Source organism: Anoplopoma fimbria, chromosome 11 (assembly GCF_027596085.1).
Source record: "Anoplopoma fimbria isolate UVic2021 breed Golden Eagle Sablefish chromosome 11, Afim_UVic_2022, whole genome shotgun sequence".
In the NCBI taxonomy this organism is placed as follows: Eukaryota; Metazoa; Chordata; class Actinopteri; order Perciformes; family Anoplopomatidae; genus Anoplopoma; species Anoplopoma fimbria.
In genome coordinates, this window is record NC_072459.1 from 5,101,652 (window position 1) to 5,172,796 (window position 71,145).

At 40.9% G+C, this 71,145-nt stretch overlaps 4 protein-coding genes and 3 non-coding genes across 9 annotated transcripts in view; 2 read left to right on the forward strand and 5 right to left on the reverse strand.

Annotated features, from left to right (window-relative positions):
- Positions 1–24,891: 24,891 nt before the first annotated feature.
- rps11 (ribosomal protein S11) lies at positions 24,892–27,328 on the reverse strand. The gene is made up of 5 exons (XM_054607009.1): positions 27,228–27,328; positions 26,594–26,734; positions 26,297–26,372; positions 25,523–25,652; positions 24,892–25,090 (listed from the first exon to the last, which is right to left on the reverse strand). Exons 1-5 carry the CDS (start codon positions 27,240–27,242, stop codon positions 24,967–24,969), a joined length of 486 nt encoding a protein of 161 aa, XP_054462984.1. The 5' UTR covers positions 27,243–27,328; the 3' UTR covers positions 24,892–24,966.
- LOC129099173 (small nucleolar RNA SNORD35) lies at positions 25,198–25,281 on the reverse strand. Its single transcript, XR_008531624.1, has one exon. It is a non-coding gene; the product is annotated as a small nucleolar RNA SNORD35 (small nucleolar RNA).
- LOC129099172 (small nucleolar RNA SNORD35) lies at positions 25,748–25,830 on the reverse strand. Its single transcript, XR_008531623.1, has one exon. It is a non-coding gene; the product is annotated as a small nucleolar RNA SNORD35 (small nucleolar RNA).
- On the reverse strand, positions 26,440–26,522 carry LOC129099189 (small nucleolar RNA SNORD35). The gene has a single exon (XR_008531639.1). It is a non-coding gene; the product is annotated as a small nucleolar RNA SNORD35 (small nucleolar RNA).
- Positions 27,329–27,822: 494 nt separating the features above from the next.
- LOC129098058 (apoptosis regulator BAX-like) lies at positions 27,823–30,381 on the forward strand. The gene is made up of 6 exons (XM_054607008.1): positions 27,823–27,920; positions 28,625–28,673; positions 28,764–28,922; positions 29,011–29,146; positions 29,260–29,364; positions 29,483–30,381. Exons 1-6 carry the CDS (start codon positions 27,890–27,892, stop codon positions 29,579–29,581), a joined length of 579 nt encoding a protein of 192 aa, XP_054462983.1. The 5' UTR covers positions 27,823–27,889; the 3' UTR covers positions 29,582–30,381.
- A 1,400-nt stretch (positions 30,382–31,781) lies between these two features.
- Positions 31,782–45,409, reverse strand: map3k14a (mitogen-activated protein kinase kinase kinase 14a). 3 transcript variants are annotated; one of them, XM_054608181.1, is made up of 16 exons: positions 45,372–45,409; positions 38,848–39,117; positions 38,683–38,764; positions 38,363–38,585; positions 37,671–38,048; positions 37,453–37,587; positions 37,236–37,365; positions 36,747–36,875; positions 34,526–34,630; positions 34,278–34,435; positions 34,000–34,150; positions 33,481–33,780; positions 33,282–33,391; positions 32,524–32,662; positions 32,321–32,421; positions 31,782–32,224 (listed from the first exon to the last, which is right to left on the reverse strand). In XM_054608181.1, exons 2-16 carry the CDS (start codon positions 39,101–39,103, stop codon positions 32,063–32,065), a joined length of 2,559 nt encoding a protein of 852 aa, XP_054464156.1. In that variant the 5' UTR covers positions 39,104–39,117; positions 45,372–45,409; the 3' UTR covers positions 31,782–32,062. The 3 variants fall into 3 exon arrangements, with proteins under 3 accessions (XP_054464156.1, XP_054464155.1, XP_054464154.1); XM_054608180.1 differs by lacking the exon at positions 45,372–45,409 and adding an exon at positions 40,998–41,164; XM_054608179.1 differs by lacking the exon at positions 45,372–45,409 and adding an exon at positions 40,719–40,903.
- Positions 45,410–48,455: 3,046 nt separating this feature from the next.
- Positions 48,456–71,145, forward strand: part of gpatch8 (G patch domain containing 8) — a 28,534-nt gene continuing 5,844 nt past the window's right edge. Inside the window, 7 exon segments of the mRNA XM_054608342.1 lie at positions 48,456–48,564; positions 53,839–53,916; positions 61,308–61,380; positions 69,064–69,131; positions 70,571–70,657; positions 70,771–70,914; positions 71,020–71,145. The exon segment at positions 71,020–71,145 is cut by the window's right edge and continues 5 nt beyond it. Coding sequence (XP_054464317.1) covers positions 48,520–48,564; positions 53,839–53,916; positions 61,308–61,380; positions 69,064–69,131; positions 70,571–70,657; positions 70,771–70,914; positions 71,020–71,145 — 621 coding nt within the window. The 5' untranslated portion in view covers positions 48,456–48,519.

Genomic DNA, 71,145 nt, shown 5'->3' on the forward strand with positions numbered 1-71,145 from the left:
CCACTCCGTCAGCCTAATGCTTCCCAGCACTTTCTCTCTTTGTGCCGCCTCTTGTCGCTTCTGGGAACGTCTAGGGATCGACACATTCAAATCGGAGGAATCTGGTCTAGACTCCCAAACTCAGATGCATTAAGTGGGAAATAGGCCCAAATGATGAGACTGGCATGGTTTCCTATTTATTGTCTCTTTTCTCGCCCAGTGTTGCGGGGAGGGCTTTATGTTGTGGAGCATGAAGAGGTGCAGAGAACTGATCTGTGAGTGTATTATGGTTGAAGAATAGCTCTGTGGGATCTGATACTGTGAAAATGACAGAGCGGTCGGATGTGTCAGACTCTCACGGGACGGCAGGCAGAGTGGAGCTTTAGAGGGTCCGATGGGAAACTGCTGAGGTTACACACAGTGTGATATGGGCGTTACACACATTGTGTAATTTCTCTTTTTTTTTTTTACAGAAAGAGATCGGAGTGGCTTAAACAGAATATGCATTGACATTCTGAAATAAAGTATCACTTCTTCTTTGGAGAAATCTGGTTTCTGCAAAAGATCTAACTTGCTTTAACAGAGTATTTTTTCATTATTCAACTTCCTTTATTGTATGAAAGTCACCAACGCTGGTGGAGCATTTGACTAATGATCACGACGCCTCTGGTTCAAATCCAAATGCCTCCTTGTTTTTACAGAAGTAAATCATTGAGCTGCAGAGTTATGAAATAAGAAAAAGACTTTGCTCATCCCTGAGGGAAAATTCACAAAAGAACTCAAATTCTTGTGAAATGCAACTTATTTGTCCTCTCTAAAACAATTGCTAACGTTTTGGTCAATAAGAAGGACGGGTAAATGGAGCGGCGGTTCAGTGAGGCTTTTTGTGATTCCTTCATTCATTCACTACATTTATACAACAGGTAAAAAAAAGTGGAGGGGACTCCCTTGGGTCTCCACCATCAGAGCGTCCTGTTACCTAATCTGTTTAGAAACGACCAACCCTCTGCGACCTCTTCACTTCCCGGGCCTCGGGATCTTTGGGGTTTCTCTCCCAGCGGGCCGAAAGGAAACTACCGCAAACATTCCCCATCAGGAAAGACCCGAACATTTCTGAGGTGCCTGGTTCCCCCTGAGCTTCTATCACAATATGCTCTCCTGATACTATGACACTCCATCTGCATTTATTTAGGATTTTAATCTGCAGCCAGAGGTCTATTAGCAACCGGTAAAATGAATGAACCCCTTTCAGTTTCGCCTTCTACGAGATTTCAACCTTTTTACTTGTTGTTTTTAGGACTCGTGTGGATTTTAATTCATGTTTTTCTAATGCGGAGCGGCAAAGTTCAGTCATGGCTTATTGTTTACCGAGAGTGAGCGCTGCAGGGAGCGGGGTGATATACTGCAGGAGAGGCAAATTAAGGAGCCATGACAATGAAAAGCAGATGTGACTGTGGGGCAGTTAAATGACTTTACTGCTTTGTGAAAACAGTGAGAGACAATGTGTTAAATGCTGATTAGTTGTTGAAGACACGGTGGTAAATAGGTGAACATTTAGCGCTTCACACACAAGTTAAAACAGATGTTGTTCCTTTTTCTACCTATCTAGTCTTTCGTGTAATTTATCCGTGATCCCTCATCATTTTTCCAGCTTTCCCAGCTGTTATTTATTCCCATGATCCGTTAATTGCTATTAATATCTGTAGTTAAATGACAACAGCAGGACTCAGTATTAAAGGATCATGGGTAAATGGGCCAAGCAGGGGCTGCCACATGCTGTGAATTGAACATAACACCTGTCAGGAAATCCTGCATCATTACAGACTCCGCAAACACACACCTTCCTCCCAGACTGTCCAACCTGGTTAGCTGAGGGAATCCCTTTTTTTTTTTTCGTGGGGCGGATTAATTCCCGGCATCAAGCTTTTGGCCGAGCTCCAGCCGGAGAACAAGAGCAGCCTCCGTCCCACGCAGCAGCGGTTTATCTCTTGCGGTGGGTCCAACTGGGCTGATCCTCTCATATTAAACGGATTAGCAGAGTCCTTGTTCTACTGTCAGGAGATCGTGAAAAGAACAGGGATTTAGCATGTTGGCATTTTTCTTTCTGCCAAAATGTCAAACTGTAAATGTAAATCATGTGCTCATTGAAAAGAAATCTTGCAGCCTGCTCACGATGGGGCGTCTGAAACATTAAGTATTTCCGCACACTAGTGTCAGGAGCGTGATTCGTAGCTGACCTCTCAGAGTATCGGAGAGCTTTTTTAGTATCCGTGGGAAACTGTAGCATTAGAGCTGCTTACAAGCCTTTTTGATTTCCCATGGGACAAATCCATGACGGGAGAGCAGGTTAGGTTGGGACCCAAACGCTGCATGGCAGGACTGGGATAGTAGAGATCATGTTACAGATATCAGGAAGCAAATCACATGAAGGGTGTGAGGTTTTATTCTCTGGATTTGTTCTCAGATAGAACATCACTTTTGTTCTTCAGCCAAGAATTTAGAAAGGAGTTATTTCATGTCATTCCCCCCCTCTGGAGGACTTCAAACACAGATAAGTGTTAGATCTCGTGCTCTGCCAGTCTTTGAGTCGACGGACAGCAGGTGCTCCTCCCTGCCTGCGCTGTTGTATTAATCTCCTTCAGAAGGCGGCCGACCCATCACCCTCGCAGGCCTCCAAACGGGCGCCAGACTAATCACAGTGTTTAGTAGGAGGCCGTCTGTGGCTGAGCCCTAACATCACCGCAGATATGCTGAGATCAGGCTGGGCTCAAACAGCCCTGACCCCGGATCAGCCCCCCTGTCCCTGCTCCAGCACCAGATCCTGCACTGTTAGTATGTAATGGTCAGTTGGCAGCCAACAGGCCTTAGCGTGGAACTCCACGATGATTTCGCAGCAATAGGGAATTTGTGTTCTATTGACTGTAGGCAGAAAGCCAAGCTGAGATTCATCTGGCTTTTCGCCTCATTCATTTATTTTAGATCCACACTTTAATTAAGCAGTACTTTAAAGACTCTCTACATTCAAAAATGTGTTTTATGTATTCCTACTTCACTGGGGGGTTTTTTACACTGCATATTGAACCAGCTTTATAGGCTGCATCTATATTTACACTACTGCAGATAAAACTGAAAGCAGAATTTTAACATTCTGGCCTTTTTTTCACTGTATATTGGTGATTTTAACAATGGAGAATTCTCCTATTTAGTCAGAAACACTACAAACTACACATTGCAGTGTAAACGAGAGCAGACCATTTATCAAAACAGAGAAAAAAGTCCTAAACAACATTTGATGGGGAACTGCTGATAAACATTGTTTCACTAAAGTTTCCACTACACTAGAACTATGGAAATGTTCTGCTAGGGCATTCTGCTAGGCATTTATTCACATTACCATGGAGACAACCTTAGTTTATATTGTAGATACGCTTTTTGTCTTCAACATGATATCAATTTGTCTTCTTAAGTTCAGATAAGTCAGAGCTCAATGAGCAGCACAACATGCATCCACCCAACTGTGTGAATGTGTGTGTTTGCATGTTTGCTTATGCATATGTGAATGTGTTTGCTGGGTGGGCTTGGCAGTTAGGTTGCATGTCTATTTAAACCCACACAAACAGAGTCACGTCTTACAGTCTTGGTCATGTGATCTCCAGTGAGCCCCCCTCTCACCGCTGGCTCAGCTGGACTCGGCCCAGTATGATTAAAAGTCTGTGTCGTCCATTCAGCAAGGGCAGGACCGGCCCCCCGATTGAGGCCACACTTACTCACTGGCCCTTTCCCACAACCTCCAGGCACCTTGGAGGAAGTCATCCATGCATAACTCCGCTGCTTAATCAGAGGCTGAATGTCGAAGTTGTCCCGGAGGTTGGCCGCTGCAAGTGCGGCATTAGCAAAGCACATGCTCTCCTTTCACGGAGAAACAATGGCGCCCATTGTGTCCGGCCACAAGTGTCTATTTTTTAGATAGACAATGACGAGAGGATCTCCGGCTGCAGGAATAGCACACAGGGTACATTCAGGACCGCACACCACCGTGAAAATGAACAAGCCCCCCCCGTGTCAGGATCATCCTCCAGATAAGAGACGCAACTCTGCTGCTGATATACAAGAAGTAAAGATATGATCAGCCGCCTGGGCTGCACTCTAATGTCCCCTGTAACTGTTTTGACAGGTTGAATTTATCTCTGTTTTTAACTGGTGTAACAAGCTCTACTGGGCCCCTCAGAGATGTCAAAATAAGAGCTTAGTATGATAAATGGATGAGAGCGCCGGATCCCTGGATTTACTCTGATAAGAGCATTAGAGCGCTCGTTAGTGAGAGAGATAAGCGTCATGAAATCACCTGAAAATGCAATTTGTGATATCTTTAATCCAATATATTTAGTGGCTGGGTGTAGCAGTGAATGCACAACTATAAACCGAACACATGTTGAAAACAGAAAGCATGAAACGTCTTCTTTAATTTCCATCCCGTCTCCTCTGACCTTTTCACTGGTTTATAAATACCAGTGACCCATCTTTAAATAGGACATTGTTTTGTCTATTGTCTTTCCATCCCAGAGCTGTCCTGATCACTGATGCTGAAGCGTTGCGGTAAACATCCTCTGAGCCTCCGAACCCTCCACTCCCATAGACAATGACCTCGTGTTCCTAATCCTCTGTTACACTACCCAGGCCTCTTGTTTTCAGAATGTGCCAGAAAAACGTGGCCAGTATTTTCTGTTTCAAACACAAGTTATTGGTTATAGCCGTTGGTGTTGAACTTTGTCTTTTGCTGATAGGATTAAAAAGCTAAAGAATGGGGTCATGTTTTCACAATCAACCCTTGAAAGTATTTTTCCAACCACCTGTTTTGATGTGCAATTTCAAAAACCTGAATGGAAACATCGTAAAAAAACCCAAAACGGTTTATACTTCTGAATGAGTCGGAAAAGTTGGTGTTTTGACAGAAGAAAAATCAGCTAAACTCTAATGGAAACAGACTAAATGAATACATGTTTCTCCCGATGCGCTCAACTCCTGATATTTGTGTGACAGGAGTGGATAGGAACGCAGATTAAACCCTTTTCAAGACTGCGTTAACGTGAGCTGATGGCAAAACCGTGGTAACGTTTTACTTTAGGAGCACGGGATGTAAGACATGGGCCGGCGTTACCATGGTTTTGCACTCCGCGGCTCACAATACTGCAGTTTTACAAGCGTGTCAGAGAACTACGGTGGCCTTCAGGTAAAGTATAAACGTGAAAGGCTTTCGCTAGAGCCACTGTGTGGTTTGTTCGTTCTGGGCTACTGTAGAAACATGGTGGACTTCGTGAAGAGGATAAGAGGCTAACAATAACACAATCATTTCAGGTGATTATACGCAACAAAAAAAAACATAATTATTAACATTATATTCCATTTCTGCTGAAAGATCCCCCAAAAAACTACCCACTGGCCCTTTGTCCTTTTTTTATTTTACCGATTTTCAGAGAATTCTGTTTAAAATTTGCTCTAAATTTGTACAGGAAGTTAACTTCAACAAGTGTTTTTTTCTTTTTGCATACTATGTTTCCTATCATAAAACCATATTTTCTGCTTATTTGTTCAAATGTTAGAGGCAAAAGCACCAGCTCTAGAAGTGGGAAATAAAACTTGCTCAACACGGTTTCTCCTTTCAACGTGATTAGGCTCAGCACCAGACTGTTTAAGAGGAGCCCTTTAAAAGGATGTTTAGGGGCTTGGAGCCGGGGGTGTGCTGGAGAGCTGGTTCCCCATTCTTCCCATTATCCGGCTTGCCATTTTCATTGGAATGAAGGCCATCTATCAGGAGCCCCTATAGGTCTTTTCAGAGCTGAATAAAAGGATCACTGTGAACAGACCTGTCTGTGGGTTGCTCAGACATGGGAGACAACAGATGTGTTAAACACAGCCAGCTCCCTCACACAAAAAAAAGAGCTGGGGCTGCATGCTGTCTAATGGATAGGCAGCTTTATGTTAATTGCTGAATGGAGTCCGTCAAGGCTCCTGCATGCTTTCAGTGAGCACGTACAAGGATCAATCCAGCGTCACAAAGAAGACTTCGCTTCCCTCCACTTTCAGGAAGAGAAGAGCTGCAAAGAAAAGGTTGTAAAATAGTTACAAGACATTTAACCAAACTGCATCTTAAGATCCCAAAAAACCCGACAGAGAAACACCAGGAGTTTGTTCCCGTAAGGTTTGGGTTGTTTGGATTTAAAATATAGGTAGGAAGATCAATCCCCAAATAATGAATACTAAGAAGTCTTATTGCATCGATATGATTGATACAAAAAAATATCTGTGGGATCAGATTAAAAAACAAGAAAACGCCCACTTTACCTTAAATTTTTTTCTAAAATGTGCTGTATTTTAGTTCAATGTTTCTCAGTTGCAACAAAAGCCTTGTTGATAGCAAACAGTGGGACCTTGTTGCTGTTTGCCTGCAGGGGCCACGTTCACCTCCCGTATTCCTGTGGGAATCAGGATAATCCAGGGAGATCACAGCTTTTTTGTCACAGATGCACAGATGCTTCATTCATTTACCCCAAATGGATTTTTTTTACATAAAGTTCTTATAAATCACATGCAGTGCAGTTTAAATCAAAACATATATGAGAAAAGCAGATGTTTTGTTGATTTCATCCAAACACATTGAGGTTTTGACTCAACTTCTGCACCCCGGTATCCTTGTGTGACACTGGAGGAGGAGGAGGAGGAGGAGGAGCAAAGGTCCCTGTATCAAAACCACAGAGCCTAAACAATGGGAGCTTGGCGTGGACGGCCCCGAGGCGCAGCCATCTGCCACGGAGAGAGTGGAGTCCCTTTGTCAGCTATTGTGGAATGTGGAGGCAGATTGATGAGGGCCGGGTGATTCCTTTAGGGCCCGATGAGGCAGCAGGCAGCGCAGAGAGCCCGAGTAGACACCACAGGGAACTCCCTCTCCTTCTGTCTCCACAGTCACATGACGCAGCGGCCAGACGCTACAACCTGGGAAAAATGATGAGGGGAAAGTGTTTTGAGAAGCTGATGTAATGTTTTAGATAAATACCGGGTCAGTCCTGTTCTCAGCAGACATTCAAATAGAAGACTTTTAGGTAGTTTTTTCAATAAGTTCTCAATAAGTGAAAGAATGTTTTCTCCTTTGCTGTGCTGTATGAGAATGTCATGAAAGGTCACGATAGTGTTTCTGGATCATGACCTCTGACCCTCTCAGCAGGTGTGTGTGGATGGCCTTTATTGAGAAAAGCCAGTCCAGAGCTCTCTGGCTTTTGTAGTGGGCGGGTCAGGGGGGAGAGAGGGGAGAGACAGGGCAGATGTTGTATGTGAAATCCCCCGGGGAAAGTGTGCCGCCACTGAGGGAAGGGGTCAGGGCGAAAGGGCGGATCTCTGACACAAACAGCACAACAGACAACTCTGGTTTCCATGGCAGCCTGCTGCATCACTAAGCCGTCTGTTCTTGAGGACATAAACTAGGACTTTAGGCTCCGGGATCACTGACAAAACAAGCCTTTATTCTGCTTCTGATAGCACACCAACTCCAGAATCCGTCTGGATAAGATTTAGTTTAATTTGACTAAACTAAAAAACGAGGGATCAAAATCAACTTATTACTTTTACTAGTAAATACTAGTTTGAGGTGCGTTAATGGAGTAATTCCCTTACACAGTACTTTACTCCTCTCCTAACATGTTTTACATTTGATAAACATATATGATAAGCTTAAATACAACACATTGTTAAAGGTTAAAACAGTGGTTTCAAACCATTTGGCTTGTGAACAATTAAAAAAAGAGTATGCTATCTGGTTGGTCCATGTCCCATGTCCTATTTCAGAGTCCGTGAGTTGGTATTTCTCCCAAAGAGAGAAAGAGAGGCTTGATTCCAAAAGATGTCATATGATAAAATATTTCCCATCAAAGATTAGAGAAAAAGCCAAACGATGAAAGAATATTTGTGTAGTAGAAAATGTGTTTTTTCTTCTTTCATCTCTTGTTTATCAGCTCACGGCCCAAAGCGACGTTGGAAACCACTGGACTAAACTAGTTAACTGCATATAAAGAAGTTTAAAATACTGATTTATCAATCCAACAATCGTTTATGTAATATAAATGAATATATCAGTAAAGGGCCAGTTTTCTGCAGAACAAGTACTTTTTATTGTCCTACTTTAAAAGTAAACATTTCGTAACATTTTCGCATTACAATTCTAAAAACAAGGAGGCCTATGTTGCATATTTTGTTGAGTAATTATTATCCCAAATGTTTACAACCCAGAGAGTTATTTAAGATAAGATTAAGATCCAGATACCAAAGGTGTGTTTCATTTAGTCGCCTGTCAATAGAGAGGTAAAGTCCCTCCCCTTCCGGTGTCCCCCCATGGGACCTTTTTCTGGAAACAATATGTACTGTCGTCAACGGCTGGAGACAATCAATCTATCTGTCGTTAGATTACGTTACCTGCGTTACTTGTTAACTCATCTGTGAACAATATTTCCGCCTGAGTCATGTCAGATGACAAATGTGGTTGTTTAATAATGACAACAACAACTCCTATGATCAATATCCAGCGCCCTACAGAAATTACATAATGTGTGTTTGATTAGGTTTTGAAATGCATGATTTTTTTTTGTATTGGTACTTTTACTAAGGATCTGAATACTTCTTCCATCACTGAAGTGCAGCACCATTAAATTGTGCTGTTTTTATTCGTTAATCTCTTACAGATTTACAGCAAAACTGTAACTTGAGTGCCACACTTACAGTAAATTTATGACCACTATTTTTAGGAAAAGTTTGGTCACCATTCCCATCATTCTTTTTCTGGTCTACTCAAACACAATGCTAAATCTTGACCAATAAACAAGGACTATAATAAGAAACTTTAATGTCTGGGGACGGTTTCAGCTGCGGAGCTTCAAAGCCTCAGGGTGCAGCAGGAATAAAGATAAATAAGATAAAAAGCACAGCTTGTTGCCCTCACTGTTTACTCTAGATGGACTGTGAGTCATTTCCTTTGAGGTGACGGCTGCAGAGGAATGTGACTTTCAGCTGATGTCTTTGATCAAAAGTTATTTCAGTATGCACTAAATGGGCAATAAAGCATTCGCTTCAATTGGCTGAAGAATATCAAGCTGATCCTTATTGCAATAAAATGTTAGGAGGGCATGATTTTATTCAATATAGGCGTACTGTATCCAAAATCCTCACTGGACACGATTATATATCATCCTAGTGGGAAGATCTTACGCCTAGCATGTTGGAGACAAAGTACTCCCCAGAGCTTTTCACAATCACAACTTTTCAACACCGGACCTTGAACATCAAAGCTCACAGAATGAATGGCCATAAAGGGCATGTGATAAATCTTGAAACAGTGTTATAATTAATAAACCACACAACACTGCAACACAAATAACTTTGTTCTTCTCAAGCATTGCGTAAAGGAAGAGCTAACTAGAGTGATAAATATAGCTTGCATCAGAGATTACAAACGTTCTGCTGTAAGATGAGTTTGTGGCTAGAAAACTTTCCCCAACATTCTCAGTGTTTTTTTTTCTTCCTGACCTTGTCCGTAAAACACCATTGTTCATTTTGCCAAGGTTCTCTGTGTTTCTACAAAGGTCCCTCTCTGCGATATCGGTCGCAGGTCAAAGGCCCGCCTGTCAGTGCTGTGACGCATGACATTTGTATAACATTACCGGGGTCACAGCCCACGGCCAAGATGACAGGGTCGAATGAAAGAAAGAAATCTTGAACTTCAGCCGACATGAAGGAAGCCCAGGTCAAATCATACTTAGATATGCATCTTCAGCCAATGGTTGGCCAAAACGTTTGAAAAGAACTCCTCAAAGTCTCTGGTCGTCTCTCTATAGAGCTATTGTTGAAGAAGCTAAAAGAAAGAGGACACAAAGAGTTTCATATCATAGCACTGAATTCATCAAAGGATCCCATAAAATATGAGAATTTTTTTTGTTACTTTTTGTGCTATGAAAAAGCTGTCTGGGTTTGAACTACATTTCTGTAATTTTTCATGTTTACAACCGAGTTCAACTGTAGTACTTCCCTCCAGAAGGGACTGTCCTAAAAAGTGCACTGATATCATTTCATGAAAACAATTATCACGACTCTCACGCTCCGAGTTTTTTATAAATGGTTACATCAATGACGATGCTAATATTTAGAACACAACGCTCACTATACACGCACTAAACATAAAGGGCCACTGGGGCTGATGGGAATGTCTTTAGTTTTCCAGGTATTAAGTCATAAATTATGGGATGAAGGACACACCAAAGTCTGAAGGGGCCAAGAATGTCCGTACAGAATGTCGCTGCATTGCATCCTGTAGTTGTTGAGGCATTTCAGTCTTGACCAAAGTGGTGGAGCTATTGTAGCAGGTAAAACATGAGGGTGTGCCATGGATTTGGGACAGTATTGCTTGAGTTTCACAAGTGAAAGGATTAAATTATTCAAGAATGTGGGCAAAACAATGTGGAAGGAAACAAAATAACAACAGCACTCATTGTACATCAACGATTATCTTAGCACCATCCTAAAACAAATCAAACATCACCAACAGAAAGGAAATTCGCACAAAATTTAGGGGATGATAAACAAACTGGACTGGACGCCTAAAGACACGTCTCTGTATCCATGTCTTCTGCCAGAAAGGATACAGGTAGCGTCATACCTCAATGAGCCAACACAAACATGGAAACCTCACTTCTGTCTGAGCAGAGGTGAAGGGAGGAGTCTCTTCCTCCCTCTGATTAGCAGGAAAGGGTCATCATCCTCTGACATCTCTTTGTCTCTGCAGTATTGACGGAAAAGATGCTGGTTTCCCAGGTCATCACCGCTGCTTCGTTGGCGTTGGCCAGATAAGTTAGGCTGACTTTCCTCAGCATGACCTCTGCTGAGACAATGTGACAACAGTCACGCTCCAGGAAGAGACTGTGATTTTGTCTTTGTTATCTACATGTCTTAAAATATCATCCTAGATGTTTATTCTCCGGTATTGTGAAAACACTTAAGGGATATAACTGTCATATTGGCATTGGTATTTAGTAAACATTAGTTAGCCTTGTTACCACACAGTTTTGTTTCGGGTCCGTAATTCCCTTTAGTAGGCCTATACATAGTACACCCTCTAATGTTCAACGCAAGGACATGATAATATCAGTCTTTACTGATAAAAACACCACCACAGATATAAGAGCGGTGTTTATTTGTCTGTATTTTGCAATCCTTTCTACAATAGAGGAGTCACATTTTCTTTTTTTTCTACGTGAAAAGTTGAACAGCATATTTAACATTGGTAGCGCTCTAGCTGTATAATGATAAACATGCATGTGTGGTGGATTACACGTCTCTTATTTCAATAACCGGCCTCAAAACTCACCTGTCGCAATTTTCATTTAGAAAAATGTATAAATAGAGCTTTATTGCATTCATCAATCAGTTATGACTTGGTTTATTCCACAGGAAGTTAGCTTTTTATGCACAGTGTCCGAAATCTGCCGCAAAAGGTAAAATTTTCAACGTACTCGAGGCAAATTCCAGATTAAAAAAACAAAAAAACATAAGGACAAACACATCGAAGATTAAGGAGGATCCTATAGGGATGAATGGACTTTTGGTTGACTCGTATACGTACACAGAGCAATGTGAAAACGATGCATTAGTTAGTGACCTCTCAATCATTACATATACATTGTTTTTTCACTACTCTTGTTCTCAGTCCCGATTAAATTTAACATCTGAGGATGGCCCATTTAAGCCATTATAAACACGACATTGGCCAACTTTATCTTTAGCCTAGAAATAACATACTACAAGTCCTGCAACGAAATCCCAAGAGGACGTCATGTATGGAAACGATGATCAGTTGGAGGTTCTTCAAAGCCTTTGAGGACGTTAAAACTTGCCAATTCATGCTGTAATGTTGCATCTGGAGTCATTTGTAGATGACAAACAAGTGTTTATAATGTACAGATTTATTTGATTTTATAAGACTTCAAGTTTCCCCCAATAACCACATTTTCACAGCTCTTCTTCAAATCCTGTGGTATGCTAAGTGTCATATTATGCATTTATCCTCATGAGTTGGTTGTGTTGATTGTAAAAAATCTCCCACACTAGGATTTTTTGAGATCATTCCCTGGACAGAATCCTCGATCCTGTCTGTGTGTTGGCGGAGATTGGAATAACAGGACAAATAGTGAGGAGGATGTGAGCAGCCCAACTCTGACCTCCATTTGCAAAGTTTCCTCTCCAGTCTCCCTGGGTGGGACTCCCCCCCAGGCCCCTAAAGCTCACACATATCTACTGTTCCCCAATCATGTCTCAAATTATGCGGTGCTGTGCCTCCTCAGACTGGATATAGTGTTTCTCAGGGTGCTGAGGTTAGGGACCCTCGTCGTCGAGGGTTTGTTGCAGTTGGGCTGCTGCCACCGGCAATAATAATCTGCAGTGATGGAGCAGGAAATCAAAAATAAGCTGTAGAACATGCTGAATTAGTAGAAACAGCTAGATAATCCGCCTTCTCCATAACAATAAAGAAACAGACATGTTTCTCAGCAAACATCTCGATGCTGAGATCATGTATAGGAGAGGAAAATCATCGTTGTGGGAAACCGAGCCATGGCTGTCTTTCATTGGCTGCTTTAATTTAAGCAAACAGGACCAAAGACGCTTAAAGAAAACAGTAATGGCATTAGTTTTGCAGGTATTTGGTCATAAACCAAAGTATTGAACCAATTGAATTGCTGAAACAATGCTAGCACTAGATGAAAGTTATTACAAATCATTCTCTTGGGACCATGAATGAGGGTACCAAATAATAAACAAACATGTCAACCTGATGGTGGTGTTTAAGGAAAAGCCAGAATATCACCAACATGTTTTTGAATTTACCTTCGGGGAACCATGAATGGCTGTGCTAAATGTTTTTGCAAATCGTTCCAGTAGATGCTGAGGTATTTCACTGAATAAGAGAACAATTTGACCTGCTGGTGGCGCTACAGGCCGGGTCAGAGGATCATAAAACATTAAAATGTATCCTCAAGGGAACCTGAATATCTGAAGCAAATTTCATAGCAATCCATCAAATAGTTGTTGAGGTATTTCAGCTAGTAGGGCCCTCCCTAGAGCCGTAGATAAAACATCCATTTCGTGTTGTACGTACAGTAACAGGAGGACATGGATCAGCATGTGGCTTGAATTTGCCTGGTTGGCTCATTTGCCAGCAAAGTCAAACACTTCCAGGCTTCACTGAGAACTCGGGTTCAATCTGATGCATCACTCAATCCCCTCAGGAAGTGTGTGCACCAGTGCAAGCAAAGGAAGTTTATCCCCGCTCCACATATCTCTGTTTATGTTGGGGCCACCTCGCTGGGATGCACAGCAGCTTTGATTTTCTTTTTCTTCCCATGTGTGTGTCATTAAATGAGTCACTTTTTTTTCCACATGATAAGTGCAAAGCAAACAAATTGGTTCTGTTATTATTGATGGAGCGCAGGATGTGGCTCTTGGATAATCCACAGAGATGGGTTTGATGGGAGGGAAGCCTCCTCTGTGACTTTAGTGTTGTCATACACCGGTGTTGAGGTTATTTGTTGTCATTACTGCAACGATACACTGATTGTCTTGAGTTTGGACATTTAGTCAGCTAATGTAACAAGAGGACTGTCACTGAAATCCCCTCTGTGTCTCTAGCAGATCTAGTGTACATGCTCAACAAAAGAAAAGATAACTTTTAGGTCATAAAAAACAGCAACTCTCCTGAGATTGTCCTTTCGTAGCTTTGTCAAGTATTGAAATTCTCCACATGCAAAAGCGGTGGAGCCCTAATAAGAGAGAAAAAAGAGCGATAAGAGCAACACTCGGTTCTTAAAGGTGCATAAAACAAGATTGGGAGCATATCTATTGCCTCAACAGCTTTCAGCATTGGAGACGGAACTTCATTCTCTGCTAAGTTAGACGTTACTCAACGTTATCTTTACAAGCTAACAGTTGTTTGCTGCTATATTAATGCTTTGTATATTGAATTTAGCGCCTTTAAATAGTTTGGATGGTGGTGTCTTTATCAAAACATTACATGAAAAGTGTAAGGAATGGATAGCAGTCTGCTCTAATGTAAACTGCAAACATTAGCATATCCGGCTAACTAGCCCAGTACCGACAGTAGTAACATAACCCAGTGTTTTAGTAAACGTACAGTGTAATTCTTCCCAATTTACAGTGTTTTTTTTTGTTCTGTGTAGACGTGGAGTTAGGGAATAAGGGGGTAACAATGAAAAAACGAACAATGCTTAAAGCTCATTTATACTGAACAGTCAAGCCTACTTATTCTTATATTATTGCATACAATTAGATCTGCTGAACAAAAATCTGGCCTTCGGGAGGAATTTAAAGAGGACTACTGGGGTTGAACTAACAGAGTTAACGTTAGCTTCATTAGGGGGCTAACGTTAGCTAAAGCGGAGCTAGTTTAAATCGGTCACTCCCCAGTGTATGATGCAGTTAATAGGCCTTAAGGGTTTTCCATAACTTGCCTGCATTTAGGCTGTATTAAGTCTGTAAACACATACACATATCAGTCTTATCGACATCTATTTTCATAAAGGCTACAAAATGCCATTTGGTCCCCAGAGGTTTAACATTATAAACAATCCGCATTCCCTCTCTTTGAATTGTGGTGGTCTTCACAGATGCAATCTATCTTAAGATAAGGTAATTTACTGTTTGCTTTAGTTGGGGGAGAAAATGTATGATTTGTTTCTTTTCTTTTGGAGAATGTTTGGGATTTCACTGTTATCTCCATCATGTTTAACACACAGCAGTGAAACAGAGAATGTTCTGGCAGCCAGACACACAATGGCACCGGGTTATCAGCAGTGTCACTTCTTCAGCTCCTCTCGCGGTGAAACCCCACACCATGTTTCTCAGAGAGGAGGGGTCCTGCCACAAAATTTGTTTTGCCAGCAGAAAAAGGCATGTTAGCAAGGGGCCATAACTTCCACTGAGGACGTGGAGGTCGTGATCTCCATTTCACTCCCCTTCCATTTTTCACACAAAGGCACCATTTAGAAGGTTTTCTTAAGTTCTTCTTATTATGACCTCTAACTTCAAATCTCCCTTAACTGTATAATGTCTCCATCAATAAGGAAATACCTCCAAATGTCATGGTTCCACTCCCATGAGCACTGTGTGAGTGTGTGTTTTATGTCTAGTATAGTATGAATGCTGTGGGCCTGGTTTGTGATCTCCTTCTCTTTATCTCTAGTTGACAGCTTTCATGGGTTGAGTTGCACACATGTGTGCAATGTCGTCAGTGGAGGATCTTCATTAGTAGTTTATATAAGTTGTGAGCTTCCAGACTGCCGTAGTTCATTGTCTCAGTAGTATGTATATTGAAAATCAGTCTGAGTTTTGAGCAATTTCAGCCTCTCATTTGTTTGAGATTCTGCAACTTCTGTTGCTTGAGTCCTGAGTTTCTTTTCTACTGTGTTTGAGAATTCTTTAATAAAGAATTTCCACTTCCCATCTTCTGAGTCTGCGTCACAATTAAGATAACTGACTTTAAACTGAGCTGTCATCAAGAGGAAACTTTATTTTGACAGTGAAATGTGAGCTTTCTTACAATTCTACTTGCTATGAAAGCTGAAAATCCAACTTTGTAACTGTGAGTTACACAAACAAAGTTCCTTTTTTTCTGTCAGTGGAAACGTTGCAGGATTCAGACATCAGCCGTATCTGCTTTCTGAATTTGTTTGACACTCCACTTGAGCCTTTTCCAAACTGAAACTGATCTCATGATTAATACGGAAAGATTTTTTTAATTTTTTATTACACATAGATTTGATTTAGAGTGTGTGGGTCTGCCAAGCTGGGGAGGCAGAAAATATCTTCCAGATTTCTTGAAACACAAAGCCCATACATTGAAACCAAAAGCAGAAGTGTAAAAGGTCAGTTAGTAATGAGGGCAAATCTGTATCAGTTCTTATGTGAGAACAAAACACACTGTTTGTCTTTGCATTGTCTGTCATGTAAAGAACTGCATTTCTTTTTTCCTCGGCTCCATATTGATTGTTCTAAGACAAAGGGAACACAGTTTACATTGGCCAGACAGTGATTGGGTGTGCTCTTTCCATTAGATCTCTCTTGTCCTCTCTTCAGCTGCAATTGACCGAAGCAAGAAGATACTCTTCACTTCACAGAAACTGGTAATGAAACAGATCATTGTGAAACTCCCTTCTGTTCCTTCCCTTTATGTTTGCAGAACATAAGCACAAAGAGGTTTAAAATGCATCCTCGTTTAATTGGATTGTCAGGCTTGTAAAGCTACATGTATGATTTGTAGCTTAGACGTGTTTTATCAGACATATATATCACACAAGTAGATCGAATTAATCCACATGCTGAAGTGGTAGAGCCTCTGGATTTCATTATGGGCATTATCCGTTGCTTTAATTTTTATCATCTGTCTCTTGTGAGTTCCCCAACTTTATAGACATGCATTACCAAAACCAGTATCCCTTTAATCGCACAATATGTAATTTTCTTCCGCTGGGGGTCTCTCAATCAAAATAACAAAACAAAGAGCTTAGTGATGTTGTGAAGTAGCGTGAATTCATTGGAGTTTTTGTCTTTATTGAAAGCAGCTTCTCTCAGTTAGGATTCCTTCAGTGTTCATTGTTCAGGAGGTTTTTCGCTCTAAAAAAAAGGACTGGGTGATTAAAACGGGTAAGAGGGGCTGCAAGCCGAGCCGGCGCTTGCGTTTGCTTTAAATCCTTCAACAGGTTAAAATATGTAGATTAAAATGACCAAGATCTAAAAAAGAATTATAGTAAAAATGTGGCTTAACAAATCAATTAATGACAGCTTCTGGCAGACAGTCACAATGCTGATGCATCAGAGATGATATGACAGGCGACCAAATGAAACCGTTATCTTTATTCAAATTAAAATTTGTTTGAAAATTGTTCGAGAAATTTGGCATTATGTAGGTTCAAAGCTCAGTAGAATACATACCACAGTAGTAGTCATTTTTTACATGATTTTAATGTGTAAAAGTAATGTTTTACAGCAACATACTATGGTAATATTTGTTTGTCCATTATCTTTGACCAAAAAAGTAATTTCTCTCACATTCAGAATGAAGCAATGAGAGTCTAATTAATAATTCAGCAGGGCTCAGTGAGAACTGGGCCGCTGTGACAATATATGTGACTGAGCTGATGGGAACCGAGGTCACACAGGAACTGCATGGTGTTTTTCTTAGGGAAAATTAAAACAGTGAAGAGGAAGGAAAAAAAGAGGACAACAACAACCACAACAAGATTCTCCACAACACTGTGGTTTGGTTAAGTTTGCGAGAAGTGGGTTTTTAAATTTCAACTGTGGTGAAACAAGGCAGCACATTTATGGTCTGCCAGTTTGTGAACTCATGTGGAGAGACATGGGCAAAGAGTAAATATGTTCTCCCATTGAGAAATAACACAAGAAAACACATAAATTATGTCAATTTTGATAACAGACAATGATTTGTTCCGCTGTCTGAGAGAAACATTCCAGTAGCTAATTCACAAAAGCCCTCGGCTTTCAAAGTTACTTCCTCTCTACATCCACTGCAGAGTACGAAGAGGCAGAGTGAACAACCACACCTAGTTCATAAAAAAGAATAGCCAAGCATGCAACTCTACAAATAGCTTCCCTGAAATCAAAGCAATATGTGCCTTAAACACAGACAACACAGAAGCTGACTGCAGGTCATGATGAGAAATGAGATCCGCCAGAGGAGGCGAGATGGAGAGATCGATTACTCCGAGTTTTTCCCATGATCCCGCCTCTCTCTCCAGGGAGAGCGAGCCTCTGCTCCGGCGCTGCGTGGGTCTCTCAACTGTCATTATCAGCGATGGGAGCCACAATAGGTCAGGGAGATGAGATAACATTGTGAGCGGCGGAGCAGCAGGTGAGAGGCTCAACGCGGCGCGATTGGGTATCCGGGTCCCAGGGTGTAGCGTTGCCTGAGGCCCTCGGGGGACCTCGGCCCCGCCATCTGCCGCAGTGAATTCCTCCTGCTGGAGAGGAACTGCTCGATATCAGCGCAAACTGTTGCTGTGGGGCGTTGCTTTGAGTTTCTCCTGTTACCTTTATACAGAGAGAAGTGTTACACTTTACAGTTCCTTTGTCACAGTCTCAAACACAAGCTAGAAGAATGCCTCGCAAACAAAAGACTGAAACTTCTGGTATTTGTGTAGTAATATTGTGCTTTTAAGATTTAAAAGTCTGCTTTTTAAAGCTATAACAGAGCATGTCTGTGTCTACAAACATATTCCATCTGCAGACCAAAGTCACGGTGAAGAACTGAAAACAGTCATGCAGTCCAGATCCTGTTTTCTTGGATTGTACGCCTTCGCGGCTCCAGTGTGAGGCCATCAGTCAGCGAGAGCACACCCGAGGGATGCTCTGATGACAGCCATGCTGGATGGTTCACACATGACCCGAGAGCGCCGCTGCACGCAACACCCCGTCCCGTGACCTGCCAAGCGCCAGTCCCCCGCTTTGATCTGACAACACAGTGTAAAATTGGAGATGCCAGCCACGCTGCACACATGCCAGACACGCTGTCAGTCTGACAGACGGGCATGAACACGGCTGAACATGAATATATTGAATTAGGAGCTGTGGTGCAGATTACCGGACAGGCCAGGTGAGCGACGATCAATCAATACTTTGCTTTGTCAGCAATAGTCTTGGATGTCTGCCGGGTTCTGAACTTTACCCGTCGGATCGTTTTCAAAATCAGCAGTTTCAAAATAACCAATGTTTTCATAAAGTGAGAGTGAAGAGCAGGAGCCACATCTGTTAAATCACTTACAATCAGTTAAGAAGGTCAGTGTGCTGTTGCAGATATCAGACACTGATAACCGTGACCACAACCTCCAACCTGAAAGTAATAGATCTTGACACGCTCATTATCTTCCATATCTACTTTCACAAGATGCTGACACCAAACACCCCCGACGGTAGGCCTTACCAAACAACATTCATAACGTTGGAGTCGGTACAGTTTGCAGCTCACACACACGCTGCCGTTTGTTTGGGACTGCATTTGATGGCACATGTTTTTTAATATGACGCTGTCAGTTTTGGTGCAAGAACATTGGCAGTCTTTGTGCGGACCTGTTGGGCTGATGACATGTCCAGATGTGGAGAGTGACCCCGCGCTGACCTCCAATGGAGCCCACAGTGATCCTGTTGTGCACCCCAGCAGTGAAGATGCTGGGTTGTGATGGGTGTGATGGTTGCATATTATATTGCAGTCAAATTAAATAGCTAGAAGAAAATCTTCAATGGCAGAATGCAACCAGAACTCACTCACATTTTAATTTATTGATCCAACTCATTTGACATTGAATGGATATCACAAATAATTATTTTACATCAGCAAATTAAGGGCTACTGTGGAGATTGTGGTTGTTAAAAACACAATACAGCAAAACATAGGTTAAGGTTTTATTATAGACAAAGCTACCCAGCAGTGTATACAGTAATTAAAGTTTGTCCCACCTTTAACAGCTGCAGCTTTAAGTGATGCTTACAGATTTAATTGTCATAATCAAACAACATATTATATCATATATTCTGAAATGGACCATTCTACATAATGAGTACTATTTATGGTACGTTTTTGTGCATTTTGATGATAATACTTTGGTACTTTGACTTCTGAATGCATGACTTATTCTTGTACGAGTATTTTTACACTTTTACTTCAGCTTCAAAATTTGTGCAAAAACCTACTTCTGCCTAAAATGAGGCCTGTTGTTCATTGCTGACAAACAGACCAGAGGATGAAGGGCTTTATCTGTTACAGCTCAGGCTCCTCTACACATATAACATGGCCTCCATCTGTTCAGCCCATCAGGTCTACTGCTGCCGTTTCTGCAGGAAAGCAGTCTGAAAGCTGCTGACAGCCTCCAAACCACCCAGAACAAGGGTCCAGCATTGGACTATACGACCCCACCCCCCCCTGCTGCCCAAACCTCCTGCTGGTCCACCAGAAGGCCTCTGTTTTGATAGTGGCCATTACCCTCATTGGGCTGACCCTCTGAGCTAACATCCCTGCCATTAGATACACAAGTAAGCACGACCGCAAGTACGCTCCGTGACACTGGGTAAACATGTTGGCAAACTGGAGGAATGTGAAGGGAGACGGTTCAAAGGACTGTTTGTCTGCTGTCACAGTCAGAGGACAGACGTCCATGCAGAGTTTTGATACGCGACACATGAGTGCTGAAAAGAAGAAGATGGTTTGGGCGTTTTTTACTCCCTTCTTTACGGAGTAGATTTATTTTATATACTCAGAGCGGGGCCATCTCTGACCTCGCTGGGCCGGGCGGGTCGTCGGTCTGTGACGGATGGAGCTCTAAATCTCATTCTGCACCTTTCACCTTCACCTTTTGGCGATTGCCTCCAAATGGAAAATTGAGAGTTATAAAGCAGAGGCTGGGAGGGACTGGCTTCCCCATCACCAAAACTCACATCACCACCTGGAGAACCGCAGGGGCTCGACTTTCAAGATGTGACGGAGGAAGTGTGCTGTTTGAATCCTCTAGATTATAATGTATGATAACAATCTTTCCGGGCGGGGATTTTTATTGCAGGAGTCAGAGGAGGTAGACAATCAAAGGTTTATGAATAGAATCTTAAAAACAATACCACAGCTTTAAAGATGCTGTATAATAATGTCACAAAGATACAAACTGTTCAGATTTCAAGGATGAGATTCCATAAAGAACAGTTGGACTAAAGGTTCTGCAAAAATGAATGAGCATAGAAACAAGGACAGTGACCATAGCAGCACTGTTAGTGTGCTTTGAGCTAAATGCTAAAGTCAGAATGCTAACATGCTCGCTGCTGTTACATACATCCAGCTGATTTTGTGATGAAAAAATAAATACATTGATTAAAAAAAAATTTTAAATAAAAGTAAACTGGTCAAAAAAAACTAAATCAACAATCACAAAACAGTTTTAATAAAACAAAGACTTTAAATAATGACTCAGAAAAGGTGTTTGAAGAGCAGATTAAAGATGTCTGTCGATATTTGCTTGGTCACAGAACTGACGTAATGATGGGTGTAACAATAAACTACAACTGCTAGCAACAGAATGTTTAACAGAGTTGTATCATATAAATAAATACAGTGGCTTTCAAGATAGTGCACATAACGACGCCACTGTGTCACAACAGTTTAGATTTACTAGAGCCAAGGTTTTGTTTTATTGCCTGGTAACAGCGGTGTTTGTACCCACTCTGAAAACACAGAAACAACAACACTTTTGTGCCACAATTCTTTGCCTGCGGTAGAAAATCCATTGTGGAAAGATGAATTGTGTTTTGAAGCTTATATCCCATGTTAAAAAGTAGAAACAACAACAAAACACACACACACACACACACACAGATCATCAGATAAGCAGCAGCTATACCAACAGGCTTTCCTAACAGCACATATTCATCACCGTTCAACCCTGTCAGCTGGGGTTTATTATGGTTGCTTGGACTTTTTGAAGGATCAGACCTCTGCCCTCAAACAAACACTCTGTGGGAGCATGCATGCACTCATGTGGGCCGGGTGGCCTGCTGAGGCTGCCCTGCTCCCTGCGGGGTCTGCCCATGAGAGGGGCCTGTTATGCTGAGAACATCCCGTAGTGTCTGTGGGGGGGGGGAAAGGAGCTGGGAAAGCCCCCTGGTACAAGAGAGGACAACTTGTGGTTAGAAGCTGAGACGTTGCTGTTTAGGTAAATATCGTAGCATGGGTGGAGAGATGGGATCTTTGTTAGCGCAACAAAGAAACAAGAGTGAAAACTGTAATTTGCTTGTTTTGTTTGAAAGCAAACCTCTCCGAAGGCGACTGCTTAGCCGGCTAATCATTAAATGATGGGACGACTTAAAGACTTACATTAACTGGTCTATAGAGGGAACTAAAAATGCATCTTTTTTTTTTTTTATGGGAAAAACTATTAATGGAAATGCTATTGATTAATTGACATCTCTATTGTCAGGTCTCATCTCACTGGATTTCAGATCCGAGTAAAATCATTTGGCCCCAAGAAACATTGCCTCACTACCTGATCACTAGCTCAGAGAAAATGTTTACCATTTCTGTACATGTTTATATTTACATGCTAAGATCATAAGTAACTTTCTTCATCCCCTCTGATTTAAATCACCTTGTCCAGTTATTTTTTGCTAAAACAAATTCAAGTCCTTCTCCAAGTGCACAACCAACTCTGCTCCCAGCAGACCACATGACACATGACAATAAAAACACTGTGCAATAATAGTTAAAATAGTTTTTTTCTGTCTATAAATATTATATTTCAATTATTGTGTTTTTCTACTGTTTTTATTGCTTATTTATAATACTTGTTTTTTTTTATTTTTCATTTTTTATTTTTATCTTGTCTTTCTTCTACTATGTCTCTTGTGTGCACTTTAACTCTATGCTGCTGTAAGCCTGCAAATTTCCCCGCTGCGGGACTAATAAAGGATTATCTTATCTTATCTTATCTTATCTTAAGTGTTCAGACCAGATATTAAATTGCGGTCCTCTTTCATCAAAGTCATCAAATTATCTCTATATTTATTAATGATGAGGCCATCTAGAACGAAGAGTGGAAAAGTGTCATTGGCTTGGTTGTTTGAAAGCAAACCTCTCAGAAGGCGACTGCTTAGCCGGCTAATCATTAAACGATGGGACTACTTACACGGCTGAGCTCACATGAACCACTTTCTCCTCTCCACGTCACCGCCGCCGCCATATGGTCCACATTCACTGGAGCAACATGGACAGCATAATTAATGGTGACGCCTATGGGGGATGACCCATAGAGAAAAGCTGTCATCCCCTCAGTCTGAAATAAGGACACATGCTAATGAGTCAGCTGATGCAGACAGGCTGTATGCATGTGTTTATTTAGATATGAGACGCTGCTGAGCATCATCACGGCTCCCAACTGTACAAAGGAAGGAGGTCATATGCTGGGATGGTGACGGTGTCGTACAGCTACATGACAGGGAGCGACCCGGTTGTTTCTGTTGTTCTGTGTCCAGCAGACTTTCATCAAAGGATGTTTAAATGTCTTCAAATATAAACTCCAACATGAGAATTATGTTCACAGTAACGATAACTCGATTCTAGCTTATTTATAGTTGTATTAATATTGTAAAATCCTGCATTGTGCTCTTCTTTAGACCCACATATTGGGATTGCCAACATCATATCTGTGCATCTTTATTTCACTCACACTGAGTTATGCAATACGTCTCAAACCCAGAAAAGAAAAAGGCTTTTGGGAGAACAAATTCCTTCTAATTATCCAAACTTACTGTTTAAAGTTGGACATTCAATCATCCAATAGTGTACATGATTGGTTAGTTGATCAGTTAGCTGGTTAGATATTTAATCTTTAGTTTTAGATTTATAAAAAAGCCAATTGACAATGAATTAATAAAGTCACATGCATGCTTACACAGGACTACATGTAATAATATAGACGTCATCACCTATACTAGTGATTTACATTCCTCACTGTAGACCTGTAGACAAAAGGAGCTTTTACTTCTAGTTCACAAGGATGAACAAACATACAAAAGTGCTCCTCTACAGATGCAACATGTGTCGGACTCAACTCAAACAACAGTTATCTGTCGCCATCTGCTGGACAACTTTCATTTATATGAAAGAAAGATGTGATTTTGTGAAACACTGGGAGGCGCTGATGGGCCACCATACAGCCTCTACCAAAAAACACTCAAACACTGTATCAACTCTAAGCTGTTATGGTAAGAATCTTTATATTACATCTGTATGTTTTGCTCACCATTTTACAGATTACATCAGGGAAAGAAAATGTTGGTATTATGTCAACCCCATTAGCTAGTTACTAGTCTTTCTTCAATGGTGTTCAACCTAAAAAAATATTCACATTCAAGCATTCAGATTACTCTAAATTGGTAGTGTTCATTACCCAAATACTGATCAAACTGTGTATCTTGGAGAACAATGGTGGGAGAGGGACCTATTGTATTTTGTATTGTCTTTAAACTTCTTGTACTTGGACTGATTCAATAAATTTGTTGTTTGGAGTAAAATGATGCAATTGATAACTCAGGAAGCAATTAAAGGAAAAACTTTTCAAATTCCTCATAGCTATATGAAGTAACTAACATTACTATTTACAATCAACAATTGACATTAAGGCCCTTGCAAATGACAAGGTAGCACAAAGTGTGAACCGTACTTTGATCTCCTTACTATAGATTTCATTAAACTTTATGTTTTTCCCTTTTAGAACATTTTCCAAAACACTTGCAACAATAAGTCTTTGGTAGATAATGAGAATATCAAACTAAATTTAAATCATATCCTCTTACTAAAAAGGATTTCTTTTTATTGACAATTTATACTCTATTTTACAAGATATTTAGTGAAGGCAGATCTATAGAATGGAAAAAACTGAAGGAAATGCTATTGATTACTTGATCACTATAGTCAGGTTTCATCTTACTGGATTTCAGATCCCCTAAAATAATTTCTAAGAAATAGGTTGGCCCCAAGAAACATTGCATCACTGCCTGATCACTACCTCAGAAAATGTAAAAAATAAAATTTTAATTATTTACAAAAGATGTAACTTTCTTCATACCCACAGTGATTTGTGATATATATAGTCCAATATATTGTTATGTTTTTACATAAGTGTTCAGACAAGATATTAAAACCGCTGTCCTCTTTCAAAGTCTTGATTTCATGAGGCCATTTAGAACTCCATGTCACAACTGATTATTATGCACAAACAAAAGACTGAGTGGATGATAAGACAGAACACAGAAAAGGCCATTTAAACAAGGTTTTTTTTTATTTGACAATGGGACAAGTTAGCCAACAGGAGCCTTCCTGATCAGCCACACCTAAAACTTCTGGAACTGCTTCTTGGCTCCAGCAGCCTTCGTCACTTTGAGGACGTTGAACCTCACGGTCTTGCTGAGGGGTCGGCACTCTCCGACGGTGACGATGTCTCCGACTGAGACGTCTCTGCAGAAAACAAAAAATAAATATATATTAAACAGGTGGTCGGGGTTTATCTGTCCAATACAAAGCAGATACAGATTCAGCCATGTTTGAGCATAAGGGGTAAAAGCTGAGCTGCATCAGTGATTGCCAAAGGCAGTTTCGTCAACGCTTCTTGAGCTTGGAAGACCATCGTGAGAAAAACATCATTTGCAGCAATTTATTGAATAGATAGAAATCTCATGGACTGACATATGGACAACAGACCTATGGAGGGAACAATTTGGAAATATATCTCAATATCAAATTCCATCAGGCGTATTTCACTTAACTGGACAATTTTCCAAACTTGTTGCATATACATTTCCTTAGAACTACCACAGTTTGAAAAACAAAATGTTATGTTTGCTACAACAGTGGAGCCCTGAAATTAAAAGCATTTGAGCAGATAAGTACCTGAAGCAAGGTGACAGATGGACTGAGATGTTCTTGTGCCTCTTCTCAAAACGGTTGTACTTGCGGATGTAATGCAGGTAGTCACGTCTGATAACAATGGTCCTCTGCATCTTCATTTTGGTCACCACACCTGTACACCAAACACACAAAAGGATTTTGAATACAACAGCTTTCTATGGACATTTCAGAGAACTCAAATACATTTATTTTAAATAGGATTGTCACGCCAATACATCAGTGTTGCCATTAGGCATTATCGTCAGAACCCGGAGGGCTTGGAAGACCATCGTGAGAAAACATCATTTGTAGAAGGTGACAAAAAAAAAGAAAAGGAAAGTCATTGTGATGTTGTAGCAAGTTACCATGTTAAGACAGGTTCTGGCTTGGGTTGCTTCACCTGTACAAGGATATGTTGATTTGAAGTCAGGAAAATTGCTAACCTTTTGTGCTCAACAGTAAAATTTGAGACATCAATACTCACAGTACCACGGAGGACATTGAAACAAATGTAATGCTGGAATTAAACCATTTTCACTCACATTTATGAGATGTGAAGTCTCATGTTCATTAAATGTGAAAAGTAGCCAAAAGTCTGGACTAGGTGTAAGTGTAAGACAATGTAAGATCTTAGTTTGGAATATTTCAGATTAAATTGTATGTAGTGTTATAATAGTGTGGCAGAGTGTGATGTTTAAATGAAAGGTTATCTGTTGCAGCATCCCAAGCCAGTGTCAATGGGCTAGTGTTAAAGTTTACTGTTAGTGTTGAACTCACCGGAGAGGATGCGGCCACGGATGGAGACATTTCCTGTGAAGGGGCATTTCTTGTCAATGTAAGTGCCGTCAATAGCCTGGTGAATGAAAACAAATACAGTTAGTGTCAGTCCATGCATATTGCAAGTTGTTTTAACTACTCTTGTGACTGCATCAGCATTGCCATAAGGCACTATCGTCAGAACCCTGAGGGCTTGGAAGACCATCGTGAGAAAACATCATTTGCAGCTAACAAAAGACCATAAAACGCTCAAACATTCCACATTTCATTAGGATACATTTGTGAATGATCAGTCACCTCTCTTGGGGTTTTGAAGCCCAGCCCCACACTCTTGTGGTAGCGGGGGAGCTTCTCCTTGACCTCCTTGCCACCATCAGCCACCAGAACACGCTTCTTGTTCTGGAAGATGGTGGGCTGCTTCTGATAAGCCCTCTCGGTCTGTGGAACAAGGAGAGCATCGAGGTAAGAGCACGTAGAGCAGGAACAACGTGAACATGCATGAGCTGGGAGGACACAGCCACCAAACACCGCCCGGCCTCGCCAGGATCACTAGTTAAAGCGTTACTTCCTCTAATGAAGGACTCAAAACACCCGTAGCTGACACGACATGGTGATGAATACATATATGAGGAATGTTTAAAAGATAGTTACTGCTTAAAGTATATAAAAAAAAAGTCAGGTTATGTGAATAGCTACGTTGTAGGAGGCTAAGCTAGCCTAGTTAGCATTGCGGCTAGTTTTACGCTACACGAGGGTGTGCAGAACGGCGTCAACAGATAGAGATAATAAACCCTCTGTGTGGCTGGAAAGTAATCATGGTTGTGTGTAAGGACACTGTTAAAGCACATATGTGAAATATCCCGCTTAATGTGTTTAGTTAAATGTAAAGAAATAGCAATTTAAATTCACCACGCCGTTTTCCTGAACGTACTTGTGCGTCCGCCATCTTTGCCTGCCGAGTCGTAAAGAGGCCTTGAGATGCGCGCGACGGACGGAAGACCACGAGAAACAGGAAATGACGTTTCAAAAAAAAAAAAAAAAAGAAAGGCGAGGCTTAAAAGAAATATATATATTTTTTTAATCGTTAAACGTCACTTTACCAACTGATAGACGCTATAAAAAATAAACTGTAAACACGTAATTTAAATTCGTCATTATTTATTTTAAGTTTTATCGACTCCACCTATATGACGTCATCGCGTCACATCTGCCGTTTGAAAAAAAAAAGGCGAGGCTTAAAAAATATATATATTTTTTTTTAATCGTTAAACGTGACTTTACCAACTGATAGACGCTATAAAAAAAATAAACTGTAAACACTTAATTTAAATTATTATTATTATTTATTTTAAGTGTTATCGACTCCACCGATATGACGTCATCGCGTCACATCTGCCGTTTGAATCCCTTGCGTAATATGAATTACATTTTTTTTATTTCGCTGTTTTGTATGTGTCTCAATAAAGTTATTGGAAAAAAAGATTGAAAAAAAAAAGAAGAAGATTAGAACGTTCGAACGCCCGTTACTTCAAATATATGGTCAGTCACGTGATCATGCGGAAGTGCTAGCGAGCGATCCAAACAGACAACAAGATGGCATCGCACCCGGGAGGAGGCGATCAAGGTAGCAGCGGGAGGGTTTTAAGGTTAAATTGACCGTGACAGTGTCGCCTGTCGCGGGGGAGACGTAGATACTCCCGCCCCTGAACAACTGGCTCTTGTTTTGAGCCTGTAGCTTGTTTTTGCTCGTTAAGCTGAACCGATGTTAGCATGCTAGCTACACGTTAGCCGATGCTTGTGTAGCTTGGTTAGCTAGCTGATAGCTTTGCAAGAGTGAGTTAGCAGATATGTGTGGACTAAACCGACACAGACATAACAGAGTGAGAGAGGTTATGTCTCCTCTCTGTCCTCCATTTCTTTCTGCTTTGTAGACGTCAAATATCTTGAAGCCACAACATTGATTCACTTTGTCAAATTGTTTTTTACGTTCTGAACTAATGAACTACAAACGCCAGCCCTCTGTAAACATGATGTCCTGGCTTCTGTGACGCTGCTGTAAATGTCTCTCAAACGTGTCTTTCTACAGATAGACACAGCGGATGTAAAGGGTAAAGCACAGGGGTAAATGTAAGGTTAACCACAAATAATCAACAACATGTGACCTTTTGTTTAGTGTGGCTTCTGTATGTGTAAAGTCTGGCATCATCAGACTGGAGATCTTTATACCAGCAGCACCCATTCTTCAATTCTTCACTCATTTATTAGATATAACTGGTTGTGTAACAGTATCAGTGTCTGGATGCTTTAACATTGACCTTTGTCTCTCAGGCAATAACAAAGACCAGATACTGGAACTAGGAGCTGTTTTGTTGAAAGAGTGAGTACCTACTAAACAGTTTTGCTTTCATTATTGAGTACAGTCAGATCCTACTTTTATTTACCAATCTGTTTGTGTCTCCCTGTGTAGTTTCATTTACGAGCGGGTTCAGCGGCATGCAGATGGCAACACTGCTCTGACCAGGACACAGCTGGGAGCGGGAGAGCTGTGTGACCCGAACCACAAGAAGCTCGCCCAGTGCCTGCAGCAGATCGGAGACGAGCTGGATGGAAATATGGAGCTCCAAAGGTGAGCTTTCCAATATCGTTCCTGAAGAATTATTAATGAGTATAATTAGCCTGTCTGTAATCACTAAATCTTGTTTGTTCCCCCCCAGAATGATAAACAACTCTTCGCTCAGTCCCACAAAAGACATGTTTATGAGAGTTGCCATTGAGATCTTTTCAGATGGAAAGTTCAACTGGGGCCGGGTGGTCGCACTGTTCTACTTTGCCTGTCGACTCGTCATCAAAGTGAGTATCTCATCTCATAATCAAAACAAAATGAAGTTAGACGTATATGTATTAAGGAATTATGACTGAATTAAGAAGAAAGTCTGAAGCATCTCCCTTAAACACCTTCTCAGGCTCTTGTGACCCAAGTTCCTGATATCATCAGAACAATAATCAACTGGACCATGGACTACCTCCAGGAAAATGTCATCAACTGGATCAGGGAGCAAGGTGGCTGGGTAAGAAGCTATCTTTCATTGCAGCTCAAACTCGTAATCTATAAGTAAATGTGCCTCTGCTTCTGATTGCTTGCATGACACATGCTGATATTTGTGTCTGTTGTTGTTGTTTTTTAAGGAGGGTATTCGATCCCACTTCGGCACACCCACATGGCAGACGGTGGGAGTTTTCTTGGCCGGCGTTCTCACCACTGTTTTGGTCATTCGCAAGATGTGAGGAGTTTGTGAAGAGCGGTCATGTGAAAGATGGGAAGCAGCATGCCTGAGGGTCATGGGGACAGAAACAAGAACATGAAAGAACATCTGAAGAAGTAAAGGCAGAGTGAACAAGTCAAACAGGAAGAGCTTGTATTCGGACACGAAGAGCCACTCTTCGTTTCTGCCTCCTTTTTAGTTCCAAGGAATGGGAGCTAGACTGAACACTGTCGCACCTATAATCCCTACGCCACGGAGGAAGTTGGCGGAAAATGCCTAAAATGGGGGGGGGGTTTGAGGTGGAGAGTTTGTATGACTTGAACAGGGAATGCATTTTAGGTAATTTATTTTTTACTCGGTATAGAAAAAATGAAGTCACTGAATTCTGTTAACTCCCCTGAAAGATATACGGATTTAAGCGTTTAAAGGCAGTTTTCTTTTTTTGCATTATTTTTAATTTTTGTTCCACTCAAAATTGCTTTTCTTATCTCCCCACTGTCTGAATCCATTTTCATATGTATTTGTGTTAACTGGTGTGAATCTGTAACGATCTGCTGGCAATGAACGGAAGGAAGAGATATTTTTTACAGACAATTATTCGATTTACCAGGAATATGATGTTGACGAAGACAAATCACATCTTCAATATTATTTGGGCTCAAACAACCCAGAATCATTTCTCCCCTTGAATGCACCACTCAACCTTATTTTCAGTGGATAACTTAAGTGCCACAACAGGGATTTATGTACAAAGTTATGTTTACATTCCACATGAATCATCACATGCTTTTTAAAAAAAAAAAAAAAAAAAAAAAAGCAAAATCCTGTGCAACATTTAATCATATTCTCCTTTTGGGCGTTTCGACCAACATTGTGACCTTAATGTGGCTTCCACTTAAAAACAACAACCTGCCTGTTGTTGTCTGTGGTGTGAGTGAAGCCACATCTCATAACATTTCCTGTGGCTTATGGAAGAGGCACTGCAGACACAGAGAGCCCTGGGTGGCTCACAGATTCTTACCTCACTTCACACAGATTCAAAGTACTGTACGTTTACTGGTGATATTCAAACTGCAATCTTATCTACACCTCAAATGGCTTTTTTTTTTTTTTTTTTTTTTTTTATACATTCTTCTTGTTTGTCAGTGCCTTGGTGTTTTTTTTAATACTATGAAATCACTTTGGTATTCTCAAATTTTCACCTTTTTCTATCACATTTGTAAAGCTGAAATTAGTTTCCAGTCCCCACAGAAAAATCCTTTTGCTGTGATCTTGTCTGTTGTAATATGAAAAATAAATCTTTTAAGTCGGACTGATGTTATAAGTAATGCGTGTAGGAATGAGCTTTTTCAACCGGTTTACAGTGGCAACACTATGAAAAAAATAATCATCATTACACAAACCAGTGTCAGCATGCTAATGTTAGCATTTAGCTCAAAAGCTTCACAGAGCTGCTGGCATGGCAGAGGAATCTTAGTGTTGTTTAACTGCATTGGAATAATATGTGTATATATATATATACATATATACATATGTATGTCATGAGGAAGTAATTGAAGGATTTGATGAAATATGTGACTTTGGCAATTGTGCTCAACAAATTAAATGACAATTAGCAGTTAGCAAAATTAATATTTTAGCCTGTTTTTTGAGACTCTAAAGTGGACAGGGTTCATAATCTGAGGAGTATAAATATGCTTGGTAAATGTAATGGTTAGATTTTGATAGTACTTGTGTACAAGTGTAGAATATGCCCTGAGTACAGTGCTGGAGGAAAGGTCAGAGGTTCACCAAAACCCCAGAGGTTCAACCTCAAGGCCCTGAGAATGTCCCCCGCAAATGTCGTGGAAATCCAGGCATTACAGTACTTTAAGAGTCACTTCAAGTAAGACAGCAGCTTTCAACTTTTTGATCGTCATTGAGGGGGATTTTTGTTCTCACGGTGGCAATGGAGGAAAGGTTAGAAGGTAATCAAATGGCGATCTGACCAGTAGTTGTTTCACTGCAGAATGCTGAAAGTGTTCAGATGGTATTTATAACCTAGAAACTGCTACTAGGTTTATCGTCACACAAGGTTATTGGAAGACAAAGTGATCCCCAGATTAAGTAGTTGGAATACAGCAGACATGTTCAAAGTCACTGTGAATTAATAAATGAATGCTGTATTATAGACTGGATGTGAATCAGTGAAATCAATAATCTATCACACACTGCGTCAGTTCATATGCTGTTTATTGAAACAAGTACAGTGACTGAATAATGAGCACTTTAGAGACAAAAGGCAACACATCGGCCCCCATTATGGAATTTGAAACATGAGACACTTGTGCTTAGGACGGAGGACTGACTGGTGGTGGATTTATTTTTGGTCCATATTAAAAAAAACACACTCACAAATTGAGACAAATTGAAGGCAAACATTTAAAAACAATTCAACAGAAGGCCACATGTAGGACGGTTCAGATGACACTGCAGATGATGGATGGAGGGAAGCCGTGGTCTCTTATCTCGTCTCCAGCACTCCGTCTTTGATCCTCCACCTCCAGGCGGAGCTGAAGTCCGGAGCAGGAACACAGCTGAGCTCCAGACCGGACTCCTGCACCTCCTCGTCGTGAGCTACCTGCTGGCCGTGCTGGGTCTCCAGGGTGAAAACCCTCTGGGTGATCTAGAAAGGAGCACACGTGAGCATTAAACAGATGTGATCTTGCTTTTAAAAAACAAAAACGAAACAAAAACACATGATAAGGCTGCTAGTCCTCACCTGATCGCTGATTCCCGAGGCGATGTGGCCGACCTTCACCCGACGCGTCTCCCTGATGCGGATGCTCTTCCTGTTGAAGTCTCTGATGCAGACGTCCACCCCTGAGCCAATCACAGAGCAGAGAGGTACACATGTAAGAGTTTGATACTACTCTAAGTAGTTATTAAAAAAAAAAAAAGAGAGATGTTAATGTTTTATCTCACCTTCAAAGCAGCAGGGCGGTGGGAGCTGAGTGTGACTCAGCAAATCCAAACTGGAAACCTGCACGTCTGGCTGACTGTTGTAGGAGAAGACACCGGAGCTGAAGTCGTCTCCGGGACTCAGAGACCAGCGGCCAGAGTCCTAGAATAACGGGTAAAAAGAGTGGGTCTGTTAATACTTCAGCCAATGAAGCAATATCCTGAGTATTTGGCATGTCATATTAATACTTTTAACAATTATTTGGAAAATTCCTACTAAGTGATGACAAAGTGTCATCATGACCGCTACAGTACAGAAAACATTTTTAACACAGATCAAAATCAGATCCTTATTCGCCGTAGTGTGAGGTACATCAGAGACATCATATGCTCCTTTTGGCGTTTCGACCAGCATTGTTCTCAAATTTACACCGTGGTGGGTTTTTTTTACTATGAAATCACTTCGGTATTTTTACATTTTCATCTTTTTCTATCACAATTTTAAAGCTGAAATTAGTTTCTTCCCCCTTCAGTCCCCCTAAATATCTTTTTGCTGTGAGCTTGTCTGTTGTAAATAAGAAAAATAAATATTTTAACTTGGACTGTAGCTATGAGTTTTTCAACGGGTTTACAGTGGCAACACTATGAAATAATAATCTGATCATTACACAAACTAGACACTTTTTGGGATCTACTCAGATCCTTATTCACCACAGTGTGAGGTCAGAGATGTACTCTAATAAATCAGAGATGTACTCTAATATCTGTGAATGTTGAGTCACCTTTTTGTCCCACAGCTCCCAGGGGGAGTAAGGGTCACTGCTGAGACACGACAGGAACTGCTCCTGCTTCTCTGCAGAGTGGAGAGTGGACAGACTGCTCAGGTAGAAATCTGTGGAGACGAGCGGGTGACGAACAATGAGTGGAGAGTTCAAACATTTATCAGAAGAAAGAAAGACAGAGCTCTGAGGGAGACCTCACCTCGCTCCAGTTTTCGCAGCTCGAGCTCGGGCACGGTGGTGACTTTGTGGCCCCTCTTGTAGTTCGGCTCGGAGATCAGCGTTTGTGGACAGAAGGGCGAGTCTCGCTTTGACTCACTACGATCAGCCTCTTCATCGCCCTGTTCCTCCGCCCTGCTCCCTGTGGTGGTTAGTTTCCTAACGGACTCTTGATCCTCATAGTCTACGCTGCTGTTGATAAGTTGCAGGGAGTCCGGAGGTTTGTCGGAAATATACAGAGGCTCTGTGTAGGGTCCCTTCACTGGACTGGTGAGTCCTCCCACTGCAAACACACAAACACAACACAAAAGCCTTGTCAAACACAAGACGATGGTGCATTCAAGGAACGTTCACTTTGTTGTTATATAAACATTATTGTGGAAATGCAGAATAACCAATTCCTCCATCATTTGTTATTTACACAGTTGATTCCACTGTGTTTATGGATGTGTGTATGGATGCACCTCTTGCTCTGACATGAACACCGTTCAGGTTTAGTTACCTTCTTTCAGAGCTCTGACAGTTTTCCCTTTGAGGTCCGACGCTGACGCTCTCTTGGCCGGATCCTTCTGAAGTCCCGCCGTGATAACCTCCGCTGTGAGGGGGCTGCATTCGGGCGGGATCTCCCTCAGAGGCGGCGGCTCGTTGGCAATCTGTCACCATCGCAAAGACGGACTCGGTCAAAGTCTGATGTGAACACTGTGGCGGTCTCAACTGAACATCTGCGACGCAAAAACCAGCCGGGTGTGTTGTCTGTGTGTGTGTCGCTGTGGGGCGTACCTTCAGGTAAAGTCTACAGGTGTAGTATCTGGTCCACGGCTGACACCCGTTCAGCATGTGCAGTAACAAACAGCAGCTGCTCCACACATCTGCTTTGGCTCCGCGGGGTTCCCCTTTCACGATCTCAGGGGCCATGTGGGACTCTGTGCCCTTCATATCTACATTGAATCACATTGGGGAAAACGATGAAATAAGAGACACGCGTGGATACATTTCATCTGTTTAACTGAACCGCTAGAGTTCTTCACCTTTGGACCCGCTGAGGCTCTGTCCCTGACGGTCCAGTCTCTCTGCGTGGCCGAAGTCGCACAGGAAAGAGTCTCTACCGTCCTCCGACAGCAACACGTTGTCAGCTGTGGGAAACGAGCAGAGTCAGTAATAAGAATCCACTGGGTTACCACAGGTTTCCATGACTCGTGCTGTGCAGTTTATGGATGACATAATTAGAAACAGGGCAGCTGTGCACAGACACAGAGCAGTCCATGGACAAAAGGAGCAGAAAATGAGAGGGAGGTATGACATCAGCGTGGGACGGCCGCTGCAGGAAACACTTTAATAAGGACAGAATGTGGAGTTCAGTCACAAACAGGCAGCAGATGAAGAGATCTGGCGTCACTGCCTTGTTTTTTTTCTTGGAGGCCTCACAGACACCAGGTGGCGCCTGAGCTGCAAACTGTCATGTAGTTTTTATGCTCTTCCTCTAACTTAGTTCTCATTTTGTTTCTCTCTTTCCTTCTTTTTTTTTTTTTATACTTCTCTCCACTTTATTTTCATTTCTGCTTTCTTTCTTTCTTTCTTTCTTTCTTTCTTTCTTTCTTTCTTTCTTTCTTTCTGTCATTGTATTTGTCCTTTTTGTTCTCTGTTCTCTCTCTCTCTAACTACTTCCTGCTCCTCGTCCCATCCCCCCGCTCTGTTTCGTTCTCCCTTTCTTTCTTGCTCTCCTGATTCTGTGTGCTCATGCGCCGCCTCTAAAGATCAGCGGTGAGTCACGCTGTGGGAAATTCCCAGCCCGTCGCCTTCACTGTGGCAGTCTGGTTTCACAACACAGGTGCCGGGGATCAAATCTACTGTATCTATGACGGTCTGGTTCCACACAACAGCTGCACACAAAGACACTCAACCTTCTGATGAGAACTAATTAGAATCTCACTTATTTTCTCTCTCTGTGTTTTTGTTTTCCACTTGGTAAACCGAAAAGTAAAGTCAAGCTGACACATTTTATTTTTTTTTACTGTCAATTTCAGCTGTTAAAAGTCATCTGTGTTTATCGGCCGATGCCAATATTTGAGCTTTTTAAGATTTACATTCACATTTTAGATAAATCATGTAGGTCTGGGTGATAATTCAATATGATACTTTATCGTCTTACAATGTAATCGTATCGTGAGGTAAACAAATCTAGCGTTGTTGTGATAAACAATAAAGTCAACTAAATGGATAATAACAAGCATATACTTACTCAAATGTCTTAGAAAATCAGATTATGTTGCACTAAAGTTCTGAATTGATTGAAAAAGAAAAACCAAGTGCCGGACTAGTTATTACTGACATTCCAGAAAACATGCCATATTGTGATATATATTGTTATCGGGACATTAGATGACCTCTATCAGGTTTGAGGATTTTGGCCAAGAACCACCCTCATGGTTGTGTGATTGGCTACGTGACGTTGGATGGCTTCTCTCCAAAAGGTTGTATTTCCCAGCACCCCCTGCTTCTACACCTTCACAGGTTAAACCCACGACTCACATTCAATCGAATGGGAGGACTGATGTTACTTCCTGATGTTGGTGTGAATGCAGCCTAAAGATGGTGATTCATTTGAGATTTACAGTACCAGTCAAAACTTCTCATTCAACTACTTTGAAGAATCTAAAATATAAAACATATTCTGGTTTGTTGAGCATTTGTTTGTTTACCACATAATTCCATATGTGTTCCTTCATAGTTTGGATGTCTTCAATATTAATCTACAATGTAGAAACAAATAAATACAAAAATAAAGAAAAACCATTGAATGAGAAAGTGTGTCCAAATTTTTGACTGGTCTGTAATTTATTGGATTTAGGACCAAATGAAGTAAACGTGCTCCATTATGTGTCTTTTTATGTCTGTGTGTTTTTAGAAAACTTTGATAGGGATACTAGTTATGACTTATATATATCACTTATCAGTAACTACGTGGCTTAAGGACAACTAAGAGTTTACATTTTTGTTTTCTTCATGGCATCACCATTCGTGTTTTGACTTTTTAGTATTATTACTATATTCCTTTATTGATCCCCATGGGGGAAATTCAAGTGTTGCAGCAGCTCAACTACACAGACACAGACAATAAATACACATACTATACAACAAAATAAAAAATAGATTTATATATATATATATATATATACATTTTAAAATAATTTATGATATTATTCATATTATTTATTAAATTCAAATTAAATATCCAGTTGTAAAACATACCTTTAATGTCTAGATGCACCACTTTTTTCTTGTGTAGGTACTCCAGTGCTGTCAGGATTTGTGCGTGGTAGTGGAGACTCCGGTCCTCTGGCAGCCGGCCGCGCTCCGCTATCAGCTGACCCAGAGAGCCTAGAACCACAGATAAGGTCAGACCACCATAAACACTTAATATTTACTAATATGTTTATCTGACTCAACTTTGCTTTTTTATTATACCCTGGAATTTGCTGACAAGGGAAAGGTGTTAGGTATGTCACTGTGTTTATCAATCAGCATCTCCCATCGTTTCACTTCAAGGAAGCTCAACAGTCATTTCTGTCCTCCCAGAACCGCCCACTTCTTCATCTCAACAAGCATCTTGTTTTTTCTGTAAACTTCATCATTCTCATGTGTTTGCACTTAATCCCTCACATTTTACAGAAAGCCCTTAATCTCAACATCAGCAGAATATGATGTGGGTAAGAGGCAGAAGAAGAGAGGCTTGTTTACCGAACTTGCGGTCCATGAAGAGGACCACATTAGGCCCCTCTCGGACCACTCCGAAGAGTTCCACCACACGAGGAGATCTGAGGGCACTCCACGCACCCACCTCCTCACTGCTGAACCTCTTCAGGGCGATCTGTGAGGAAAAGGACGACAGAAGAGCGTGAGCACACTTTAAAGCTAGACAGAGGAGGAGAATAAATGAACAAAGCGGCTGTTTTACCTTTTTGACAGCGAATTTGAAGCCTGTGTTGACATCTTGAGCGCTGTGTACTTCCCCGTAGGAGCCCTCCTTGATGAACTGTGTGAGGACGTACTCACTCCCTTCCTTGTATTCAGAGTCCACAGGCTGGATTTTCTGACAGAGAGGAACAAGTAAGTTAGACTGAGCCACATTTTAAAACCGAGACAGGAAGTACACCGACGTAAAGCAGAACGTACTTCGTTGTAAAAGATGATTCCCTCAGTGCTGACAGAGTCAGCCGCTGAGCGCTCTTCCTCTTCCTCTTCTCTGACTTCCCTCGCCACATCTTTGAAGAAGGCCCCCGCGTAGCACGGGTCCCCCTGGCTGACGCTGCCCCTGAGACCAGCAAGAGCCAGCGAACAGTCTCCCAGACTGCTGAGGGAGTCCGAGTCGCTGTCCTGCCCGTAGGAACGGAGACCGGAGAGGGTTCCGCAGACGGGGTCCCCCCAGCTGCAGCCTGTGTTGTAGATCTGTCCGCTGTAGACAGAAGGCCCTCTGTTCTGATCCTCAGAGCTCTCAACGCTGCTGCAGCAAGAAGAGCTGAGGTCGCTTATCCCTCCAAGAGAAGACTCGTCCTACAGGAGACAAACAAAAAGCATGACAGATCAGACTCCATGATGTTTACATTCTTAGTTGAGCTTTCTGGAGGGCTCCCATGCTCAAGGCCATGCTGATTCACTTCTACAACACAGGAAAAGCTCATGTTTGCATGGGAATGTCTGCAGAACGAGCCTCCGACTGCCAAAGAATGTGCCGATGATTCACAAGGAAAACACTTCAAGCATTCCCAGTTGTTTTTGAGAATACAAGCTTTCCTTAATGGAAGTTTCAATATGTTTTTTTTCAATATAAGACTCAACTAAGTGTGAAGCATAACCGGAGTTCTTACCAGGATCCGCACCCGAGAACTCCCACTCTCCTGTTCAGGGACTCCGGAGCGCTTCCGCTGTCGCTGGCGCTGCCTCTCCTTCTTCTTCTCCAGTTTTTTCTTCCCCTTGCGCTTCGATCTCTTCCTGGTCTTCTTTCTCGGGGTGAGCTGCGCCGAAGGGCCGCTGGGCTCCTGGATGCAGGCCGTGGTCGGGCACGCCACATTGTTGTGATCTGAGGGAAGACTGAAGAGCAGCGACGATGTAACGTGGCATTAAAGAATGCAGCATAACCTCTGGAAACAAACGAGGAGTGTGAAATGCAGATGTAATAATGTCAAACCTGCTGGTGAAGCAGTTCGGGGAGGGAACAAAGGAGTGTTTGAGGCAGGAAGGACTAAACTCCTGGGAGTCCTGGGTTTCACCTGAGGAGAGGACGGAGTGTTAAACTCTCTGGCCCGACAGCTGTTTCATTTATTATGAAATAAAATCCAAAAGACATATTTACATTCAGCTTGGGCGATGAAGGTGGAGGTCTTCAGCGGCATTTCTCCCACTTGCTCTGCGGTCCCATGTGTCAGGAGTTTATTTATCAGAGGGCTGAGGCCGGACATGTAGCCCGTTTTGCTGTCCTTCTCCTCCTCCTCCTCCTCCTCCGCCTCCTGCTCCGCCGCCGAGCAGGATGGGTAAGACCCCTTCAGCTCGGCTTGGGACGACCCGGAGAAGGGTGCTGTGGAGTTGAAAATCCTTTGCCTCACCGCCATTTCATCTGCTGGATCTGGAGGGAGAGAACATCACAGCAAAGAGACTCATCAGTCAAGTCCTTTCTCAATAATCATGAATCATTAATGTCAAATAAGTAATATTTGTAATTATAACTGATCATATATGCTGGAAGCAGCTTTTTTCTGAAGCCCTCAATGGCATTGTGTGTTTGTGAATAAAAAACATGTTTCTTGACTAATGGAGTTGACAGGAGACAAGTTGCCTGATAAGAGATTATAAAAAGGCTGCAAATGTATCTACTGATTATTTTCTCGTTAATCCTTTTATCTTTAGAAACCTCCTTAGTAATTTCCCACAGCTCAAGAGGCCGTCTTTAAATGTCATGTTCTGTCCGGCCAACCGTCCAAAACCCAAAGATATTCAGTTGACTCACACAAAGAAAAAACCTCAAATGAAATCCTTACATTTGGGAATCCTGAAACCCCAAAAGTTTGGCATTTCTGCTTAAAAATTTTTTTTTGGATTATCAAAATATCCCTGCAGCTGTGGTTCCTAATATGTGATATTCCATAGTAGCAATCAACGGCAATACATTTTCTCTCCTTTACAAACAATATTTAGTTACACAATGTTACTTCAACGTGTCCATAAATCACATGGTTGCTGTCTGTCAACACCAGTGGCTGACCTTTATATTGTGAAAACTGCTTCCCCATAATGCAACACAGGACTTTTTACTAACAGGCAATGTGAGAGTTACAGTGACCACAAAGAGGAAAAACTGGACAGTGACGACCAAAGAGAAGTCTTATTTTTCAAGTTAAAAGTTCTTCTAACTTGTATCTATTGATTTGTTTTTCATGTGATTACTAATTTAGTTCTTAATATCTGGTTTGTTCAGTTTTAAGTGGGTAAAAAGTTCTTTAAGTTAATTCCTGGATCACCGGTTGAGGAACTCGTACGCTTATCTCATCTTAAGATAAGATGTTTACTCTCGCCTAACATGTTCGACCTCCAACAAATGCGTCCGGGGTTGGCGATGATCACTTGAACCGAAACTTTTGCGGTGGGCAGATGAGACAGGAAACTCAACCCTGGCCTTGTTTTGACAGTTGCAACTGTGTCGTTAAATGCAAGTGCTCTGTTTCACTCACAGGAAGTCAAATGCACCGTTAGACTCAGAAAGGCTACATTTACCAAAGAGATCTGCACGATTGACTGCAGATGCCTCGGAGGTCTCAGATTGTCGAAATATGTGTAAAATCAGCACAATCAGACACACTCTTTCATCTCAGCGCCGGATATATATATATATATATATATATATATATATATATATATATATATATATATATATATATATATCGTGCATTCGATTCAGTTTGAAAGGCACAAACCGATCATCACACTAAACTGCAGCTTCTCCTTGCCTCAGCTTTTGACTCTCTCTGCACACAAACATGCCGGTATAGATATTCTATGATAAGAGGTGCTACAAGGTTTAATCCCGATAACACGACTAAAACAAATCACATTGCTGCCAAAACATTTCCACACTATCCCTCCATCCTAACACAGCACGACAAGTAAAGACGATCTGACCTCAAACCCGTAGGTTAAACTTCAAAGGAAGCTGTTCGGTGGTGCCATTACCTTGTGTGCCGACTTCATGCACTGCAAGACTATCTGGATATAGCAAACTCAACTGTCACTTCCTTCTTAAGGCTCTGCCAGTGCTCAGAAAGCCCAGCGTATCACCACACCCCGACGAGTTTACGTGGAAAGGAAGTAGAGAGAAAACCCACTGAAATAAACACAACCACACAAACAACTCTGTGTGTGCGCGTGTGTGTGTGTGTGTGTGTGTGTGTGTACGTGTGTGTGTGTGTACGTGTGTGTGTGTGTGTGAAGCAGAGGGGCGTGTAGACGTACCGACAGTTGCCAGTCTGAACGGCTCTCTCTCTCTCTCTCTCTCTCTCTCTCTCTCTCTCCTGTGTGTCCTCGCTGGATGAACCCGTCCTCTACATTAGTAAAACTCGCTGCTGTGTTTGTCCGCCTCGTCCTTCAAGTCCTGACTCTCTGTGACGACTCACCGCTCAGTCGGCTTCTGGGCTGCTCAATGCAGGATCTCAGCCAACACGGGGGGGGAGAGGAGGAGGAGGAGCTTACCGAAAAGGACTTATGGGAAACGCATCTCCACTTCCCCATATTTTGCCTCCTCCCTCCCTCCCTCCCTCCCTCTTTCCAACAGGCCTGGCTCACTGGCTCTTCCCTTTGACTAGATTAAAGGATAACATGTCCGGCTTTGATTTTGATGATCGACTGTGAACAATGGAGGGTTTAAAAAAAAAGCAACACTATGTGTCCACGCCTGTCAAGATAAACTCAGGTTCAGGAGAAGAATCATAAATTGGATGTGATCGTTACAGCGAGGCATCAAAGTCCAAATGAAAAGAATACGGACACGTTAGATGTTTGCTTATGAGGTCAAAAACAGGAAAGAACTGTCACGCCGCTCTGCGCCCACACCCACAATACCAAATAAAATGCAAAAGGAGTTTTGTGACCTTTCAGGTGCTCTGATATCCTAATGCCTGTAGCTAATATGTCACATGTCACCTCACACCCCCACACAGTCTCTCCACGTTATGACACGTCATAAAAAACATAAAAACAAAAGAGCAATATCTTCTGATATCTAATATTTTGAGGATCTTGTGGAAAACATTTGAGATTTAGCAGCAAGCGTGCGAGCTGTCAGTTTTTGTATTCTATCATCTATCAGAAGTTAATCTCACTCTCTGTTCTTCTCAGCAGCAAAACAACTTACTCATATGAAAACCGCCAAAGCACACAGGAAATTAAGAATACCACTTGAGAGGCTTTAGGCATGAAACATGAACCCAAAAGCTGAATGCAGGTTGCCCTGCTGCCACAGTGTAAAGGAAACTGCTGTCATGGCAACGGTATCTTACAAACCCTGGTAGAATCAGGCTAAAGCTGTTAGGGTTCAGTTTGTTCGACTGATTCAAAACTTTTCTGGGAAAGAAGTCGTGTTGCAGATTTCTAAAAGCAGTGACTCAGTTTGAATCAACAGAACAGGACTCTAGTTCTATCAGCGAGCACACAAACATCCTCAAACACAGGTCCTAAAATCTCAAACTTCATCAACAGATGCAGCATATAAAACCCAAATGATGCAGATACAACGGACAGAAAATGTATCTTAAAAATATTTTGACAATCGCTTAATATTTCCTGTCAATTTTAAAGCAAATAATTGCGGCCATACGTTCCTAAAATGTGAATATTGTTTTTTTTTCATTCCTCTATAATAGTAAACTCACTATCTTTGTTTTTTTGACTGTTTGTCTGACTCAACATGACATCAGTATGGTTTAATGTTGTTTATGCTTTCTTTTACTCATATTTATAATGCCCATGTATTCATTTGTTTTATCTCACAGTATGTGCAATATTTTACCTATCCTATTTTTTACTGTGTCTTTGGTGAACTACTGTTCTGTCTTATTGGCTATGTATTGTTTTAAGTTGATTGCAGTTGTGTTTAGCACAATTGTCCCGGAGCGTAACTTTCCCTCGGAGACAATAAAGCATATTTTACCTTTTTAAAATATGTCACCCTGGACTGTGGGGAATTTGGATAAGTAGTAGTTTTTTTTTGCTTTTTGCTGACATTCTAAAGTCAAGACCAAACAATGAATTCGGAAAATAATAAGTAGATTAATCAATGATGGATATAATCATTAGTTGCAGATCTAGTTTGGTCCGTATAATATCATAATTGAGATAGGCTTAAGAAACGCCCATCACAATTTCCCACAGTAATGTCTACAAATTGCTTGTTTCGTCTGAAAATATTATATTTAAAAAGATATAAAACAAAGATTAGCAGCAATTGAAAAACTTGAACCACTGAATGTTTGTCATTTTTCTAGTAGGAACTGAATCGTCTAAACTTTACAGATACGGTAGTTTTTATGAGCTGTTGCATCGGACTACATGATATTGTACACATGTACCTAATAAGTACTGTAAGTACAAAACTATAAACATAATTCTTCATTTATATGTTGGTACAATCCATTGTAAGCTAGTCCTGCAGAGAAATCCTGAGCTAAACTCCACCTAAAGTGAGTGGCTATATTGAGCCGACTTCTGCTGCGCACCCACACAGATTAATGAAATTCCAAAGCCTTTAGTAAGGACAGGGAAAAGGGTCTCAACCTGAAGTCGGCCACAGAAAACACGCAGCCAAGCATTCCTTCAGAGAAATGCAGGCTGCTTCTCAGGAAAATGTGTCCCAGACCTGGACTAAACATGTCCAGAGCATTAAGAAACCACACTAGTCAGTCACACCCGTGTCTCTACTAACTTCCCGCTTTCTTGTCACTCCAATTATCAACTAGAATGAAGAATTGGGTGTCATTACAGTAGTCTGAGTCCTCTTTTCCCAACATTTTCTGCAAATCTTCATTCAACTTTTCATGTTTTGTACGTAATGTGACAAGCCTGGATTAGATAGGAAGATGCAATTCTCATTTCCTCTGTTTTATATCAGTGTGAAGTGACTTTCTTTGGGTTTTTAACTGTTGATCTGACAAAACAAGAAATCTGAAGGCATTATGATGCACATTTCTCACTATTTTCTGACAGCTTTTAATCAAAAGATGAATTGATTATTCTAAAAAGGAATCTCTGCAGATTAATCGATAATGCAAATAATCCTTAATTCACATATTTTCAAAACAATGCATGCCCTCTAACATTACTACGGCATTTTCTTATACAGAGGAAGGTTGGAGGAGGAGGAGAAAGACTTTAAATCTGGTATTCATTATATATATTGTACGCGACGTTCTAATATAGCTATGCAGAAATACTGATGAAGTGTGTAGAAGTTTTTACCCTACTTTTTAGAAAGTGAAAAGTCTTTAAACAATGTCCCTGCTGCCCCTTTCTTCCTATTCAGCAAGTTAAAAGTACATTAGCAGTGACAGGACATTGGTTTCTCATTCATGGATGGACCCAGGCCAGGACTGCCTTGCTCTAAATGCAGACCAGGAGTTTGACACGAGGCCAAGAAAGGTCCTGCATGTATGTATGTATGTATGTATGTATGTATGTATGTATGTATGTATGTATGTATGTATGTATGTATGTATGTATGTATGTATGTATGTATGTATGTATGCAGTGTGGAGAAGCAGCAGGACTCCAACTCAACATAAACAGTACCTGTCAAGGGTGATGAATGTAAAAAAACTGAACAAATTAAAATAAATTAAATCTGCTATATATGAGCCAATAATGTTTAATATGTCAATCAGGTAGCTAGTCTTTTAAGCTAAAATATGCTTAAAAGACAATCTTACCCCTGTTTTGTAATTACTTTCCTTATGTATTATATGTATTCCATGTTTCAGTTTGTATTTTTAATCTGTAGTTGTTGCATTCATTGGGACTTGTGTTGGAGTAAATGCAGGGGTACAAACCCAAATCCCCTTAATCAAACCCGGCTTATTCTCACACACACATAAATGCACACATATGAACACACACACACACACACACACACACACACACACACACACACACACAATGTATTGTTATTATAAATCATATCTTGTAAAAATGCTTCTTCAACAATATTTCATACCATATGCATTTTCTTCTTGTATTCGTTATAGTATTGTGATTTTTTAAAATATTATATAGGTGGAGGCTTCAAATAAGCCCAGTGGGCTTTCTGCCTCTTCCTGCACTTTAATATTATTTATCAATGTTATATTTTTATATTTTTCAATTGTGCAAATAAACTAAACTAAATAAGAGCAGATAATTGCATTAAATATACAAACAATAGGCAACAGTGCATTAGGTCATTAGCTGCTCTCATGGGACCTTTTAGGTGCAGTTATTAATACCACATGTATGTTGTTCTTTTATTACATGTGTATAGCTGTGCATGCACTATTCCTAACATGCTATGTTTATTTTCTGATGATTATGATTTTTTTGAAGTCCTGTCTTTGACATCAAAACGAAATATGATCATATGGACACATGATCAGCTGTACTGTTCCTCCACAGTGTTTCTCTCTAACTTCCTTGTAGTTTCTCCGCCATTTCACATAAACACTTTTTGATCATTCGTGACAAAGTCGGGACTTTTAACAAACGACACATTCTCGTCTCCAAAAGCAGATTAGACAGACTGGCGGTCCTAACACCGGTTAACATGTTAGATTTAACGATTAGATGTAGAGCAGATGTTTCACTTACCGAGCTTCCAATTAGTAGGCGTCGGCCGATGGCGAACAGAGCACTGCTCAGCTCCAGTGACGAGTTCATTTCAAAGTAATGTTTTACATTCCCTTCATTTGACAATAAAGGTATACAAAATGCTACGATAGACAATCTATTTGTCACTATTATTATTATTATTGTTATTAATCATAATTTATCACTTTGATAATATTTATTTATTTGATTTATGTTTTGTTAATGACTGTTGTGCTTTTAATTTGAAGTTGAAATTGCTGTACTTCCGGTAAGCGCATAGCCAGAAGAGGTGTGGAAACTGAAGTGGCTTTAAAATGATTTTAAAGGCCCACAAATTACTCATTTTATTCACAAGCTGAATCTGTAATTTGAATTTATGTTTAAATACTTAAAACAATATATATTAATTGTCCAATGCAATATGTCTTATTTTTTTTGTATAGCTTTTCTTGTTGTTTGTTCCTATTATACATATCCCTTGCTTTAAATAAAGTTAGACTGTCCCAAAAGTTTTACCTGACAATATATATTTATATATATATATTTTTTTTAACACACAATATACATCTTCTAAATAGTTGTATTGACAGAGATTCACCACAAGATGGAGTCATAAACTACTGACAAAAGGCATTTCCTTATTATTGTCTATATTGACATGTAGTTTGGTTGTTTTATGTTCATTTTACTGTAATCGGATTCATTTTATTAGGATAGGCATGTCTTTCATACACAGTCATTTTACAAACATGGCAAGCAATTGATGACCTTAGCACTGATGTTATGACCCTGTGATTTGAAGTAGGATATGACCAACATGTTAAAGTGTAGGGAAATAGAATGTAAAAGGATTTCCCATTCACACTGGTACATCTTTTGATAAAGGTCTGTTTGACTAAATGAAAACAACATAAAATGAACATGGTAAACTAGACTTTGTATTCCAAGAACAATGTTTTTTAAATGGTCTTAACCCACAGGTATTAACCAGACAGTGGCATTGACACTGGACTAAAATACATCAATATTTCTCACATCAATATGGACATCCTGTAAGCCGTTTAAGCAGCTTCATCTAGAAAATATGCTGGAAGTTTTGAATCTGCATCACCTGTGAATGTGGCCAAAGAAGATATTTTCAATATCAAGTAAAACCTCTGGATCTCTTCCTGTCACTCAAAGGGGAGCTTCCTAATGGGACCAGAGACCAACCTGTTTGTACCACTCGTTTATTGGCCATGGGCCCTATAACAAAAATATGAAATAATGGATAAAATGCTAGTAGGCTTAAAGTAATAGTCTACTGAAGTATGTCAGTTAGTTTGTCGTTATTGGAATAACAATATAAAGTAGAATAACGAAGATCTAATAACAAGATTCTTAGCATTTAACAATTTCAAATTGATTGATAATAATGCAGGATGTGCATTAATTACTGCTGTGCTTTACTGGTGCAATTTTCCAAACAAATATGCAATTAATCCAATTAACAAAAACAAGGTGAAATAGACGCTCTGCCATTAAGTGGAATATGCTGAAATACACATGTATTTTGTCATTATTGAAATAACAATATAAAGTAGAATAACAAAGATCTAATAACAAGATTCAAATTGATTGATAATAATGCAGGATGTGCATTAATTACTGCTGTGCTTTACTGGTGCAATTTTCCAAACAAATATGCAATTAATCAAATTAACAAAAACAAGGTGAAATAGGCGCTCTGCCCCTGTGGGTCTACATTGTAAACAAGTGGAATATGCTGAAATACACATGTATTTTGTCGTTATTGAAATAACAATATAAAGTAGAATAACAAAGATCTAATAACAAGATTCTTAGCAATTAACAATTCAAATTAATTGATAATAATGCAGGATGTGCATTAATTACTGCTGTGCTTTACTGGTGCAATTTTCCAAACAAATATGCAATTAATCAAATTAACAAAAACTAGTGTTTATTGGCCATGGGCCCTATAACAAAAATATTAAATAATGAATAAAATGCTTGTAGGCTTAAAGTACTTCAGTTAGTTTGTCGTTATTGGAATAACAATATAAGGTAGAATAACAAAGATCTAATAACAAGATTCAAATTGATTGATATTAATGCAGGATGTGCATTAACTACTGTTGTGCTCCAAACAAATATGCAATTAATCAAATTCACAAAAAAACAAGTTGAAATAGGCACTCTGCCATTAAATGGAATATACTGAAATACACATTTATTTCGTGGTTATTGGAATAACAATATAAGGTAGAATAACAAAGATCTAATAACAAGATTCAAATTGATTGATAATAATGCAGGATGTGCATTAATTACTGCTGTGCTCCAAACAAATATGCAATTAATCAAAATCACAAAAAACAAGGTGAAATAGGCACTCTGCCCCTGTGGGTCTACATTGTAAACAAGTGGAATATGCTGAAATACACATGTATTGTGTCATTATTGGAATAACAATATAAGGTAGAATAACAAAGATCTAATAACAAGATTCTTAACATTTAACAATTTCAAATTGATTGATAATAATGCAGGATGTGCATTAACTACTGCTGTGCTTTACTGGTGCACTTTTCCACACAAATATGCAATTAATCAAATTAACAAAAACTAGTGTTTATTGGCCATGAATAACCATAGCCATGAATAACAAAAATATTAAATAATGAATAAAATGCTTGTAGGCTTAAAGTACTTCAGTTAGTTTGTCGTTATTGGAATAACAATATAAGGTAGAATAACAAAGATCTAATAACAAGATTCTTAACATTTAACAATTTCAAATTGATTGATAATAATGCAGGATGTGCATTAATTACTGCTGTGCTTTACTGGTGCACTTTTCCACACAAATATGCAATTAATCAAAATCACAAAAAACAAGGTGAAATAGACACTCTGCCATTAAATGCAATATACTGAAATACACATTTATACACCTGTGCATAAATGACAGACATAACAGCACTAACATAGTTCATCCCCATGTGTGATACTGTGACATATGTGTGGTTATTGCTCGTGAAGGGGTCAAGTCACAATGACCGCATCGCTCCGTCTCTGAGCGCTTCTTCATCCTGCAGCGCGCAATCCAGTCGCACGCAGACGAAGCTGCTGCTCGGTTCAGAAAATGGCCGACAGGTTTTCTAGGTTCAACGAAGAGCGTGATTTCCAGGTAAAAATGCATGTTCGACGACCGACCGTGTGCATTCGTTTGTAGCATCTCTTTGCGGTTTTAACACTTAAACGAGGAGAATAACACGAAAGGCTTTAAGTTACTGCAGACTGCCTCGTGCATTTCGTTCTCGGATGACGCTCGTTAGCTAGCGCTGCAAGCTAGCTAGGCTAACGCTAGCTAGGCTAACGCTAGCGGCACTGCGGCTCTTTGCTTCCCCTCACTTCTCAGTGTTATATTTGAGATATATTTAGTTCCTGTCATGCCTTACACACACGACACAACCCTCTCTTAAATAAGCAACAACAATAACACACATTAAGATCAAACTAGCTTGTTGGTGACCTTGGGTAGTGTGGTTGTTTATCGACATATGCTAACTGTGGCTAGCTAGCTAGCTGGCTAACGTTAGCACGCAGCTAAAGCTAACTGGTACGCACATTTGTAGCACTAGCAAGAAATGGCTGTATCATTTTGACAACTAGAAATCAACCTGTGATTTACCCAGTTACACCCAGCTTTATGTTGTATAGTTATATTTAATGATATGACATGCAGATAGCTCCAATATCTATTTTAATACAAGTGTGAGGCATGATTAATGAGTAATTATAATAATAATCTTTATTTATAAAGCACATTTCATACAGACTTAAGAAGCTCAAAGTGCAAATTAAAAGATAAATAAATAGAAAATAGTCACAGAATAACATGTTTGGACAGAACAACAACAACAGGACATGTCAGCATATTAATAAAACAGAAAAAACATTTAAAAATGGTTTATACATAGAAGTGATTGAGTACATAAAGGATCAATTGAGGGATAGTTTTGGGACATACAGTACCAGTGAAAGGTTTGGACACACCTTCTCATTCGGCTACTTTGAAGAATCTAAAATATAAAACATATTCTGGTTTGTTGAGCATTTGTTTGTTTACCACATAATTCCATATGTGTTCCTTCATAGTTTGGATGTCTTCAATATTAACCTACAATGTAGAAAAAATAAAGAAAAAACATTGAATGAGAAGGTGTCCAAACTTTTGACTGGTACTGTATGTGGAGGGCACCTAAGCGCTGTTAATTCAGTTTATTTTGTATAGCCCAGAATCACAAATTACAAATTTGCCTCAGAGGGCTTTACAATCTGTACACATGCGACATCCTCACATTCACAGGAAAAACTCCTCTAAAAAAGCCCCTTTAACAGGGAGAAAGAAGGAAGAAACCTGTGGGAGAGCGACAGAGGAGGGATCCTTCTCCCAGGATGGACAGAAGTCAATAGATGTCATGTGTACAGAATGAACAGCATAACAGAGATACAACACATTCAATGGATATGACATAAATTCATATAATAAGAGTAGTAAGTAGAGTAAGGAAGGAAAACATGAAGACTACTTATAATAACAGCAGCAATTATTATAGTAGAATTATAATTATGAAATAGGTAATAGTAATGTGACTAATAATAATAATGGAAGTAGCAGTGGGTGTCAGCCGGGTCACAGCTGAAGGCACAACCACAGTCCAGGTACCACAACGATTCATGGAAACCTGCAAAGCGAGAAAGCAAAAAGGGCTTCAGGGTGGAAGCAAAGCTAATATGCGTAATGGTACAGGTAATATGTTATTGAAGAATGCTTGGCGAAATAGATGTGTTTTTAGCTGAAGCTTGGAAGTGTCAACTGAGGATGCCTCTCTGATGTTTTTGGGGAGGCTGTTTGGGAGCATATGTGAAAAAGGCTGAACGTCCAATTTTCCTTTTTGAGAGGTTTTGAGGAACTAGGAAACCAGCAGTGGAGGATCTACGTGTTGGTGGAGGAACATAGAGCAACAGGAAGTCTGTGATTCTGTGTAGTTGAGCTGCTGCAACACTTGAATTTCCCCCATGGGGATCAATAAAGGAATATAATAATAATAATAATAATGTAGGCTGGTCCTAAACCATTTGTAGATTAACATGCTCTTTGCCACTAATAGCTGATTAAAAATAATGTTAATCTGTTTATAACTTGTGTGTGATTACATACTGTATAGAAAACATAATTTAATCGCTGTTTATGTAGTTGTAATGTTGCCAGACTGATTTAGCTCACCTAGATATTGTTTGTTTCTATAATGCGAGTTAAATGTATTCTTCACTGGAAACAAACAAAGCAGGTGACTAGGAGATTCCATCCATTATTGTACAAATACATCCGTCCCTTTTGCCCAGTAATGTCATTATTTTTTACCTAATTTCATGTCTTATATTTACAACCGTAGTGCTGTTTGTTTTTCGCTTTAAGCTGTTTGTCTCTTACTTATCTGTCATCTCTGACCGCACCCAGTAAAAGCCAAACACAACTAAACTGATTAGACAAAAATAACATGAATCCATATTGGTAGTTAGGGTTAGGTTACCTTGTTCTGCCACTCATCAGTTATTTTTCATCCAAATTCCTCAGATGACATTATAATCTCCCTGCTTTACCCGAGCATCAGTCATACTTTGTGTCCATGATTATTTTTAAGCCGCCGAACGTGTTTCTTTTTTTATTTGTGTAGTCCACCAACTGGCAGTTCAAGTGAAACATCTTAAGTATGTTTGCAGGTGTCATTCTGCTGCACTTGCCGTCTCAGAAGCGGGATAATGTGTCAAAATCTGTCCATTCTGAATATAAATACAGTGTTATGTAGTAATCTGGAGAGGTTTTATCAAATAAAACCAGCCTCAAACTTCAGACGAGTTTTGGCATTACCTGAGGGCTGTTGTTTCCAGTCATGCAGTTTCAAAACATCTCTTCCAGGAACTGTTTTTCCCACATCACATTGTCCAATTAGAAAAGTCCAATAATTACTATATAGTGAACATATATGGTGACAAAAATTGATGCCACACCGATCATTGTCATTGATCTGTGTGACCGTGTGTGCTTTGTCTCCAGCGATGTGTAAAGGAAGTTAAGAACCGCTGTTTCAACAGTGATGTTCAGGGTCAGAGGAAGGGCATAGATGAATGATTTGCCCCTTGCCCTTTCATTTTTCTGACAGCTTTCTGTTCTTTCACTTACGCCCACATCATATAAGTGTTTTTGAACAAGGAGCCAGTGATGCTCTGGCTTGGTTTGAAAGCTTTTTGAGGGTCATTTGGTGTTGAAGGGGAATAGCTTGGAACTTTGCTACAATTTGCTATAGCTGTTCGATTTAGAAGCAGTCGGTTATTTTCCTCAAAAATGCTTTGATGAAATAGGTGAATTACCAGACATGCATGAAACCCATTACAGGTCTAAGCATGTGTAATTGCTTGTGTGTGATCCTCTCAATGCACTGTGTTGCTCTCCGATGGGAACTTAGTATTCTGCTTTTTTTTGGTCAGAGAGAGGTGAATTGCTGTGTGGTCTGAATGAGTCTGTTGAGGCCGGCACAGTGGAGCTCTGTGTGTGTGAGATCTGCTGCGAAAGGCATTCATATGCTCAGTATTCAGAAAGTTTCTCTGTGACTCTATGGACTAAAGCCTGCTGCCAAGCAACACGGCGCAGGAAACACCCACTGACGGTCTACCTAATATCCACAGCACAACCAGTCCAACAGCTTTGTCTGCTCTATTGATTAAAACGTTGTTGTTGGAGCTTTAGCGTGCAGCTAATCTTTAGTTGCAGAAACGCACTAGGCATTTTATGAAGTATTGAGGAAGCAGCAATGAAAACAAGAAGTCGCTGTGGTGGATGGGGGCTGTGCTGATAGCTCTTTAAGTGGTCCGAGCAGAGAGTCAGCAGGAGGAGAGATGTCGCTGGAAGAGCAAGGAGCCATTGATTTGTTCATAAATAAATCCTTTGCTCTTCCTGCTGCATCTCCCCTTGTCATAATCCCCAGCTTCACTCATGCTGATGAGGGGTCCAGTCTCATCTGAATTAATGACTTCCAGTGTGCCATCAAATCACCTCATTATTGTGGGCTGATGTGAGTAATTGCTTATCTCTGCAAAACCAGATTCCCCTAGAGAATGTGGGGCGTAAGCCTCTTTCATGGCCCAGCCCATGTTAGCATTGTCTTTTCAACAGTAACGTCTGCTGCACTGTTCTGCAGCTGTAGACTGTGCAATATTTTGCAGTGAAGCAAGAAGTCCACAATGATAGGAAGCCAATATCCTGTTGTACAAGTTCCATCTCTCAAATAGACGTGTCATATTGATAGTAGCTGAAAGCATCTAGTAAATAATATACCGCAGACTATTTTTGGAATCTCTCAGTTTTCTGCTTGTTCAACGGTCAGAAAAACAGACTCGCAAACATGACCTTCGTCTCTCCTCTGCTGCTACAGAGAGGAAGCCATCTGTCCAGAGCAGAAACTGCTGTATAAACACACTCTTTTTTTTATTTTTATTTGTTTTGGGGGGGGGGTTGCAGGACCATTACTCACTCTCTGGCCCACCCAGGGCACAGACTTAAAAATACATTTGTACAAGTAAAGCTATGCTTCAAATTGAGACAACAAATAGCCTGAGGAGGAAGTCGTCATTCACTGCCGTCACTCCTGGAATAAAGAGGGGGAAAAAAAACTCTTGTCAAGTATATTTTCAATCATAGCTTTGAATCAACTAATGCATTTGCTAACCAAAATGAAAGTCATAATAAAACATTAAAATAAAGGCTCTTTCATATAAAGACAGCTCGACAATGGGACTAACAGAGTCACATATTTCCTGTCATAATTTACCTTCTGTGTGTACTTCTTTACTCCGATGCATGGAGCTGATTTTCCAGATTTTTTTGTCTAAACCAATTCCCTAAATACCCAACCATATTAGGTTTATAATAGATTCATTTCATATCAAGTATTGTGTTTATTTCTCAATCGACTACGGCTGGGCGTTATGGGGAAAATCAAATATCATATTTTTGAACAAATACCTTGACATATTGCGATGACATTGATGACAATTTATTGTGTATTTTCATATTTCTATTTTTTTAATTATGTCTATTATTGCACTTTATTATTTACTGTACGCACCAATTAATTACCTAGCCAAATTCCTTGTATGTGTAACGTACATGGCAATAAACAGATTCTGATTCTGATTGAACAGTTTTAAAACCTGGAAAAGACAACATGTACAATTTTACCATTTTCAAAATCTTAGAAAATGTCTATTTTCATATCAATACATTGATATAATATCAATATATTACCCAGCCCTACAATCCCCCAAAAATTCAGCCCCTTCTACCAGCCAAGAAAGCGAATATACATCTAAAATAATCTTTTAAATGTGTCTTTCTCAGGGTGGGAATCACTTTGACCATTATGAAGAGGGCCAGTTGGAGCTGGAGCAGGCGTCCTTGGACAAGCCCATCGAATCGGTAAGGCTGCATCCATCATCCCGCACCATTGGACCAGCTGTGAGAGTGGATGATTGGTCCAGGGAGGAATAAGAACCCACACCTTTTTTTTTTTTACTCCATTCATTCTGTCTAGATGCATCCAGTGTTTTCTTAAACACAATTGCCACCTAACCTGTAGAACCACCTGTCTCATGTGCCATTAATGCCCCGTTTTAAGTCCCTGCCACTTCCCATGTCCTCTGCCTACTCCATTTCCTGTGTGACAGTTAAAATGATTATGTAAATGCTAGATCCTCCTGTTTTTATGTACAGCTTACAGATAGACATTTGACCAGTCTCTCATTAGTCACTGTTAGTCATCTTAGCACTATGAGATGAGATGACTCTGAAAGCATGGAGTGGATAAAGCACTGTCCTTATGGCTGTTCTCTATCATTCAGAACAAATTAGATATTTGGTAATGACAATATTTTATTCTGAATACTAGATGTATAGATTAGAGGGAGTCTCTTAAAGCAAGAATACACTTGCAGGGCAGATTTGGATTTAAAAACAGCCTGATATTTTAGGTAGTTTACATTCATACATCTGATTATTTTGCCGTGGCATTAATATTTCTGTTAATAAAAAGTGGTGGCAGTGCTTATTCCACTCCGTTTAGCAAACAAGCGGACGCACATAAGATGGTGTGAATGGCTACATTTGTGTTTGAATGAGTGTGTCTATGTAGCTTTAGAATTCATGTGTTAGTGTTTGTGTCTATAGGACAGTTATCTTATTGTACACAACTTGGGGTGTTCGACATTTCTCTCCTGCAGCGAATTGGCCCCCCTATTAGCTAAGCAGCAATGACCCGGTTTGTATTTGCACGCTCTGCTTTCTTACTCCTATCTTTAGGGTCCTTGTAACGCTTCTCTGACTGTCTCTCTCTCTCTCTCTCTCTCTCTCTCTCTCTCTTTCTGTTTCACAACTGTCACACTCTACCTCTATACTCTTTCTCTCCCTCTCTACCTCTCTCTCTCTCGCTCCCTCCCTACTACACAGTGATTCGGTGTACAGTACCCTCTGTCATTCTGTGCTGGCATGGTGCTTGTGCAACTGGGACTGCATTTTTCGCTGAAGAGGCACAAAGATAATAGCGCAGGAAGCTCACTTCTTTCTGTCTTTCCTACTCTTCCCATCCCCCCTGTCTCTGAAGCACAGTGGTGAGCAGGCCCAAACTCTGCATACCTGCTCAGTGTCAGGTCACCTCTCCTCAACGATACAGATGTGCTTTTAGAGCCAATCTGTTAGGATCAGTAAACCTGGTATAGATCAAAAAGAATGGTGTTGTTTTCCCAATCTGAAACAGATGCATTGAACATTTATATGAAAAACTGGCATGCAATATTTTTCCTTAATCAGAAGCCAGCCATGATAATGATCAAGGATACGTTATTCAACATTTAAGGCTTATGAAATAAAAAAAATACTTTTTAAAAAAATTATTTAACAACGGAAACAATAGCTGGCTAAGAAAAATAAAAAAACATATGTTCATCAATTGACACATATGTGGACATAGATTAGTCTCGCAACCTAAAATCTTTTTTACATCTAAAAAGAAATATTTTAAATAATGTTTATATCAGTGGTAAGAGCTGTAGCCTAACTATGAATGTTACCAGGCCTGTATTTCTTAAATTTTATCGGCAGCAGAAAAAAAATAGTCACCCTTGCTGGCCATGTTGATAGCATAATTTGAAAACACCATTTACATATATTTTTCACACTTTATGGTCATATTTGTAGCCTGAACATGTGCTTTGTAGAGCTAGAATCTCAAGAACCAAGAATATTACAATTTTATATCCACAATGAGTTTTATGTGTTACGTACTTTGTCACAGGCACACAAACACCCCACTGTGTGTGGGTGGTGGAGGGGGAGAGAGGCGGCCTGCTCATCTGGCTTGAGTGGCTCTTTAGCTCCTGCGCTATTATTTTATGGAGGGGCGCTGAGGGCCGCGCTGCAGCATGACACACAAAAAAAAAGAAGACAAATCAGAGAACGAAAAAGAAACACACACACTGAACATAGTCTCTTTGGAAAGTGCATGCCCAAAGAAGAAGGTGGCAGACTTTTCATCCACAGGCAAGTAACCACGAAAGTTTGCCACCGATTTAAAAACTGTGAATCCTGGAGATCATTTTAGAGGATTTGGTGACACCTGACAAATGACACAGTTCCTCTTATAGAGGCAGCATGTACCAACGTGCTAGCAAAGATGCCTCACAGCAGAAGAAGATACATTTATCTACAACTGCTTGGCCTCCAAAAAAAGTCTTCCAGGTATGATTTACACTGCACTTAAACGCATACCTAGATCATTACATTGAATGTTAAGACATAAAGTCTGTGACCATGTTGTTAGGGACACAAACCTCCGTAGTAGTGCAAACATCTGGCAGTTTTCAACACATGTTACAGCCGTGATCCGTTAGTGAAAGCTTCAGCCCAGCTGCTCGGAGCCCCTCCTCTGCCACTTATTGTGTGTGATCTATAGGCAGCTAGAGGTCTGTGGTACTTTATTGGGATCTTTTTTCTCTTTCTGTCTTTTCCCCCTTTTTGGCCTTTGCTCTTTCTCTCTAACATTGTTTTTGCATTGCATGTGTTAACTTGATAGCATTCAGTACTATTATATCTCAACACTCTGTCCTAATCACCTACTACGATTTTCCTCCCAGACTCATCCCTCCCACGCCCTCCCCCCTCTCCAGTCCCTTCCAACTCCCCTCCCCTCCTCCCCTTCCCGACCCTGTCCCAGAGCGATATGCAGCGGGCAGCCTCAGAGCCACAGACACCACACATACACACCAGAAATATAAGACACACCGGTATACAGGCCACGCAGGAAGATTTCTTCATAGTCAAGCGTTTGTTGTGTATTCCTTTTTATCCAACTTGTACCTTGGTTACGTTAAGTGGCACAGAAAGGAGACATTTTAGGAAATGTGTAGCCTTTTCCATTACAGCCAGACATTATGTGACACAGCTGTTTGTCACTTATAATTGTCTATTAGATGTCTAACACCAATAATGTGCAAAGAAAAACACAAGAAAAGGGTCACACCACTCTTTTTATTTTTATAATCCTCACCCTCGTTTTTACACTGCAAGCTCTCTGTTTAACACCAGGCTTAATCCAGTGAGCAGCAGTGGGGGGATGGGTTCAAGGTCATTGCTGAGGCCCTCCAAATGTTCTTTTTAAAGGGGGCAATGGAACGAAAATATAATAAAACAAGTAACCAGAACTAGTTGTCTGCCAACCGTGCTTCAAACTCAGTGGGAATGCGATGGTTAAAGGTCTCTGTTTAAAGACGTTGGAGACTTTTATTAACTTTGATAAACTTCCGGTTGATGATTTGGGCCATCAGATTTAAGGTAAGTACGTATTTTTAAGTTATATTTAAACATCTATATTAATCAGACTCTGCTTCTGTCATTTCTCCCCATCACTTAGTTGATGAAATATTTAATCCCCTCACGTTCAATCCGACACATCCACACTTCATCTCCATAAACTGGGAGGCAGGAGGAGCCTTCTGTTTTAGTCGTTTGGTTCTTGATGCACGAGACAGTTGTTCCCATTTAGTCACACCTGCATTGCAGGAATGTGCAGAGCGCCAAACACAACGGAGCTGCAAGAGTTAAGGAGGAGCAGCAGACAGCGATCCGTGTCCTACACCAGCTCTGACCAAAAAAACATTCCTCAGGGACCCGAGAGAGGATGATGAGTAACTGCAGCAGCCCACTTTGTTTTGCAAAGAGAGATCCCTAAAGGGTTTGTCTCAGTTTTCTTTTCAGAACATGAAAAAGCTCAGATCTGCAGTCATCAAAAGAAGATTACATAAAACATGTCATTGGGTTAATTTAGTGCATTATTATTATTATTATTATGCTTATGCCTGTTTACAGGGACACACAAACACACCCGTACTCTGCACATGTACATGGCAGCATAGACTGATTCCTAAACACTCTGAGGTCTCTTGGTGGGGTCCCCTGCATATCACTTCCCTTACCCATACTTTTTTTGCCATGCACTGTGCCGATTATAGCACAATGCACACTCTTATAAAAACATCCCCTCTTGTAGATCTCTTTTGTTTGGATAACATTTTCTATTTTTCTTTCTCCTGTATTAACAGTCAGTTGGTGGATTTATTGACATGCCTACCTTTTTTCTGTTTGTATACAGTATTATGTTTGTTTAAAATCAGAGAGAGAGATTTGCATTTTTTTAAAGTAAAACTTAAGAGAAAGCTAGCAGAATTGCAGTTTGCAGCGTTTTGGCCGGTTTCTTACGTTGTGTCACGTGTGACTGTTTTTTTGACAGCCCAGTATTTTAAAGCCAGGTTCGTATGGAAATGCCTTCACTCCACTTGCACTGCTGTTGGACTCGCCGTCGTTGCTTTCATCCGTCTGTCTGTCTATTCTTTTGGTGCACTCATCTGTAGGTCAACACGCAGTCTGCGCCTCATCTCCGTCCTCTAATACTGAGCCCATTTTGAACTAATCTCTTTATTAGAGTAAGCAGTTGCGACTGATGCCTCATCCAACCTGCCCTTCTTGTTTTTAGTATTATTTATTTTTAAATCTCACTGAGATAGAAAAAAGAACTGGAAGAGGAAACCCATTTTATTTAAGGTAGGGCTTATATTCTCTAAGCTTTCAGACTTTATACATCCCTTAGTCAGACTTAAATAAACACATCAGCTAACAGGAGTATTTATTATCCGGCTTGTTCAGGGTGCATTTTATTCTCCTCCTTTCTCCAAGTCTCCTAGATCAGCTAATCCCCCAAATCAATATAAATGTTCACTATGAGTGTTGCACCATAATGCTGCAGTAAGGGACAGAAGCATACCCAATGTCAGTGGGAGGCGAGGCGTTCACTGCAGCACATTCTGCAGTGTTTTCACACACACTGAATTTAAAGGGACAACAGATACTGTCGGCCATACTGGGTATGTAAAAACAGTGATGGCATGTTAGAATATCCTTTACTGTCCCAGTTATGAGGTGATACAGGGAGGCTGTTTTCCACCACGTGAGGCAGAGCACAGATTAATTTCTTATCTCTGTCTACAGCGGAAACTATTTGACAGTCGCACAGAGTAAGCACAGCTCATACGTCCATGAAATGGACGGGGGAGAAAAAAATCCAACACAAACGGGAAATGAAGCTATTTAGCCTCGCTCTCTTGGGAGGCAAGCATCAGCCAGATGTTTTCGGATAGATTTATTACAGTTACCGTGATAGTGATCAGTTATTATTTTTTTGCAGAAATATTAAAGAGGGCAAAAGAAAGGCAACAGTTTGTTCTGAACCACAAACACTAAAATCCAAATATACTCCTCATGAGACCTTGTGGGCGGAGATGCAGCGTGTGCTGTGTATGTGACCACCACTCCCCATCACATGCACTAACCCATTCAACCCCAGCTCACCTCCACCACCCCCAAAACTCACCTCCACCATGGCTCAGCCTGCTCTGTTCTTGCCCCCCCCCTTGTCCTGAACCTCCTCAAAGAGAACTAAATGAGCCCCGTTGAGCCATCATCTTCCTCTCTGTGCCTGACCCAGCCCCAAAAAACTAACACAAGTTGGAAGTTTTGTTTCACCCGGCCCTCCTCCACCCACCCCGCCCCACCCTTCTGTATGTGTGCCATTCACAGTGCGCTACTAACACCGACGACCCTTTTTGTTAAAACTCTAACAAAAAGCTGCATGCTGTTTTGTTCCAAACCCTCTTCACTTTCTGTTTGTGAAAGTTGATGTCAAACTCTTTGTGATTATAAATATCCTTTTTTTTGTTTGGTTTGTATGTTTTTATTTTTTTTATTTTTTATTTTTATTTATTTTTTTTGGTAGAATGCAGCACTCTGGTGAATGTTAGAAAAGCTTGGAATAGTTATAATCACAACAGAAAAAAACACTGCTTATTAAGAAATCTCATTGTTTCCTGTTTATTTGTGCTTGAGGATGTACTGTAGTGTGTAGTGGTGGGACGGTCTTGCCTTTCACTTAATGTTTTTCGTTTTCTTGCTGACCCATACTAGTGATATAACAGTCTCAGACATGTACATTTAGCCCTCAGAGTGTGCTAGGATTTCCCGTTGTGCATGTTCTCGCACTCCTCCTCTCGCCTCTTTGATGTATTGTCAGTCGCCTGATCTTGACCACATGTACACCGTTTGTATACTTTGTCATAGCGATCACTAGTATTGAAAGAAAAGCAGAAAATGAATACTTCAAAGTGAAGAGCCTGCAGTTATTTCATCCTATGCAGGCGAAAAACGACCTTGCAGTTTGGCGAACGTCCATAAAGTACGTTTTTTAATTCATGAATACTAATGATATCTATGAGAAAGTTAAACTAGAGGCATGCATTGGTGTCTTTAATAATGATTTCAAATCAAAAGTGTGCACATGGTTGGGACCAGAGCGTTGACAACAGAGCAGAGAAGCTTGAGGTGTCCAAAAATTTGCACAATAGCTATATTTGTAGCACATGGAATGGGGCTACATGCACACAATGTCTCCCTCTTTTCACCCGCACACCCACATACCCCCTCACGCGTGCATATTCTGTCCACCCTGGGCCTTGTAATGGTAATCCAAGGCCCACTAGCTCCACTTCTGTCTCTTCCTCTTGCTATATATATATATATATTTTTTTTTTTTTGTGATAGCTGCATATGTTTCATGGTGCTCCCCTTTTGTCATGGTTACGGAATCACAGCAAGCTTGGAGTTTTTCTGGTCTTCGTTTTGTTAATGCAAGATTTCCATACCTTGTTTCTGTGTCACTTTTTTCTATGTGTACAAAGACCTTGCTCTGTAGTGGTCCATATATGTATGCGTGTGTGATACATATATTGTACCCCTCCTTCCTCCCACTCCTCTTAACTTCTCAAGTTAGTGGATGTGACTTGATGTGTTATCTTAATCATCCAAAAAACATAGAAATCTTTGCTTTAAAAATATAAATGTAACTCCCACTGTAGGAGGTTGTACTGTAGAGTACAGGCTACACATAGCCTCATGTATTCATCATAGTGGAAAGCCTACCCTTTCTCTCAGTCTCCCCCCTCTACCCCCCAACCCCCACCTGCCCCTTACAACCCCTTGTGCTGGAAGACACTGATATTACACGCTGTAGGTGATGTGGATGACGATAATGATGATGGTGGTGGTGGTGGTGGTGGTGGCTGTGCTGATGATGATGATGGTGTGATTTGAGTGTTTTTTTTATTTTTGTTTTTGTTTTGTTTGTCTGTTTTTTGATCAGTACCCAAACGGGGAAAAGCTCCTCTTATTATTGGAATATTTTTGGTTTTTTTCTCCTCTGTTCTCTCTACTAGGATAACATCGGACACAAGCTGCTTCAGAAACATGGCTGGAAGTTGGGGCAAGGTCTTGGCAAAACCATGCAGGGTAAGGAATCACTCTTCTGTATACCTACGTTCAATGTATGCTGGCGGTACTGAGCCACCACGCTGTCATTTCTTTCCCCCTCACATATCCAGGTTGTTTTTATTTTTTTTAACCGGCAGCTTTTCTTTTCTCTTTCTTTCTCTGATCTTTTTCCTTTTGTGTCTGTTGCTGGGTAAATTTGATTTAAACAAACGTCATTCCAGCTGTTCCTGTCGCTCTCATGCTGCTGTTCCCTCAAAACTTGAAGGGGGGAGGAGAATGATCTGGAGGCCTTGTAAAGGATTAAGACTGAGGGCAGGGATCCTGGGGGGGTTTTGGAGAGGGAAATGAAGCGTTTCTTTGTCTTTCAATTATGCATTTAGTTTACAGCAATTCAGATTCAAGTGAGCCTTTCCCCCTTTCTAAATCAGTTTAATTGGATACAGTTATGTTTTAGGCAGCAAGTTTTGAGAAAACGTGGTTATGGACTCGGATTGCTGATGTGCCAACACATGAGTCTCGTACCTTCTCCAGATCTTACTCTGAAACTCCTGGTTGTAAACAAACGTCCTCTGATCAGCCTAAAAAAGCAATCTTGGTTACAGGAGCTAAATGTTGTTTCTCTTCTGAGGCATGGGTCGTGTATTTTGCATCTGGGTCGTGACGCAGCAGTGGTAACGAAGAGCACATGGTTCACTCTGGAAACACAAACCAGCAAACGTGTTAGCCAGCAGGAATGCAAAGCACTTGAATTAGCGGGCAAAAATGCGAGACCTTTCTCGTGTCTTGTCTGGGCCGGTTGTATTTGCAGAACGGACCCCTGTGGCAATGACATCGGACCAAGATACACAAAACTGTCTGGATTTGAGTCTGTTTGCATCGTCTCTTAATGTTTTACAAGACTTGAAATCTCTGTCCAAATCTCTTGAGTCTGTATAACATTTGCTCTAATCTATTAATATTGCCCATACACTAGAAGTGTTCTACTTTATTTTAAGATCAAAGGCGTGCCGTCTCTTCTGAGTGCAGTGAAATGCTCCGTGAGCTCTGCACATTGAATTAACTCCATGCGATGCAGAAAGCCTTCCACTAGAAAGAGGTTTGCTTTCTGAAGACATCTGTAATTGGATGGCCCGGTTGATATTGACTTGCTGCGGGCTGAACAGAGCTGAGTGTGTGGGTTGGTCTTGGCTCACGTCAGCACCTCATTAGCTCAGCCCTGCTGTGCTCATAGGCTCATAGGCTCGGAGGCAGTGGTGCAGAGCATGGCATGTTTCCACCGAGCCTCTTCCTGTCTCCTCCTCGCCCTCTTTTCATCTTCATTCTCTCTACTGTTCTGACTATTGTAACTCCCTCTTCATAGCCTCGCACCTCCCTGCACTTTATCCACAGAGGGTGATGAATAGCATCGTTCCATGAGTGATGCCAACGCTGGCAGGCCGATCTGTCCTGGCTGGCAGTTTGCTAAGACTAGAGCTTGTTTTTGCTCATCATTTCTGGCATTTAGTTTTGTCTATCCTCCTCACCTCTCGGCCCTTACCATTTTAACCTAAGATCCTTTATTTCTATAACTCTCATGCTGTCATTTTCATCTACTTTATTTCTCTTTGTTTCAGAATTTGCAACTCCTGCTTAAGTGCATTGCTCTCCCTGTAAACCCAGCTGTAGCAGGCTCAATATCAGAATTTTAATTAGAAACACAGCATTTTGCTCTTGTACTCAAGACAAGCTACAGTCTTACACGTGAACATATAAGGGCCGATGCAGAGCTAGCAAAGTCAGTGAGTTGCTTAAATTCACAAAGTAAATCTAAAGACGCAAGTTATCCGTGTTGTGCTGCTCAATTCAATTTGTAGGCAGCATAGTTAGATTACCGAAAAGTCCATGCTGGTGTCCTGGTGTTTGTGGTATAGATAATGAGATTTTAATTTGTCTGTGCGGACAACAGACTCAGAAAACTTTGTCTAAGAGAACTCTTGACTTGTGTGCTTGACGATATTAAAACATACAGTATTGTGTTGACAAAAAACTGGTTTACTGTGCGGAGACGTGTGCTTACATCACCAGATGATTGCTGCGGTGCAATTTGTTGTTGTTTGCTGACCAAAAGAGGAGGAGGAGGAGGAAGAAATATCTCCCTTTGTCCTCTGTTTCAGCGTCTCAGGTGGTATCATATTTATGCTCTTCAGGGGGGAAATAGTCCAACAGGCAGGTTTTAACTGTAAATAACTTTGTTTATATCCGCTCTCCAGATTGTCTGATTTGAAGAGCCGTGATATATTGTGTTCTGACATTTAGACGTTAAATGTTTATTGCGTGTATTGGTGAGCTGTCGAGCTGCACCTCTTGTTCATGTACATATATGGCCTTGGCTGCCGGTGTCGTCTCATAGGTATTCTGGGCCTGACGATGGCCAGGGACCAGAGTAGACCAGGACTCTGCTTCATACTTTGCAGGCTGTATAAAGAGTAAAGCATTTGGTTCGCATCGCTTGTATGTTTCCATCTGGCCTTGGAACAGCTGCATAGCAATCTATTTGATGTGATAAGGATGTGTGCTCTGTGTGGAGGAGAGAGCAAGATGCAGGAGGCTGACTGTGCTCTTGTTTTTTCTGCCGCTGGCACCGCTGATGTATGTGTGGTTATGTAAGCATCCTGCTTTGTGGGCAGATGAGACTGCGGCAAAGTGAGTCCAGTTGTTTTGTAGGAATTACCGGCCCACTCCTGGAGCCCACTATCTCTTCTCTAATTTGCTTGAATGCACTTAGGGTGTAGGCTCACAACACAATCGCACCCTTGAATCTCGTTGAAGTTTGCTGGATAATCATTATAATCTTCCTCTCCTTTCCTGTCCTTGCAAGAAGAGAAGGTTTTATTTTTTTTAAAAACGTTTTTGAAGTGAAAGCAATGTGTCCCCTTTTTTAAGTTTTTCACTGTATTGACTTTGTTCTTATTCTTCTTTTGTCCTTTTGCCCCTTTTTAGGTAAGGTTTGTTGGATCCCCTCTGTATGTCAGTATGTGTGTGTGTGTGGGTGTGTTTTCTTTCTCCCACTCTGCAGTTGACCTCAATGTAACACCCTTTTACAGTGTACCGTAGGCTAATGGCCTCTGTCAGCTTCCTCCTCTTTGCTTCATAATCACTAAACCTTTATTTCAATCTGCACAAAGAGTATGACGTGCTTTCGATTTTGAACAAAGAACCAAAAATCCATTTTAAATCGAGGTAGATTTAGGAAGCCATGATTCCATCACATCCCCTAGAATCATCATCTCCACGTTTTTTTTTTTTTAATGTTTTCCTCTTTGAGTTTCCGTTGCTGCTGTCGGGTATCTGATTGGCTGTAACCACGGCTCAGACTTTGAATGGCTTGCAGAGTAGATGAGTCCGTCCCCCCGTCCCCCCTGCTTGTTTGCCTGTTTCTTCCTCCAAACCTGTGAAACTCGTGTGTATGTGTGTGGTCATTATGTGGGACTGAGATGTGTGTGTGTCTGTTACTGACCGGGCCATAGAGTCAACTTACAGGGAAAATCTCACCACCCTTCTACACCCCCCGAATGTCTCTGTCCCCATGGTTACACGCTCCCCTTCCTCCCCCTGTTTCTTTGCCCCCTCCTGCACAGCATGTTTGTCCCAGGTGCACACCTGCCTGCCTCAAAACCGTCACACTCACCTGGGGCTTTAAGCAGTGTTGGAGGTAGTAACACGCTGAACTCCTACCTTCACATGATAGACTGAAATGTAACACAGTTCACATTTTTTCTAGTGTACTTTGGTTAAAAAAAAACTGCTGCCACATAGCAATGCAGACCCCACTCTAAGCACTGCTCAAAGCCTTGCTGGCTCTTTCCTCAGGTACATTTTATGTGTGTCATGTGTTCACTTGTTCCGGGGGGTTAAGCACATCCCCAAAACAAGCCTGCTGGCTGTAGGCGAGCGAGGAAAATGGAAGAAATGTCAGGGAGATTTGCTAACTGGGCGTCTGCGAGGCAAAAAATAAATAAAAAAAAGCTCAAAGGGAGAAAATGGTGGTCGTCCCTAGAGGCACCTGTCATCTCAGACTTGATATAAAACCACAGCTGTGTCCGAAATCATTCACTACTTCCTGCTTACCGTCTAGTTGGTTCTGTGTAGAGGAATTTATAGTGAGTTCGTCAAAATGAAAAAACGTAATCAGACACTACTCTAGACACTTTTCTCTTTGTCGTTTATAACGTCTTGGCTGTGGTACAATTTAAACGTGCCAGATCGACGTCCGCTGGTGGACCATATATTATAAATACCGACATGCATGTTTGTGATTAACACGTATGTTAGCTATTTTGTTTGAGTCGCATGTTAGCGAAAAGCTCAGAGTGAATTTAAGTTTCCCCCTCTTCAGTAGTGATGCAGCGTTTGTCTAGAGCTTTTATTTTGAAAGGTAAAAACGGAAGTAGTAAAGCAGTTTCTGCTGCCGTTGTCAATGTGGGGGTGTAATTCCCAAAATGATAAATACTTTGTGGGTGTTTGTGTTGTGATGCTCTCTCTGCTCTCGTCCGTCCGCCATTTTTCCTGCAGCGCAATGCATGATGGTACATAGGGCTTGGTTTGTTCACTACTTTTCACAATGCATTGTGGGGATACTTTGAGTCTACTCAGTAGAGTGTAATAATTCTCACTATGCAGAAATCAAAATGGAGATTTAGTGAGTAGTGAGTGATTTTGGACACGTTTAAAAAAATATATACAAAAAAGGGACAATTATTTCCCTTTATCAGACTATCCAAAAGTAGATATTACTTTTTATTCAGGACTTTTGTTGGAGGATACGCTTCCTTTTTTCCCTTTACCTGTCGGAGTTAATATGCCATCAGAATCAGCTGTTTTTTATTTTAATCATCGCCTCACCCAGTGCAGCTCCTCCAAAGATACTTCTGATGAGATATATTTTTTACGCTGATAAAGGGAAACAGGACTGGTACTTTGTAAGGGGTGGTAGTTTGATACCCTCGGGGGCATATTCTGGTTGAGAGAGCAAGACTATGCCAGGCTAGTAGCCTAGGGGACGGGGATGAGCGGTTGGGAGAGAGTGGTGAGAGAAAATCCCTGTAAGCACCTAGCCCTGAGTGAAGGGATGAGGGGGTGGGGTGGGGGTGGGGGTGACACACTGAAGCCCCTCTGGTATTAAACCCCCCTAAACCACACTCCCAACCCCACCCTCCCTTCTCTATGTGCCTCAATCTTCCTGCTTAACCAATTGGTGTTTCTTTTTTACAGCGATTTGATCCTGCCCATGTTGTGCTGATGGTAAACTTAGTGGTAAATGTTATTTTATCCCCCAATTGAATTGTTTTTTTTTGTTTTGTTTTGATTTCTCCCATTTTTTTTGTTTTGTTTTCCTCTCATCAGAGCACCAATGCTACATAGGCTTTCAATTCTCTCTGTATTAGTCCCTCATTCTGCTGCTTGTATATTATCATGCATACGTATTACTCTTAGAACATTGTCATTTCGTTTGTTTTCAGTTTTTTTTTTGTTTTTTTTTAAAACCTTGTGATTCACACCCTGTGATTTAGATGCACATTGTTTTTGTCTGGTCCCTTTCTTTTCCACTGGAATGGGTAATGTGGAAGTATTGTCACTGTGTTTAAAGATTGGTGATAGTTTGGGATGACTGTAATTGTTCATTAATCTTTAATTCTGGGCCTGGCTCGTGACTCCGTTCAGACAGACCACTGCAGTGGCTGACGAAACAGACCCAAACGCTTTTTTAAAGGTTTCACTTCTCTACCGCTGTAGGGCAAAGAGTGTGAACAAACACACACACACACACACACATCTATCAGTAGTAGTATTGTGATCTTGATATCACACAATCAGTTCTCTACTCGGTGGAATAAGGCCTCCACGATTATGCAAACATGAAATAAAAGAGTTCCGGCTAAAAGTACCACAGCTGACAGACACTGCAGTGGAACTGAGAGTCCAGCTAGGCCATTATATGTTACAATGCCCATGCATCTATGATTTCAGAATGAATATGTCATTGGGCTGTGATGACTAAATTACTCAAGGAAAGCACAGGAATGACACAGATATTAGCATCAAATAATATTCTTACCTTCCTCTGTCCAGAAAGGTACGAATGTGTCAGGAAGTAGCTCATTTAAAGTAGTAGATTCACAGTTTAAGGAAAGTTTAAAGACTACAAACGATTATTATTTAGTACATTAAACATGTGGTCTTTGGGCTCTTTTTGGCTCAAAGTATTACTTAGAGGGCCAGTGGAAAATGTAAAGTATTAGCCTTCTGTTTTTTAATTTTAAGTCAAATTTGTACGAAATAAACTACTGGCCCAACTCTTCTGAGGCATCACAGCAGTTAAACTTCTATGTTTGCAAGCCCAATGCTTGTTGTTATTCCATATGCCCAATGGTATACATGAAAAATGAATTCATGAAAAAAAACCTCAAATATGTGGGGGAAAAAAAAAAAAAAACTGAAACCAAACTTAATTGATAATCACTATCAGTAAGATTGATTATTGTATCTGGCTGGCAACAGGAGCAGCAGAACTAGTCCAAATTCTTTTTATGCCTTTTTGTTTTAAGACCCCCCCTCCCTCCCTCTGTCTATCTGTCTGTCTGTCCTCCCCTTCCTTCTCCCCCCTTCCCATCCCCATGTTTTACCAGGTAAGTATCCCCATCCCTTGCACTGTCACCATGGCGATACCTGGCCTGTGACGTCACTCTGCTGTAGTTCAGTGCTTGTGTCCTTTTTTAATTTTTACTCTGTCTTTCTCTCTCTGCTTTGTTTGGCTGATTTATGAGTGGATTAAGCAATTCTGTGTCAATCTCCAAAGTAGTTTTGATTTTTTTTTTTAATATATATATATATATTTTATATCTTTAATGTTTCATTCTGTTTTTTGGTTGTCTTTGGTTTGTTTATTTTCCTACAGTTAATTTCCTTCCGATCCAGCTCTTTTCACAGCTTACGTAACGTAGCTTAAGTAGACACAGAAACAAATAACCTTGAAGCTTCTAGTCATGATGAGGAAAGGGGACAAGGGAGCAGATTCGGACCTGTGGACAGTTCAGAAAGAGATGATGCAGTAGGCCCTTAGATAACATTGGGAGGCCTTGTTTCCCGTATCGAGGGTGTCGCAGTGGTGAGCGGTGGCAGCAGCTGCTCGGCCTGTTGCAACTCCCTCCACAAACACGCAGCCCCTCAATCTGGATCGTCCTTGATAAATTTGGCATTCTGGTTTAACAGGACTGCAGCAATGAACGGGCGGAGGAGGAGGAGGGGTGGTGGGCTGTGCGACAACACTGAACAGATATGGAAACAGATTGGCTTCAAACTGACAGTCTTGTTTCTAGGGAACTTAATCTGTCTCTAGTAAGACGTACTGCTGAACAACCCTGTTGCCCCTTGACTTCATTCAAAACAATAAATGCAGCTAATTTGACTCATTCAAGACACAAATCAGCAGCCAGGTCACATTTAAGTAAAGTTAAATATATTGGTCAATACTTTGTGGCTGCAGTAAGCTGTGAGAATGGCTGGTGTTTGGTTCACTGTAGCTTTCTGGTCTCTTTGCACTTCAAGGCAAAAATTCTCTAACCCCAGCACCCTATGCTCTAAAAGCAGGCTGTCTCCGAGCTAGCCCTCCGTCAACGTCCCAGAAACTCACCTCGTCCTCTCTCTGTCTCTTTTCCCTTTTAGGACGCACCGACCCTGTGCCGATCACCCTCAAATATGATGTCATGGGGATGGGACGGATGGAGATGGAGGTAAGATGCCGTTTATTTCATCTCCATGACTTGTTTTCAAGTTGATCTTAATGAATACAAAATAGAAGCATCTGGCAGTTTTTAAATGTCCTGGTTGTCCTCTAGGGTTGGGCGACATGTAAACATTTTCTTACCGGCCACTTTCAGCCCAACAACTGCTTCGTTCCACCAGCTGTTTTAGTTGTTTTTGTCTTATAAACTCGCAACACCTATTTTCGTTATCCGACAGAAAAAAATACAACCGTTCCCCTTGTGAATACGAGTCAGAAAAAAAACCATATTTCATAGAGTTAGTTAGATGTGAAATTATAATAGCTATACATGCTGTTTTTCCTGTTTTCGTTTCGTTCTTTGGAGGCAGGCCGTTAAATAAAATGTTCTCAGCCAATCACTGATAGTAATATATTTGATTTCCGTGGCAGAAAACGCATAGATGATCTGCAGAGCACCGTGCATGCACAGAGCCAAGTTTCAGCTGGAGTCGTGTAAAACTCAGCAGCACTGCACTGTTGAGCAGCGAAAAGCATTCTCTGAAATGATCAATCACGCTTCACCAACTGGCAGCCTGACAGACAAGTCTGAGTCTGTTGGATGCCAGAGGAGCACTCACCTGAATGAATTTTATAGGCACCAAATGTTAATCGTTCCGTGGAGAAAGATTCATGGTATGGGTTAAGTCTCAGTGCTACAACATGACCTAGATCCTGTTGCACCAAGCGCAGTGGTTTGTCAAGATGTCTGTTAAAGATTTCGACTGCTGTATGCGGAGACCTGACCTCGACCCCAACACACACACACACCATAGAGATCGCATCAAACATGAGATATCGTATGACAAAGGAACACTTGCTGCCTCTATAAACACACAGACGCTTCAAATCTGCTGCCTGCAGAAAGCCAACGTTCCAGTATTTCAGTTCCTGTTGTAAATTGCGTTTGACCTTCACAGTTTCCGCTGAGTGTCATTCATCTATCTTAAGGAGGATTATGAAGGAATGCTTCCATGTTAACGTTTTCCAACAATCCATCATCTTCACTATAAAAGTCCAACTGAAAATGTATGTTGTCTGCTAGAGTCTGAATATCTGCTCTGTAAATCACTTTGTCATGTGTTCTCCTTTGAGAAACAAATCAGGAACCCCTAGTTCAGCATTCATCCGGTTACGGAGATGGAGGACTCGTTTATATGCAGCCAACTGACCAAATGGGGTTTCAGTTGGACTTAAGCAATCTGTCAGCATCAGAAACATGTAGGATAGTAAACACAAACCGACCAATCATAGCCCCTGTAGCCCAACTGTGCCTACGGCGTAACAGCTTGTCTACACAGTTTACTAAAGCCAGGAATGGAATATAAGATGAAACCAGACCTGCTCCCTTTGCTTCATGAGTGTTTTTGTTTTCTGCAAGTGCTGCAACTGCTGTGTCTGTCTTTTCAGCTGGACTATGCAGAGGACGCCACAGAGAAGAGAAGAGTGCTCGAAGTGGAGAAGGAGGACACAGAAGAGCTGCGGCAAAAATACAAGGTGAGGCCCTTCACCTTTATTATTCTGATAGTTACTGCTGGTTCCATCACACATTAATGTTTTTCCTCTTAACACATTCACCCATTACTTCCTGTATTTCCTATCAACAATAGGACCAGGTGGAAAAGGAGAAAGCCATCGCAAAGGCTCTGGAAGACCTGAGAGCCAATTTCTACTGTGAGCTATGTGACAAACAGTACACCAAACACCAGGAGTTTGACAACCACATTAACTCTTATGACCACGCTCACAAGCAGGTACTTATGATTATCAATTCTTGCACTATTAATGGAGCTCTGTTATGCGTACAAAGTATGCGAAGAGATCCTCATGGGCTTTGTTTCTCCCTGTCTCTAATGCAGCGGCTTAAAGAGCTCAAGCAGAGAGAGTTCGCTCGTAATGTTTCATCCCGTACACGGAAAGGTGGGAAGAAGCACGAAAAGATGCTGCGCCGACTGCATGAGCTGGCTGAGCAGAGGAAACAACAG

Excerpts from the sequence above, each read along its gene's own strand:
- rps11 (XM_054607009.1), bottom strand. Across the intron at positions 26,373-26,593 it reads GCTTCAAAACCCCAAGAGAG|GCTATTGACGGCACTTACAT; the intron begins GTGACTGATCAT and ends TTCATTCACCAG. Across the intron at positions 25,653-26,296 it reads CCGTGGCCGCATCCTCTCCG|GTGTGGTGACCAAAATGAAG; the intron begins GTGAGTTCAACA and ends TTTGGTGTACAG.
- LOC129098058 (XM_054607008.1), top strand. The coding sequence starts at position 27,890 with ATGGCATCGCACCCGGGAGGAGGCGATCAAG. Across the intron at positions 27,921-28,624 it reads CCCGGGAGGAGGCGATCAAG|GCAATAACAAAGACCAGATA; the intron begins GTAGCAGCGGGA and ends TTTGTCTCTCAG. Across the intron at positions 28,674-28,763 it reads GGAGCTGTTTTGTTGAAAGA|TTTCATTTACGAGCGGGTTC; the intron begins GTGAGTACCTAC and ends CTCCCTGTGTAG.
- map3k14a (XM_054608181.1), bottom strand. The coding sequence starts at position 39,103 with ATGGCGGTGAGGCAAAGGATTTTCAACTCCACAGCACCCTTCTCCGGG. Across the intron at positions 33,781-33,999 it reads TGTCAGAGCTCTGAAAGAAG|TGGGAGGACTCACCAGTCCA; the intron begins GTAACTAAACCT and ends GTGTGTTTGCAG. Across the intron at positions 32,422-32,523 it reads ACCGCCCTGCTGCTTTGAAG|GGGTGGACGTCTGCATCAGA; the intron begins GTGAGATAAAAC and ends TGATTGGCTCAG.